We start from the raw sequence: 72,089 nt of genomic DNA, 5'->3' as shown, positions 1-72,089 counted from the left end.
ATAGATAGAGAGAGAGAGAGAGAGAGATAGATAGATGTTAGATAGATAAAGAATGTGAGAGACAGAGAAGATTAACATATAGATAGATACTGTAGTTACATAGATAGATAGATAGATAGATAGATAGATAGATAGATAGATATAAATATAATTTGAAAGATAGATATATAGACGGATAGAGAGAAAAAGACAGACAGATGGATAGATAGATAGAGAGAGAGAGAATTTGAGAGACAGACAGACAGATGGATAAAGAGAATTCGAGAGATAGATAGAAACAGAGAGAGAAAAAGACAGACAGATGGATAGATAGAAAGAATTTGAGAGAGAGATATATATATATATATATATATATATATATATAAACACGATGAAATAACGAAGTATGTCCCCCGTCACGGAAAGAAAATAATAATCAAACTAAATGAAGAATAGTCAAAGAATGCTCAAATATTCCACTTTAACTAGTTTCGTCTTTAATTCTTCAGAAAGTGAAATATTGATTCACAACAAATTCATACAAAAATTGCGCTCTAACGCCATATACTAAGCATGTATACGCTAATAAAATGCGTTGCGTAGCAATGTAATCATTATGTTATCATCATTACGTAATTAACGTCATAATCTGAAGCGCTATGATCAAAAGATATTTCATTATTATTTACACCCATTAAAAGAATCAATGGTTAGTCCATTTCCATTTTTATTCTTTATGAATAATATAATGTTAAGGCCTATTCAACTCAGGCTGAAATATGTCAATGAAATGTTTCTCTTTTATTTTACGTTCGTTTTCATTGTCTGTTTTTAATTTGTAAAAAAGGTGTAACATGAAATTCTGGAGTTATTCCTTTTGCACATATTGATATGTCTTTACTTACATTAAAGGTCAAGTCCACCCCAGAAATTTGTTGATTTGAATGGATAGAGAAAAATCAAACGAACATAACACTGAAAATTTCATCAAAATCGGATGTAAAATAAGAAAGTTATGACATTTTTAAATTTTGCTTATTTTTCACAAAACAGTTATATGCACAACTCATTGATATGCAAATGAGAGAGTCGATGATGTCACTCACTCACTATTTCTTTTGTTTTTTATTGTTTGAATTATACAATATTTCAATTTTTACAGATTTGACGATTGGGACCAACTTGATTCAACCACAAACTGTTAAAATAATGGTAATTGCACATGTTCAGGGAGGAATAAAAGTGTGTTCCACATGACAATGAGGAGAAAATTCGAATTTTTCATATTTCATATAATAAAATACAAAAGAAATAGTGAGTGGGTGACGTCATCTGTCTGCTCATTTGCATACCAACCAGGATGTGCATATAACTGTTTTGTGAAATTAAGCAAAACTTTAAAATGTCATAACTTTCTTATTTTACAACCGATTTTGATGAAATTTTCAGTGTTGTGTTTGTTGGATTTTTCTCCTTTTATTCAAACCAAATTTTTATTGGGGTGGACTTGTCCTTTAAGAATTTGATACTTTTTCTCTATTATGTGTTGACGGTGGAGGGTCATTCTATTCCTCAAAATACCTCCTGTTTCTCCAATATATTTTTTTCCACATCCGTTACAGGTCATGCAATAAATCAAATTCCGAGATGTGCATGAAAATGAATCTTTCAATTTGAATGTTTTTTTATTATCATTGTTTTTAAATTCTAACTTATCCGTAGTAGGCATATATGGGCACGTCTTACATCGTTTATTATCACATTTTTTCGTCCCTCCTTGTGATTTGTCTAACGATGCTTTTGTCAAAATTTTCTTCAAATTGGGAGCTTGTCTTTTGCTTGCAACATAATTAGTTTTATCAAATACCCTTTTAAGGTTAGCATCATTATTCAAAAGGGACACTGAACGTTTTATAGAATTTGAAAAGTCTCCATTATTCGGATTATATGTAGAAACGAAAACAATATAATTGCTCAATCTTCTTCTTTGTTTGTCTTAGAATTTTTTGTTCTATAGAACGTGCTTTCTGTATGCCAACTTCGATAAGTTCCTTTGGATATTTCCGAAGGATATGCATTGATTCTAATTCTTTTAATCTTTTTTCTCTAATTTCTTCATTAGACACAATAGTACAACTTCTTCTTGCCAGATTATATGGAACATTTCTTTTTGTGTGTCGTGGATGACAAGAGTTGAAGTGCAAATATTGATGCGTGTCTGTAATCTTATAATATATATCTGTTTCCAATTTACCACTTTTCTTTTTAACATTTATATCCAAGAAAGAAATGGTTTCTCCTGAAATATCTATTTTGAACTTGATATCTTCATGAATATTTTGAAGTATATTATAGAAAGTTTGAACATCAACAAACTCTTTTTTCCATATAATAAAACAGTCATCCAAATACCTAAACCAATTTTCTTCCACATATAATCTGGCGTTGTGCGAAATGATTTCCTCTACTTTCTTATATAGTTGCTTTTCCAGATATCCGAGAAAAAGATTTGCGTATGTAGGGGCCATTTTTGTGCCCATTGCTGTTCCTTTGATTTGTTTATAAAAGTTACCATTGAATTCGAGTATGTTGTTTTTCAAAATTAAGTCAATGGCATCTAAAATAAATTCTTTAGTTATCCTGGGATTTAGACCTTCAGGATATGTTTCCAACCAATATGGAATAGCATCTAATCCAACTTGATGATCAATATTGGTATAAAGGCTGTTGACATCAAAAGTAACCAATAAACTATCATCATCAATATTTTCTGGTAGATGATTAAAAAAATCAACACTATCTCTAATATAACATTTTACATGTTTCAAGTAAGGTTTTAGCACAACATCGATCAAATTACTAAGACGATGAGTTGGACATACTGGTCCAGCAACTATTGGTCTCATTTTTAAGTCTACATCAGTACCACATTGAACGTAAGAGCTTTTCTGCTCCAAAATATTTTCTTTAATACGTTTACTTTGGTGTATTTTTGGTAAACCATAAAAATAACTTGTTTTGTACTCAAAGTTTATGATGTACGCCTTTTCTTTTTTTGTGAAAATATTTTCATGTTTTTTAACCAAGTCTTGTATTTTTTTCATGGTTCCAGTATCCTCATTTTGGGATAGTTTCTGGTATGTTTCTTTTTTATCCAAATGGTCATTCATTTTCGAAATATAAAAATCCCTTTTCATCAAGACAAAAGCGCCTCCCTTATCTGCTTGTTTGATGATGATATCATCATCTTCTACCAATTTTTGGAGGGCATCAGATTCTTTTGTAGACAAGTTATTTTTACGTTGATAGCCGTTATTTTCAGATTTATAATTGTCACTAAATGTTTTTAGAAAATCAATATATTTCATTCATATGTATATATATATTGGATTTTATTGCAATAAAAACTATCAAAATACAATCACAAGCAGTCAAAGACTGAAATAAGTGAATGTTTACATACAAATAGAATCATAACAAAATATAAAGTAAACATTATAAATAAATATCAAATACAATACAAATTCATACAGATGAAAAAGAAATGTATCATAAATAAATACAAAAGGGCAAAATTACTACAAAGTGTCACCAAAGAAGAAAAAAGCGGAATGAAAGATTAAGAAGAAAGAGGAGAGAGAAGAGGAAAGAGGTGAGAGAAGGGAAAGAAATTGGGATAAGACAAAGAGAAGGGAAAGCAAGAGGTGGAATTTGAAAGAGAATAGGAGGCAACCTTCAGAAAAAAAACTCATTATGCAATACAAGACATTTAACAATGGTAACAAGTAAATAAAGTAGTAATTGAATCGAATCGAGCACAAAAAGGGAGAGTAGAGCTGAGGAAATAGACTCCCGAAGGAAGTCGAAGCAGTGTTGATATTGCACGAGTAGATTAATAGATGGATAGAGAGAAATAAAGAGAGACAGATGGATAGATAGAGAATTTGAGAGATAGATGTTAGATGGATAGATAGATAAACAGATATATAGGTAGATAGAGAATGAGAGAGACAGAGTAGATAGACAAATTAACAGATAGATAGATCATGTAGTTCCATAGATTGATTTATAACATAGATAGTGGATAGACAGATATGATACATATAAGGATAGATATAATATGAAAAAAAGTAATTATGTGTTTTATTTTTCAATATTTTAGCTATTATTCGTTTCCATTCATATAAACGATCATGTGCGATAAAGTAAAAAAAATAAATCATGAAGCCAACGTATATAGTTCAGCGGAACAACCAAAATACAGAGACTGAAGATTTTGGTCTATAAGCTCAGCTGCATTTGCACGTATGTTCTGCGGATATCTTCGGTGCGGACTTTTGGATCGCGCGCCCAGCTGATTATGTAAACAAACGTAGACGTAGACTTTTCACTAGTCGCTTTGTGGCTATTTTTCCGGAAAATGCCTTCGCCAGGGTGTAAAACGGAAACGCGCCGCCGGCCAAATGGTCAAATTGCTGGGGGCCGGCAATATTTGAAATCAGTGCCTCAAAATACCCCTATATGCCAAATTTCAGTGTCACATGCCATGTTAAACTCAAGAAAATGACATTTAATGATATTTCATGGCGGCCATCTTGGATTTCAAAATGGCGGCCGACCCGATTGTCAAATCGCTTGGGGCCGGCAATTTTTTAAATCAGCGCCCAAAAATACCCCTGTATGCCAATTTTTACACTTTCTGCCAGATCCGAGCATCTTGGCCATTTTTTGTCACATAACCGCTCCACTACAATGCAAATTGTGTGACATGAGATTTTTTTTTCGTTTTGCATCTGCAACGGAAACATTCAACTTGCGTTTCGTGTGCAAAATTCTGGTTTCTACTAAGGTAACAGCGACATATCCGATTTAGGACGACTTTCCAGAGCAACATTTGGTCCCTCCCAGAGCTCGAGAGGCCACCCGGGGGGCCCACTTCCATTGACGAGTGGATACCAGGCGCGACCACGCGTAAAAGGGGACAGAGTGGGCAAGTACGTTACGTATAGGCCTATGTAACGTTATAAGGGTGTCAAAAACTATGTTTAAAATACTGAAAAAGGGATATATTTCCAATATTTGTAGGGTTTCACAAGCCAAATACTTGTTAAGAGATGCATTTTCATAATCTGGAAAAGACTTGCTTCCCGTGTTTAGGGTACTTTTCGAAACCCCATGGTCGTGCCTGGTATCCACTCATCAATGGAAGTGGTCCCCCCGGGAATTTGAATCTAATCCCCCATTTCTGGGGAAAGTAAAACATAATGCCCATAACATTGTGTGCTAGAGGCATATTGTTTGTGTAGGAGGAGTAAACAAAAGAAAAAACCCCGCAAACTCGACTGAACTTCAGACGTATTTAGGCCTATTGTGCTGTGTACATATCAACGCATGCGAAATGGTTTCGGCTGGAGAGGTGATCTGACCCATGGAATCAATTGCCAGTGATCCACCAATAATCCACATTAAATGCCATATCGATTCGATGGACTGTAATGATCTATATCTAAGCCTTAATTCAGTAAGTTTTTCCTCACTCAATATGTACTCGATTGAAAAACCACTTTCTTATCCATGTCATAATCTATTGTGGGCCCTGCATTTCGAATATCTCCAGCCAGCTGTCATAGTAGAGGCTCGCCGCCGGCTCAGGGGGCATATACGATGATGACCAGGGGCGGTATTCTGAAAACGTTCTTATCTTAATTTTGTTCTTATCTACGTCACGTTCTCAAATTGGTATTCTGAAAACGTTCTTATCTTTTTCTTATCTTTGTTCTTATCTTTTTCTTATCTTGCTTTCCATCCTATGCTGAGCGCGTAAATTTATTACACGCGCATAATACAAAAGCGCGCTAAAAAGATAAGAACAAAATAAAGATAAGTGGTATTCTGAAAACGTTCTTATCTTTTATCTTTCTTATCTTTTACGATATTTATGATAATATTTAAGATAGCTAGAGGGTTATCACATCTCACGATGTTCGCGTTCTTTCTTGCTCAAAAAAGATGGCCATTGGTAATAACATGTATTCTTTCCATCCTTTCTTTCATCCACCCTTTATTTTGTTTTTCACCTTTTTTTTCTATCCTTTTGTCTTTCTTTATCTATTTTCACTTTTTCTTCCTTTCTATCTGTCTATCTTCCTTTCTTTCATTCTTCATTTATATCTTTTGCTTTATTCTTTTGAATTTTTTAATCTCTTCCTTATTCTTATTTTACTTTGTTTCATTTATTCTTCATCTTTCTTCCTTTTTTATATTCCCTTTTCGTTCTTTTTCTTTCTTTCTTTGAATTAACCTTTCTTTCGATTTCTTTCTTTAGTCTTTATTTTTGCTTTAATTTCTCTTTCATTGTTTCATTGTTTCATTTTCCTTTTTTCTCTTCATTCACCTTTCACATTTTTTTATTCCTTCTTTTTCTCTTTCTTTTTTTTTTCTTCCACTCGTTTTTTTTTTGTTCAGTTCTTTATTCCTTCATTTTATCCTTTTAATCTTTTTTTGTCCTTTTTCGTTTTTTTCCTTTAAGTTTCTTTCTTTCCTTTTCTTCATTTAAGATCTTTTGCTTGCTTTCTTTCGTTTACTCTTTCATTACTTTCTGCTTTGTTCCTGTCATTTTTTTCCTGCTTTATTCTGACCCTTTTCTGTCTCCTTTCTTACCTACTTACTTTCTTTCTTCCTGTTTTATTCTTTATTCGTACCTGCTTTATTTACTTTTTTTCTTTACTTACTTTCTTTCTTCCTTCATTCCTTCCTTCCTTCCTCCCTCTCCTTTCTTTCTTTCTTTCCTTATTGTGCACGTGTCTCGAAATAATAATCAGTCATTGCGTATAAAATCCCTATTTCGCGCAATGCGCCAGAAACAGTGTACGCACAGCGCCCATGATATTATCTTGACATAAGGAACGCTTCTATTGGTTAAACTGACAATATAAAGCGCATTTTGATTGGTAATATCCTAAAAATGGGCGTGTTGAAGATAAGAAGGAGGCAGTCCTTACAGAGATAAGAACGCGTTAAGAAGATTTTCAGAATACCGATTTGCAATGATTTTAGCATCTTCTTATCTCAATGAGATAAGATAAAAGATAAGAACAAAGATAAGAACGTTTTCAGAATACCACCCCAGACGTACATTCATGAAAACGGGATTTAATCTCGCAGGATGGTGCGGGTGCCGCGTGAAAGAATTTTGCACACGAAAAGCAGATCTATAGGGCCTGTATCACAAAGCTTAGCAATGAATTTAGAACAGTTTTCTATGATTGATTCCATTGATTATAATGTACAATTAATCATAAAAATCGAATGTACGATTAATCGCTAATTTTTGTGTTAGGGGACCCTGATGTTACCGTCCCTGAAGTTTGAAATTGGTGTCCAGACCAATATTTAAAGGTTAAAGAGCAATATTTATTAATTTGCAGCCAAACTATGATCATATGAATTGATTAGCATAGTTAATCAAAAATTAATTTCAAATATTTTGGCATTATTAACACTCTTTTGTGAGAGATTACGACACGAATTACGTGCCTGCGAATTTTCGGCGCGATGGCGCGATCTCCGACCGAGATCTTAGGGGAGTGGTGGCCAAAAGTGCCCCTCCCTGCTATGAAATTACAAAATAGGACGGGCTATGAATAGTCAAATAAACATTTTAAAACCTAAAACTGTTGTAACTATTTTGTTACCAAACAGTTGATGCTCCTTGTCACATGGATCAAATCGTGGAGCCATTAGGAGCTCCTGTCAATGATCATACTATAATCAGATCATAATACATTCTTTTTCGTTACCGTATAAATCCACGTTCTTGCTCACTCCAGCGTTAGCTCAGCTTATGAACAGCTCATTTCTTCCATTGCGTTCGAGGCATGGAGACAACATTGGACTGCCTTAAGATGCTGTTTGTCATTATGGCTGTGATTTTGTATTTGTTCATTTGAGAAATCGGAGTTTGCTGTATTCGAGATTCCTGTAGGTCCAAGACCATCAGATGATTTACTTTTTGGGTGCGTTATACATGGTGAGACATTTCAATTCTTTCTTTCCTCATTTCCTTTTTTGGGGGGAGGGGCGTTGTATTTGTCCACACATAACGGGAAAATGCTTATTTTTGTGAAATATGGACGACTTCCGCTTGGATGGTGCAAGTAATTGTTTGCTTGGAAAAGCATAGTTAATAATTTAAGTGAAAGGGTGATCTTGATGTTCCGTCTATTCGCTGTATATAAAAATGGAACACAAAAACGACTAGTACTTGCAGATCTTCGGGCCCGTGTGGTAGATTTCAATAAAAGCAGACAACAAGGAAGATTCGCTGCCATGGAAAAATCCTCTTCTCAATGTTCATATAAAAAAAAAATCCCTTTTTACAAAAGTGATTTTTTTTTTTTAGCATTTCCCAAGTTGCTCGCTTTGAAAAGTATGTCACATACTATACGTGCTTACGAGCTTCGTTTACATTGGTCCATTTTCTTCTATTTCTTTCAATTTACAGAAATATTTCGTTCCTGTGTCATCACAAATGGCAGTCCGCAGTGCGATCTGTTAAGCAATAACACGTGACATCATAACCAGACAGCTCTCTTTTTAAATGAGTACGAGAAGGGTAAGAACCCTTATATAATCTGTTTATTTGACCTCGTTTCATTAAGACCAACGTTATTTCTTTCATATCAAGTTTATCTGAATGGAATAAAACAATTATAACAGTAAAGATATTATTGAAATAAGATGAAGGAGTCGTCGATATAAACTGTTGTTGCACGATCTATTGAATCAAAATTTATCATTTTTTACATCTGTTTACATTATATGAATAAAATGTTATTTTTCCTCCTTTAAAAAATGGACTACGACATGGATGATGTAGAAGCATCCTTTATATTGCCAAGTATTTTTTTCATAGGAATTCATTTAAATATTTTGCTAACAATTTAACTCGAAGGATAAGCTTGTAATGTCAGTCAACTCACCTTGGAACTCGACTATAAAAGTCCGTATTTGCGAATCTTGTAGGGCTCCTGTAAACAAAAGAAAAAAAAATATCCAAGACAGACGAAAGGTGGGAAATAGAAGCCCTTGGAAAATGGATTAAGGAGAAAAGAACACGACATATTGTTTTAACTTATTAATAAATAAAACAAAATAGAGAGATTTTTTTTCTGATGAAAAGGCAATCATCCAATTACACAACATATTGTTTAATGTACCACACACAAAGTTGTATGAATAAGAAGAAATAGAAATAACTGAAATGTACCACTTGATACAAAATGTTAATTAGTTAAAAAAGGGAAAAATCGGGTGTGAAGGCTTTTTGACCTAAGAAGAGTGCAAACGGTCCCTGTTTTCCATAATAAAAAACAATAAAACCTTGCTCCGATGGAATTTCGATATAATTTTACCAGATGTTTCACCTAAAAGATATTCTAATAATAGGTAAAATGTCCAATGCAAATAGAATATCTTTTATTAACACTTCTGTGCTTGCGTCCACCAAAACCTAAATAACCGGAGTCATGTCATATCATTGAATTGCAATGATAAAATAATTGCAGCTATTTTGGCGAAACGCCCCAATTTTTTTTTTTTTTGGGGGGGGGTCATATCATTCATGAAATTCATATTGGATTTGCAAAAGGTCGACTGGCGACAAATTACGTAAGGATTATAAAAGATGTTATGCACCACCTTGTAAACTCGAAAATGAGCCATTCTGTAAGTCGACGTCACCCAAACCTTTGATCGTAATGGCGCAGTCACATTCCCCCCCCCCCCCGGGGGGGGGGGGGCACTCAGTATATAATGCATAGTGGGTATGTGCCGCGGAGGGGACCCCCATTTTTACACTCAAATTTCCGTTCCAGGGCATAGCATTTTCATCTTATTAAGAAAAAGAACTAAGAAAGCCGCTCCGAAGCATTGCATTTTCTTCTTATCGAGAGAAAAGAAGAAAGTAATCCACTCCAAACCTTCGCATATTTTTCGTTACGCCGTTCCGGTCGCATTGATCCGCCACAATGAGCTGCAATTTTGGTGAAAAGCGGCCGCTGAGGGCTGTCCGACCATCGCCTCTGCGCGAGCGCACCCGGCGCCCGTGCCACTGGGCTTGCTGCATACACGTATGCCCGTTCTATAGAGATGCACGCGCAAGCGACCCGTTCCAAGGACCTCCGTTTTCACAAACATTTGTCGTTCCGAAGCCCGTTCCGAGGACCCTCCTTTTTACAATAAGCCCGCTCCAAGGCCCCCGTTTTTTGTCTCGCCCGCGGCACATACCCACTACTTTTTTGGTCGAGTGCCCCCCCCCCCCGGGATTCCCCCTACGGCGGGTCGAAAACAGACGATTTAACATTTTTGTACTAGCTACATGTACTGTAGATGGTTTGAATAATACAAAAATACAACTGATGTTTATCGCCTCGCCGTAGGGGAAATGTGACTTCGCCATTAGGTATTTTGTTTTTTATGCTTTGATATAATTAATTTTGGTCTGTCTTTTCGACGTTATGTAAAACTTTTACACAAACATATGCAAAGCACTGTTATATATAATTGGGTTAAACTCATTTCATTTCAAACAGGGTATTAGACAGAGATTCTCTGTCCTCTTTGCCCTTCTTTACATAACAGTCGAACTAATGACTAATAAAATGACTGAAAACCCCCATTGAATTTAAGTCATTAGAAAGAAAAAGAACTCGATATAGAAATAAAATTACCGCAATATTAAGAAAACAGTATTTTTTGTTGTCCATGATCCTTTCCTTAGATACATTGTTAGAGAAATAATTATTTTTGGAAAAGTTGCTGGCCTTAAATGAGGAAAAAATTATATGATATGATTTGGTGAATCATTCTCTGATCTAAAAGTAGAGATCAGTGTTAACAAACAGATATGTATATGGAGGAATCAATATGACAGAAATACAAAAAATGAAATAGATTGCGTTTAGTTTATATTAAAGTGGTTATTTGTGTTTTTATCCCGTCAATGACATTACGTTCCCTTGGATAAGAATTGGACACTTCTGGTTAATCATGGTGGTAAAAAAGGAAGGAGTATCATATCACTCGTTTTATTTAGAGCCACGATTGATTCCGCAGGGATAAGATATGCCAGGTGTGTGTTTCAGTTGCTTTTTCTGGCAGATAATAGACAAAAGATTCCTTCCTACCTACAGACTTACTAGCCAGAAGCAATAGAAAATATGCTTTTGTAATGTTACTTTTCGCTTAGACACATTGATAACTTTTACGGAGGCATGCAAAAATAAATGTTGCCATTTTTATTGAAATATGATTTGAAATTACTCGACTGGGCGCATGAGGGGGCGACTCTGACACATAACATCACAAGTGGATGAATTCCTTGAAAATCATCTTAACCTTCTTTTAATGAGGAAGTGTGTAGAAGTTTGTAAAATGTCAATTAAAAAATTATTAGATTCTGATTTTTTTTCACATTCAGTATAAAACTCGTATCATACGATATTTTATCAATTTTAAGGACATAATAAGTATTTGAGATTTATTTCGCCATTTGCTCAGTATCCACATTTTGTGATCAAATAACATTGGAAATATTCGCAATTATTTATTATCTATTAACGCAAATCATTATTCAGTTTCCCCATGAAACTGGCGGCATCACAGGTCGCCACCGTGAGGTCACAGTGCACCTGGGTATTCTTTTCTACATCTTAAGAAATTGGAATCTACATGAGATTTGCATTTCGTTGTCACTCCATCCTTTTTACCTCCATATTTAAATGAATTTTTGATGCACGGTTTGCTGAGGCAGTGACTATTGGGGCTGCCTTAGTGAAATTTATGTAATTCGGGGACCTCATTTGCCCCTGTAAGGAATTATTTTTACACAGCACGGTGTTGATGTTACTCTGAGAAATAATAGCATCAGTGGTTTTTGGGCTGGCATCTGACTGATGTTCAGCTTGCGCCTTGCCTCCTGCGGTCAACTCACGGCAACGGCTGATGTTTCCAGCTATTCGCATCTCCGTTTTTCCCATTTTTGAGTGAATGTTGTGTTTATTTGTAGTGAACTACAAAAATCAGTACCAAATACCGAATGTTTAAAAGTAATTTGATAGCAAAAAATTATAGGTGACTACTCACAGGTGTCCACCCCCCAAAAAATGTATTATGTTATCAGTTATACAATAGATTATCCTATGTAAATGTACAATGGCAATTAGGTGTTGATATTATTTGGGTTCGTTTTGTAGATAATTTTTGTCAAGTTTATAACCTTCGTGAATTCAGTTTCAAATGACGTTATCCCACTCTTAAAAACTTCATAAATTGATTTCAGTTTGAGAAGACATTAGTCCTGCTAAAAGAATCGTTATTCATTTTTGTTAAATATTTGATATTAAGTTCGCCTATACTGAAATAAAAATCAATATGGGTTATTCATTAGCATTCAAAAACACCAATCTAACTGAGATATAAATCAATTTTGAAGAAATATTCACTTGGTTTCGATCAAAGTATTACAGTCTCGGTTTCCTATTTCAAGGAGAGATAAATCGCAAGACATGAAGAAGACAGCAATTACCAAATCGATTGTTGAATTACATTTAATCGTATACTGTCCTTTGTCGCTAAAACAATGGTTGCAATTATATCCATCTTTGTTTGTGTTGCACTTTGTTTTTTTCTCAATAAAATCCAAGATCAGGAGGGTCAAATCGCTTTGCTCATTTGATATACAAAATGGCAAAAGTATATTTCTTGTTTTGAAAAGAATGTGATTTAAAATAGATCGATTTTGTTTAATATCGGTCCATATTTCTTTATCTGTTTCAATTTACAGGATCATATCGCTCCTATGCCATCACCAATGGCAGTGCGATCTGTCAAGCAATTAAACACGTAACATCACAACCAGACAGCTTTCTTTTTGAATGAGTACGAGAGGGGTAAAAAACCGTATTTAGTCTAATATATTTATTTGACCTCGTTTTTTTAGAGACCAAAGTATTTTCTTTGATATCAAGTTTATCTTAATGAAATGAAACAATTATAACAGTAGAGACTATTATTGGAATAAGATGAAGAGGTCGTAGAGGATAATATACAAACATTTTTGTACGATCCAGTGAATCATTTTATACAAGTTTTCACATTATTGGGAAAAAAATTAGTTTCTTTCTTGAAAAATGGACTACGACATGGATGGGGTAAGAGCATCCTCTATATTGCCAAGTATTTCTATCACAGGAATTCATTTAAATAATTGCTAATAATTTTACTTAAAGGATAAGCATATAATGTTACCTTGGAACTCGACGATAAAGGTCGGTATTTGCGGATCTTGTAGGGCCCCAAATGACAATGTCGCATTTGAATAGTTTCCTAGTAGGAAATCCATTTATGTTGGTGTTATCTGTGCTTCATATCCAGATACAGATAAGCAAGAGTTGGACCGAGAAGCTCTTATTGAAACGGCTAGAGACAATACCAGACAACTGGCACAAGAGATCGCTTTACATTCAAGTATCGAATCATTTCTTCAGGATGATTTGTTCGACTCAATATTCGACCAACAAATGCCACCAAACTTTAGCAAAGAACACTCCTGGAGTATAAGCATGATATTGATGGTGTAGTAATCGAATTAAATAACTTATCAGCCTTGTCTTCACCATATAACTATATTCGTTTCAATCCTTGTAAGGGAAGTATGCAACCCGCTTATCACTTATTAAAAAAACATGTCAAACTGCAAAATTACAGTGATAATCGGTCGAAACGCTTAATGAATGTTCATGCCTTGCATTTGTGTTATCTTCGGGAATGGATGATATCTGTTTGCGTATTGCCAAACCCAGGTTCCAATGCCTCTGATTTCTCAAGCAAGGCACAAGCTTTGATAACTACCTTATCATTCTTTCAACGAGTGAAGACCCACTTTGTTAATATCATAACTTCCTTACCAAAAGATGACAATAATCGGCCTACTATCCAGAAAATAGTATGCATGACATTTCCAATTATGTGCTACAACAAGATCAACCGTTCAATCTATCCTGTTTTGATAGGGCTCTTCAAATGTCTTGTATTGACCACAGTACAATGATTAAAATAATTGCCACCCAGTTTGGTCAAGCCCCTGCTCCAGGCTTAATGAATACCAGACAAACAGCTGCTGTAACATGCCAAGTGATTAAAGACCTATTACAAAATGTAGAGTTCCTTAAGATTCTTGACTCGGCTGTCAGTAGAGCTGTGGATAAAAAAATGTCAGAGTTAATTGAGCGCTTGGACAAAATGCAGAGCTCCATCTACGACATGCAAATGGAAATGGATTCCAAGAATAGAGAGATTCAGAATCTAACAAAAATCACCACAACACAAATATCCCAAATCGAAATGCTTGATCGAAGTGTTAACAGTCTAGAGCAATACTCTCGTAGGTCATGTATCAGAATCCTAGGTAAAAATGAAACACAAGGAGAAAACACAGACAACATTGTTTCAGATATCTGTCAGTCAAAGCTAGGAATTCAGATTGATGTAACAAGAGATATTGACAGATCGCACCGCACAGGAAGAGCAAGGCCCCAGTCCTCAGACCATTCTCTATCGCCGCGTCCAATAATCGTGAAACTTACTTCATATAGGAAAAGGAAAGAAATACTTCAAAAGAGAAGGCTTCTGAAGGGGTCCGGCATCATCATCGTGGAGGATCTTACTGTGAGAAATCAGAAATTGTTGAAGAAAACACGTGAACACAGTAAAGTTGTACAGTGTTGGTCATCCGATGGTCGCATCATCGCCCTGCTTCCAGCCCGAGGAGGGAAGACCATGACTAAGCTGATTACCTGCGAAGAAGATTTAAACAAACTATAAACTTAAAACGAACAGAACGCGATCGGAACAATACAAAAAAAAGAAATGCATGTAATAAACATTTGTTCTCACTTCTTAAATGAATTGTAATGTGGGTAATACCACACCTAACATATGTTTTACCCCGGTGAACTCCATGCATGTTTTTATATTGCCTTTTTTTCACATCCTTATGTACTTTTATGAATATTGATGTTTTTTATTCGTTTGTCATTGTTAAATGTCTACCTGTAATTTTTTTAGAGAATGCCTAAACAATTGCAACCATGACTTAAACATCTTGCATGAATTTCTGTCGCTTGATAATTTAGAATTTTCTCCTTGTAAGAAATATTTTACACCTGATGAGTTTAACACATACATTGAGAGTAAAGCAAAATCAGCATATCCATTTTCATGTATCCACTTGAATTCGAGAAGTCTACTCAATAATTTTGATAATATCATTTTATTTTTAAACAGTGTGAAACTTAAACCTACAGTACTTTGTATCACTGAAACTTGGTTCCGGGAGCACACTATACACCCTTTGTGTAATATAGATGGATATAGTTTTGAAGGCGTTAGCCGTTTATCAAGAAGAGGGGGAGGAGTTGGATTTTTTGTAAATAATAGTGTGCAATATGTAAGACGCTCCGACTTAGAACATAATGATAGTTGTATCGAAAGTGTGTTTGTGGAAATCTTCAATGATAATTCTGGTATTATTGTTGGTTCAGTCTATAGGCCCCCAGATCAGTCAATTGATGATTTTTTTGAGAGATGCTCAAATGTTTTAAGTATTGTAAATAATGAAAAAAAAATAGTTTATTTATTAGGTGATTACAATATCAATTTATTAAATGTGGGTAAAGTGCAATATGTTGATAATTTCATTAATCTATTGTTATCACATCATATGTATCCATTGATTGACCATCCTACCAGAATCACGGATGAAACAATCTCTTTAATTGATAATATAATCACCAATGATATACACGCAGACAAAGTTGAATCGGGAATACTAATAACTGACATCAGTGATCATTTACCTGTATACTCTATTAGCTGGAATGATGTTAAATCACAGCAAAATTTAGATAAACCGCTTCGAATAATCAATGACAATAGTATAAAGTGTTTCTTAAGATCCATTCCAATGGTCAATTGGTCTTGCCACAATAACAATCCAAATGCAAATTACGTGCAATTTCTAGAGAAGTTTTTAAATGTATATAACTTATGCTTCCCCTTGGAATATTTGAAGAAAAAACCTAAAAAGAATAAACCATGGATTAATTTTGATATTCGAAAGTTGTCAAAGAAAAAATGTCGTTTATATCGACTTTATCTGAAAAATCCATCACCATATCGTAAAGAAGTGTACAGAAAATGTAGAAATAAAGTCAGTAATATGATTAAACAAGCTAAAAAACATTATTTCTTGGAAAGTTTTGCAAATTCCAAAGGAAATATGAAAAAAACTTGGAATACTGTTAATTGTGCAATGGGTCGTGCAAATAAAAAGTGCAATATTGATTTTCTGAAATGTAATAATCAAGTATTATATGATACCTCTGCTATTTGTAATGTATTCAATGAATATTTTATCAATATTGTAACTGAAATGAATTTTCCTGTTGATCAGGGCAATAATTTAAATTTGAATTTTTGTAGATATTTGGATAGAAATCCAAGGACTTGTTTTTTCAAACCAATCACTTGTACCGAGATTATTGATATTGTGTCAAACATAAAAAGTGATTGCAGTCCTGGGTATGATGATATAAGTATCAAGGTTATAAAGAAATCAATACATATTTTATGTCAACCCCTTTGTGCAATATTCAATCAATGTTTAGATCTCGGTATATTTCCTGATGAATTAAAGATTGCTCGTGTTGTTCCTGTATATAAAAATGGTCCGAGTGAAAATGTTTCAAATTACAGACCCATATCAGTCTTGCCAATTTTATCAAAGATTTTAGAAAAGTGTATATATAATAGATTATTTGATTTTATAAACAAGTGCAATATATTATCTCTACATCAATACGGTTTTCGTGCTGGTCATTCAACTTCTTCGGCTCTTATTGATTTTGTCCATACTGTTACCAACGCTCTTGATGATAAGAAATATTTGATAGCAATGTTTTTAGATTTGAAGAAGGCTTTCGATACAGTTGATCACGCTATTTTATTGAACAAACTAGAATTGTATGGCATAAGAGGTAATGTACTTAAATTATTTAAAAGTTATTTATCCAACAGAAAACAATATGTTGAAATATCCAAATGCAAATCACAGCTTAAGATTATCTCATGTGGGGTTCCTCAGGGTTCTATTTTAGGACCGCTCTTGTTTCTCCTCTTTATTAATGATCTTAGTAAAGTATCCAACTTATTACATTGTATTATGTTTGCTAACGACACTAGTCTGTTTTTATCTCATACAAACTATCATGTTTTACACAATTTATTCAATTCTGAACTTGAATTAATATCTGAGTGGTTTTATGCAAACAAAATGATAGTTAATCTTGCCAAAACCAATTATATGATTTTTAGTAATTTATTTTTACCAGATAGTCTTTCAATTAGAATGTGCAATACAGATATTAAGTGTGTAACGTCAGTAAAATTTTTAGGAGTAACAATAGATAATAAGTTTACATGGAAAAATCATATTGATAATCTGTGCAATAAGCTTGCCAAAAATATAGGAATAATGTATAGATTAAGATCATTTCCCAAGGAGATTTTAAAACTAATGTATTATGCCATTGTATATCCATACCTCAATTATGGTATTCTAGCCTGGGGAAGTGCAAGTAGCATTCACATTGATAGATTATATATTTTACAAAAACGTGCAATAAGAATTATGTCTCATGCTCCTTACCTTGCCCATACGAATCCTCTATTTGTTGAATTGAATGTATTAACATTTTATGATATTCATGCATTTCAAATTCTTATATTTATGTATTTATGTAACAATAACCTCTTGCCAGATTACATCAAAACATTCTTTAAGTTCAATAGTGATTTCCATGGATACAACACAAGAAATGCAAAGGATTTCCATCTACCTAAGCCAAGACTCTCATCTTTTAAAAACTCAATTTTATTTCAAGGACCACAACTCTGGAATTCTATTTCTGTAGACATCAAGCAATCAGTTTCATTAAATGTTTTTAAGTCAAAATCAAGGCAATTTATTTTAAATATTAATTCATAAAGTTTCTTTGTATAAATTTCATTCAGGCATTATAGGCACCCCCCCCCCCTTCGTTGTAGTTTAGTGATTTTTTTCTATCTTTGTTATTGAAGTCTTTGTATAATTATTATGTTATAGGGTCAGCTAATCACGAGGCTTGTTCCTTTCTTGCTGTCCCTCTCATAGTCAATCCAATGTTTATTTCTATTTGTTGTTGTTGTTTTTTCTATTTTGTGAATATGATACTTTGTATATGTATGTTTTTGTATGGATTTTTATGAGCAAATAAATTGAAATTGAAAATTGAAAATTGAAAAGAGCAACGTTCCTTTGAGGCTCTCTGACGATTTTGATAGAACATCCATCGGTGAAACTAGTGTTCACCATGCTGTTACCATTTCAGCTTCGGACTACAATACCCACCTTTTGTGGTCGAGGCAAGGTATTCAAGAGCTCATTAATGACCGGGGCACAGTATTCAGTGCTCTTTCCCTTTATGAGGCAGTTAATTTCCAAACAAATATAGACAATAGACGAATAGATATATCGGGTGAGTTACAGAACGTATCAAAATATCCTACACAAATTACTTTATTGCAGATGTATGCTGACACGCCCCACTGCAGGACTGATCATGTGCACCCTCACCCAGTTTCGGGGGTAATTGCCTGTTGCAAGTTACTGCATCCCAGTACAACCAGGGCAATGCTGAGGAATGCTGTGAATTACATGCAGAGCATGAGGGAGAATGAAATTAAGCTTTTAAGGGATATCCCATGTCGTCTGGAAATTGTAACGAAACTATTTCCACACCAAGTACCACAGTCATTTGAGGCGTTAGACCTCTACGATGAGGATGTTCTAATGTCGATCTGTGAAAAGCAACCCTTGTTTGTTTCATTCCATGATTGTGATAGTGAAGATGATAACCATTCTTTTTTGCCTTGTGACGGATCCCGCCACCCTTTCAATAATAATGAAATTTGCATACTGACATTAAGCGACATTTCTTTCATTTTCGGAGTAGTACTACCACTTCTGACTCTCGCACGTGTACGGAAAAGCGGCTGACATTTTTATTAGGGAAGCCCCAATAAATCAAGGTTGGATAGTTTTGGTTGAGGAGAGAGTGACAGAAAAAAGAGAGAAAGAGGAGAGTGAGTGAGAGAGAGAGTCAGGAAAAGTTGGATAAAAATTTCACTGTTATTCATCCGGAACTATACGGATATTCTTTTCAAGAATTATACCCACTCTCGTATGGGGCGCCAAGTGTCCGCCAGTGTATTCCGTCCAAATCACGGCATTCCGTACACAAAATGTGTTTTTATTCAGACGAAAATCATTTCGTCATGACGCTTTTTTATTTCGTACACAAAATTTATTTTTTGTCACACAAAATCAATTTCGTCTCGACGAAATGCACGAAATCAATTTCGTCTAGACGAAATGTAATTGCGTCCACAAAGTTTATTTGGCGTGCCATACGAAATGAATTTTTATCAAACGAAATGGCGCACCAAATGACCGATGGTAAATTCCGTCCAATTCACGCAATTCCGTACACAAAATGTGTTTTTGTTCATATGAAAATCATTTCGTCATGACGCAGTTTTATTTCGTATATGAAATTATTTTTTGTCACACAAAATCTATTCCGTCGACGAAATCATTTTGTGTCAAAACCACAAAAAAATTTCGTTGACGAAATGATTGTGTGTCAAAACACAAAAAAATTTCGTCGACGAAATGATTTTGTGTAAAAACACAAAAAAATTTCGTCGACGAAATGATTTTGTGTCAAAAGACAAAAAAATTTCGTCGACGAAATGATTTTGTGTTTTGAGTCTTTTTGACATAAAATCATTTCGTCTCCTCTGTCTCGAAGGGGACATAAGAAGGTCGCTGATTGGCTGCACCTTACTCAAGCTGTTTTCGCTCCGGGACGATCACACTTTTTCACACTTTCACAGCTCAGATTGGCATGTTGGTGAACTTATTAGCTTAGATTTCACGTTATTCACGGACATTGCATTCGTAAGTTCAGCTATGTTTTCGACTTCAAAATTACGTTGAAAAAAAAATGGGAATTCGTTAGTCGTTACCAAACTTGCATTTGCAAAAAGCTGTGTAACAATACTAGTCCCGTGTATTTAAGTTTATGTACTGTAGTCAGCAGACCATGGGGGGGGGGGGGGGTTGGTCTTTTCTGCAAACCTAAAAAGTAAAATGGTTATGAATTATACAGGTTGAAGATATTTAGGCTTTGATCTTAATAATTAATGTAAAATTCATTTCGAGCAAAATGCTGAAAATTTCATTGAAATTGGATGACAACAAAAGTTATTGATGCCTGGCCGTACATGCCGTATGAAACTCTAAGTCTAACGTTAGGCTACTCCACTCAGTGACTCACGCGTATTGCGAGGTTAGTACTATTAGTATACTAACCTCGCACCATTAACCACGTTTGGCAATGGATTTCTAACTAGTGGGTCACGCGTGCTGTGATCCCACTTCTGGTGTCCACAACACACAACTTCTATTGCTTGATTTTTCTGTGCGCGGCGGCATGTAATGAACCCTTGAGTGACTAGGCCTAAAAAACTCAGGCGATGGTTCGTATATATAGCCAGGTGAAGCGGAGGTTAGCAGTAGTGAAGTGTAGTGGAGCTTACACGAACCATCGCCTGCTGTACTATAGTTGTGGTACTGGCCCTGGCCCCACTCATTACTAGTTCGAGGTTAGTTGCTACATATTGCTACAGATTGCTACAGTACATGTATAGATCTATAGTCTAGTACTAACCTCGTACACCGAACTGCATTTGGCCCTGGATTTCTGTGAAGTTGGCAAACATCGCTTCATTACAATACATAATCAATATTTGCCGAAACTCCTCGCTACTCACCGGGGCGCTTTGCGGTGAGTAGCCATAATACAAAAAGTCAATAGTATATTTTTAATTAAATCAAAATCATATTTAAAAAAAAGCAAATTTGATTACTTTGGAGTTTGGACTAGAAGTAGAAAGTGACTTCGCGTGTCTCTTCTTTTTACGCAAATAAAAGGAAGCCAGATGGTGGCGCTAATAAATTTCACAGCCTTGATTCAGGCTCGCTTCAAATGCAGCTCCTCGGTAATTGTGCCCCCGCAGACAAAGTCCGGAGGGGGCATTAAGCGTTGCCCCTGTCCGTTGATTCGCCCGCCCCCCCCCCCCCACTTGGTTTCCGCGCAATAAATCGAAATATATTTCGATTTATATATATTGATTAAAAAAAAATTTGGTGTGTAGGTACATGACACCATACCATAGTACAGGCTAACTTTGAATTCGGAGTCTGCAGGTCCAAGGTCACAGCTCATGAAATATCCGAGTTGGTTTCCACATGATGACTTATGAAATATTCTACATATTTAAACGAATTTGAGTGTGTAGGTAGATGACACCAAAATACAGGTTAAGTTCGAATTCGTAGTCGGCAGGTCAAAGGTCACGGCTCATTAAATATGCAATTTAGTTTCCGCATGATTACTTATGAAATATTCTACATATTTAAACAAATTTGAGTGTGTAGGTCGATGATACCAATACAGGCTAAGTTCGAATTCGGAGTATGCAGGTCAAAGATCACAGCTCCTTAAAGATATCTTATGAAATATTCAACAGATTTTTAAAAAATTTGGGTGTGTAGGTAGATGATGATGATGCACAGTATTTTTACAGCGGCGTAACAGGGTTCGGTGGCCAGGGGGGGGGGGGGCAAGAGCCAAAAATTTCCCGGTCATATCATGGTATGAATAGGCGTAATGGTGTAATAAGGCGACTATTTTGAGAAATGCAGCTCCTTGGTAATTATGCCCCCGCAGACAAAGTCTGGAGGGGGCATTAAGCGTTGCCCCTGTCCGTTGATTCACCCGCCCCCCCCCCCCCACTTGGTTTCCGCGCAATAAATCGAAATATATTTCGATTTATATATATTGATTTAAAAAAAATTTGGTGTGTAGGTACATGACACCATAGCACAGGCTAACTTTGAATTCGGAGTCTGCAGGTCCAAGGTCACAGCTCATGAAATATCCCAGTTGGTTTTCGCATGATGACTTATGAAATATTCAACAGATTTATAAAAATTATGGTGTGTAGGTAGATGACACCAAATACAGGCTAAGTTCGGAGTCGGCAGGTCAAAGGTCACGGCTCATTAAATATGCAATTTAGTTTCCGCATGATTACTTATGAAATATTCTAAATATTTAAACGAATTTGAGTGTGTAGGTAGATGACACCAAAATACAGGTTAAGTTCGAATTCGTAGTCGGCAGGTCAAAGGTCACGGCTCATTAAATATGTAATTTAGTTTCCGCATGATTACTTATAAAATATTCTACATATTTAAACAAATTTGAGTGTGTAGGTAGATGATACCAATACAGGCTAAGTTCGAATTCGGAGTATGCAGGTCAAAGATCACAGCTCCTTAAAGATATCTTATGAAATATTCAACAGATTAAAAAAAAATTTGGGTGTGTAGGTAGATGATGATGATGATGCACAGCATTTTTACAGCGGCATAACAGGGTTCGGTGGCCGGGGGGGGGGGGGGGGGCAAGAGCCAAAAATTTCCCGGTCATATCATGGTATGAATAGGCGTAATGGTGTAATAAGGCGACTATTTTGAGAAATGCAGCTCCTCGGTAATTATGCCCCCGCAGACAAAGTCCGGAGGGGGCATTAAGCGTTGATTCGCCCGCCCCCCCACTTGGTTTCCGCGCAATAAATCGAAATATATTTCGATTTATATATATTGATTAAAAAAATTTTGGTGTGTAGGTACATGACACCATAGTACAGGCTAACTTTGAATTCGGAGTCTGCAGGTCCAAGGTCACAGCTCATGAAATATCTGAGTTGGTTTTCGCATGATGACTTATGAAATATTCTAAATATTTAAACGAATTTGAGTGTGTAGTTAGATGACACCAAAATACAGGTTAAGTTCGAATTCGTAGTCGGTAGGTCAAAGGTCACGGCTCATTAAATATGCAATTTAGTTTCCGCATGATTACTTATAAAATATTCTACATATTTAAACAAATTTGAGTGTGTAGGTAGATGATACCAATACAGGCTAAGTTCGAATTCGGAGTATGCAGGTCAAAGATCACAGCTCCTTAAAGATATCTTATGAAATATTCAACAGATTAAAAAAAAATTTGGGTGTGTAGGTAGATGATGATGATGATGCACAGCATTTTTACAGCGGCGTAACAGGGTTCGGTGGCCAGGGGGGGGGGGGGGCAAGAGCCAAAAATTTCCCGGTCATATCATGGTATGAATAGGCGTAATGGTGTAATAAGGCGACTATTTTGAGAAATGCAGCTCCTCGGTAATTATGCCCCCGCAGACAAAGTCCGGAGGGGGCATTAAGCGTTGCCCCTGTCCGTTGATTCCCCCGCCCCCCCCCACTTGGTTTCCGCGCAATAAATCGAAATATATTTCGATTTATATATATTGATTAAAAAAAATGTTGGTGTGTAGGTACATGACACCATAGTACAGGCTAACTTTGAATTCGGAGTCTGCAGGTCCAAGGTCACAGCTCATGAAATATCCCAGTTGGTTTTCGCATGATGACTTATGAAATATTCAACAGATTTATAAAAATTATGGTGTGTAGGTAGATGACACCAAATACAGGCTAAGTTCGGAGTCGGCAGGTCAAAGGTCACGGCTCATTAAATATGCAATTTAGTTTCCGCATGATTACTTATGAAATATTCTACATATTTAAACAAATTTGAGTGTGTAGGTAGATGATACCAATACAGGCTAAGTTCGAATTCGGAGTATGCAGGTCAAAGATCACAGCTCCTTAAAGATATCTTATGAAATATTCAACAGATTTTTAAAAAATTTGGGTGTGTAGGTAGATGATGATGATGATGATGCACAGCATTTTTACAGCGGCGTAACAGGGTTCGGTGGCCAGGGGGGGGGGGGGGGGCAAGAGCCAAAAATTTCCCGGTCATATCATGGTATGAATAGGCGTAATGGTGTAGTAAGGCGACTATTTTGAGAAGGCCAGAACTTATCTTTAAAAAAAGTTGCGAGCGAGCGAGCAATTTTTTTTTACCTTTTTAATACAAAAATCCAATTTTGTGATAGATTTTGACATGATATCCAGATAATAAATTTATTTAATTCTTCTCTCTTTAGATTCCTTTTTTGTCACGGTGGTCTGTACGCCACTGTGAAGAGGATTCTTTGCGGCAGTAGCGTGAAGAGTAAAAAACAAAACAAAAAAACAACGAGGGGCGCAGTATAGAACATTTGCCAAAAGGCTGCTTTATATATATATATAAGTCCTGAGCGAGCGAAGCGAGCGAGAAAAAAAAATCAACTTTTCATGAGAATATAACTTTGAGCTATTTTTTAACATATTCAGTAATTAAAATCATATCCTACAATACTTTTCCAACAAAAAAGGAGGCAATTCCTCCTTTTTTTGTTCTTGGCTGTAGAACTTTTTGGGGCCATGGCCCAACCCTTCCATACGCAGTGCTGTGCGCTTGGGGTCCATGGCAGAGCCCCAGGAACTTCTTGATATTAAAGCCATTTAAACCTTGCAGATTTCCCCAATTTTAATCAAATCGCGGGCATAATATAGCTTTTACACAACACATTTATTCAACCCAGTTGCGTAATGAACCAAATATTTTGACGGGGCAAAACATAGAAATGTGGGAAAATTTGTAAAAAGTCGCCAGCGTGCAAAGCGAGCTGGAAAAAATTGCCTATTGAAATTAAAATCTAATTATGTGATAGATTTTTCCATTATATTCAGCAAATAACACAATTCATTGTTTCCATTCATTTCATTATACGTCATGTACGTTGTCTCCTATAAAATTTATTTTATATCCTATTGGGTGTGGAACCACGACCCCCCCCCCCGCCTGTATGGCAGTGATTGAACGGGGGCGTTATAGAGCCATTTGAAGATTATAAATGAAGAGCCCCTACTGTGTGGGGTCTGGGGCAAAGCCCCGGTAGCTTATTTGCATAAAATTTAGAAAGCTTATAGCACAATGTTGTATGCAGTCCATCTTTCTTCCCGCTCTTTAATTTCAATCATCAGCAGCCCGGTCGTGTTATTTTTTTTCTTGTTCCTTTTCTTTGTTTTCTAATTTAGCTCTTGACTAATTACATTCTACATTCGTTTCCCGCTATTGTTTGCCATTTTGTCATCTTTTAATTTATTTAATTTATTTAATTTATTTCCCACCGTGCTCTTGCATTACATAGGCCCTTTTCTCAATGATTTGTTCTTTCTCAAATGTTAATTCTATCGTACATTTTCCCGCTTTCCTCCCTTTTCTACTAAAAACAGTTTTTTCTTCGTTTTCTTTTCCCATCTCTTTCCATTTCCCTTTCCTCCTTTCCTTTTCCCCTTTCCTTCCCCTTTCCCTTTCTTTCTCCCTCCTTTTTTTCTTTTTCCCGTTTTTTTTTTTATTTTCCCGGTGAAATCCGCCAGGGGGGGCAACTTGCCCCCTCGCCTGTTACGCCACTGCATTTTTATAGCACCATATATCTGTCAAAGACATTCAAAGGCATATTGGAGGAGCCAGCCAATCTGGGTCGCCTACAAGGGCGCGCACACAGAACTGTGACCAGCAGGTCTCTCCTCCCGATAACTGGTTGGGGGAATGCAGGTGGACCACTACACAGGGTCATTAAATATGCGAGTTGGTATCCTCATAATAACTTATAAAATTTCAACAGATTTTTTAAAAATTGGGTGCTTAGATAGATGACACCATAATACAGGCTAAGATCGAATTAGGATCGAGTCGGTCAAAACTAATGGCTATATGCGAGATCCGCTCATAAAGAGAGTTGCATGCGTTGTGCCTTGATTTTCTGGTTCACGGTGGCATGTAATGAACCCTTGAGTGGCCTAGCCCTAGGTCTATGTCACAATTGTCATCATGAATATTCATAAGGTGGGCTGATGATTTCACATCCCCACTTTCCTTTTCCTTGACAGTTATTATTGTACACGAAATCATAATTGCTTCATTTTGTCATATGTGTAAATGATATGTCTCCATTATAATTAAATAAGTTGGTGTAAATGTTGTCAATCCAATTGTGACTTGTAGGAAATTTTTTAATAAACCTAATTTCATACAAAATACAAAATAACAAGTGGGGGTATGACTATGACATCATCATTTTGCCCACTGAATATTCATGTATGCCTAGAAATCTACAGGAATAATGCAAATATTTTAAATTCAACAACTTTGTTATTATCCGATTTTGATCAAATTTCCAGCATTTTTCTTTGTGAATTTTACTCTATTTCTTGAGATATGATCAATTATGAATATCTTCAGCCTGGAGCATCCCTTAATCATGTTGGTATTGGAATAACGTTAGGCCTATTAACACTAACGGTCTCCAGCATTTTTTTTTTGTCTAGTCAACAAAGTACAAAGTACAACTTATAATATTGCAAACTAATACTATCTATATACATTTTTGCAAATGAATGATTATTTGTATTTATTTTTGTAAAAAGAAATGTATCACTATTTTTTTCTTTATGTTGTACATTATGTTTGTTAATTATTTCTGTTGAAAAAATGCTGAAATAAAATCAATCAAATCAAACACCTATAGTGTCCTACTAGGCCCTGCCAGAGGCAAATTTCCAGATTGCTCTTTCTAGAACTGATTTACATCCTGGATAGAAATAAGCTTGTCTTGTATAAGTGGTTTGGGGATAAAGGAATCAGTCCAGTGGCGTAGCTAGGATTATTTCTCTGGGGAGGGGGGCACCGGGGGGTCCTTGCTTTTTCAGGGGGGGGGGGGCACTATTTTTTTCTCTGTGTGTGTATGTGTCACAAGGGTGTATCAGACTTTCGCCAATAGGGGATGGGGCCCAAAATTATCTTCACCTATATTTTCCCCGATCAGTCATTTCTTAGCTTTATTCTTATAAAGCAACATCAATATGAAATAATCTCATAGGCCTTATATAAAAAGTGCGAGCGCGAAGCGCAGGCGAATATTTTTTTCTTTCTTTTTTTGAACTTTCATGTATTTATTTTGTCCTGAAATTTAACATTCTGGGCACTGTTTGTGATCCTGAACAAGATGCGTATGTAACTAGATAATTACTGAGAATGCCAAGCATGAACAGAATATTTAACAAGTGTTCTAGCATGATCGAAAAGGGACCTATTAAGGACTGTTTACCCATGAAGACGGTACATATTTCAAGAATGGGAACACGAAGCGCGAGCTAAAAATTCTGACCTAAAAAATTGTCATTTTAAGCACTTTTTGTAATCATAAATGGGAAAGGTATGTAACTAAACAATTGATGCAAGCGCAAATTGGGAATTTGAGTGTGGCAAACTGATTCTGTTTGGTTCTGCTTGTGTAGACTGGGGCCCGTTTCTCAACACCGTCATAAGTCTTCTAACTTCTTAACTAAATTGGAGATAGTGAGCTACTTGTCTACTAACTGTTTCACGAATCCCTCTTTGCCAAGATCGGGGACAACTTGACGAAATAGTTATGACAGATCTCCGAACCTGTCATAACTTCTTTCTTAATGACGTAGTGATATCATGTGGGTAGACTATGACATTCAAATGAGCCTCGAAATTCGAAAATTATAATATTACGTAATAATTCATAGAAAATGAATTTTATTGCAAACAAGTGGGATAAATCATTCAATAGTAATTGTAATGCACAGAAATTATATTAAGTGTTGGTAAAAAATCACAAAACCATTCATTTTAAAGTAGTAAAATAATTGAATTGACAAAGATTCTACCACTTCAGGCCATCCATAATTGGACTTGTACTCGTTGCTTTCAGACCCTTATCAAGATTTTGATAAATTCTCTCTCTAATATATGCATAGAATTTATAAAATTGTGTGTTTTGGTATCTAAAGAGTTGAACAATTCATGATGATAATATTTTGATGGTGTTTGGAATCCTAAAAACCTGTATAATTATCATCATTTTAGGAAGAAAGCCTGCATGGTTTACTTACGTAAACTATTCAAATTTTATATCTGGGGGTACCCATCTCAACGTCCACATGTGATTTTTTTTTTGGTCATGAAATGAATTAGTGATAATTTCATTTCCTCGGCAATTTAATGCCCATGTCTGCATGTTTGAGTATTTTTTATGCATATTTTGCCTCTGCTATTATTTTGATAGGATCTATTTCCAAATTCATCACAATAATTGTAAGTTTGGAGGAGCTGTGATGTAGTGGTTCTCACTCTTGTAATCAGAGGGACGTGTGTTCGAATCCCACCGCGGTCTGGCGTCCTTTGGCAAGGCGTAAATCCACACTTTGCCACTCTCGACCCAGGTGCTAAATGGGTACCCGGTAGGATGTGAAAGTCATTGTAGCTTGTCCAGTACAGTGTGCGCCTCACCGGCGACTGACTGAAATACTCCCGAAGGAGTGGAGGATGTGCACACGTTGTGTGCGGGAATGACTGATTGAGTCCGATCACCGGGCTAATAATATATCTGTAAAGCGCTTAGACACGTCATTCCGATGTATTAAGCGCTATATAAAAGCAGATTATTATTATTATTATTATGTTTTATCATAATTTTACTTTTTGAAAATTATGCTATTTTGTGACTAAGGCTACGTCTCATGTACTTTCCACCAATAGTATACGATATCAATGGATTCTAGTTAATCCTTTTGGGTAAGATTGGAACTAACTCTGTGTTTGGTAGATAAAGTTATATGACTAACTTGTCCAAGTGTTGAGAAACGGGCCCCTGCTGAGTACATGTAGGCCTAGAGTTTTTATGCCCCCACAGACGAAGCCCAGAGGGGGCATTAAGCGTTGCCCCTGTCCGTCCCCCCCCCCCCCACTTGGTTTCCGCGCAATAACTCGAAAAATATTTAATGGATTAAAAAAAAATTTCGTGTGTAGGTAGATGACCACAAAATACAGGATAAGTTCGAATTCGGAGTCCGCAGGTCAAAGGTCACATCTCATTATATATGTAAGTCGGTTCAAAGGTCTAAATTTGTTAATTATATATATATGCATATTGGTTTCTGCATGATATTAAGTTCAATCATATTGAATGGATTTCTGATCGCGTTAAGCGGGGGCATCTGTGTCCTTTGGACACGTCAAATTTTCTTAATTATGTGTAATTGATTTTATGACATGTGTTTACATTTGCTGCAGATTCCCATTCAGCTGTTGGACTGAACAGATACTGTAACACAGTATGGATGGTCAATATGAAGCGAGCTTCATTGAATTCCTCCAAGAGCTCTGTACTCCGTTTTGCTCATTTTGAAGATGGTTGCTTTGACAGGACTGGGCAAGTGACTCGTCTTAGACAGGATGCTGTCCCAACCATATTTGATTTCCTGCCTCATCTTCAGAAGGTAGAGTAGATCTATATCATACATGTGTTCTAAAGAAATATTTTCTCTGTATTATCTACCTTTGGTTTGATAGAACATTGCTTTAAATATTCCATTTTCAGTAGCCAAATAGAGATGAAAATTATCCTATTTGGGAGGCTAACCATGGACCTGGGCCTTTACAGTGTATTTACAGTAAACTCTTACTAAATGAACAAATATATATTAAAAATTTGGTTTACCCTACATAATAATCCTGGGCTACTTTTAAATTGCATAGCCCGTGGGGGGGGGGGGGGCTTTTTGGTCCCCCTCTTCAGATCTCCGTCGATCGCAACGAAAACCAATGCACACGTCACCATCAATGTAATCTGCAAGCATGGAGCTAAGGGTGTATCGCTGATTTTACAGAATTTAAATTTATTTTTAATAAATTAATAATGCTAATTTATGCCTAAATATAGAATTCTCTGCTTTAAAGGTAAATCTCTAAATAATTCCCCAAATTCTATGATTTCTAAACAAATGTGCTCCTGAAAAAAATGGTAAATCAAATTTCTAATCTTATGTATTTTATTGGTTTTATAATTCCATACGTATTTCTTAGTTTTGGGGCCTTATGTATTTTATTGGTATTTGTCTCGCCTGCATAGCAGAGCGAGACTATAGGCGCCGCTTTTCCGACGGCGGCGGCGGCGTCAACATCAAATCTTAACCTAAGGTTAAGTTTTTGAAATGACATCATAACTTAGAAAGTATATGGACCTAGTTCATGAAACTTGGGAATAAGGTTAATCAAGTATTAGTGAACATCCTGCTTTAGTTTCAGGTCACGTGACCAAGGTCAAAGGTCATTTAGGGTCAATGAACTTTGGTCAAGTTGGGGGTATTTGTTGAATTACTATCATAACTTTGAAAATTTATGGATTTAGTTCATGAAACTTGGACATTAGGTTAATCAAGTACCACTGAATATCCTGTGCGAGTTTCAGGTCACATGACCATGGTGAATGGTCATTTAAGGTCAATGAACTTTGGCCGTGTTGGGGGTATATGTTAAATTACCATCCTAGCTCTGAAAGTTTATGGATCTAGTTCATAAAACTTGGGATATAAGAGTAATCAAGCATCACTGAACATCCCCTGTGAGTTTCAGGTCACAAAACCAAGTCAAAGGTCAGTTAAGGTCAATAAACTTAGGCCATGTTGGGGTAATTGTTGAAGTGCCATCATAACTTTGAAAGTTTATGGATAGAGTGAATGAAATGTGGACATGGGTGTAGTTGACAGTCTTTTAAGTCTCCGTTCAAATGTCATTTATGGTCAATGAACGTGGTATTATGTCATTATATGAATGATGTTCTTGTGAATGATTATTTTATAGTAGTTTTCAAAGTTAGCACTGCTGCTATATTAAATTGCGTAATGCAGGCGAGACTGCCAGAGGCGTTCCACTTGTTTTTCAATGAGATCACTTCGTGGTACTATTCCCATTATAAAAAGCAAAGATTTGATTATTTTTAACCAATCAGTGCAAGAATAATGATGCCTTTGTCAATTATGACTGAAAATGGAATTTCCATTGGATTACTTATGTATACAAAATAATATTTTTTAGCAATTTTTGGTCCAACATAAACTCATAAAATGTTGCGTAACTGCGTATCTAGGCGTCTCGAATTTGGTCTCTCAAAAGCTCTGCGAGAATTGAACGGAAAAAAAATAATGGTACCTCGTTTCTCATTGTGGACTTATCGTGAAATATGTGGATGGGAGGGGGGCTTAGTAAGCCCCCCCCCCCCCGAGGGGCTAGATAGGGTTAATATATCATCATGAATATTAATAAAAAAAAAACATTTATTTTGTTGCAAGTCACTGGAAAAGGTTTGATTCCTAAATAAATATTATTCTTCATGTATTATCGAATATTTAATTGAAAAATTTAAAGCTATCTTTTCATTCTTCTATCTGTTTTTGTTCAATATTTCTTATATGTTTCTTTTTTTTAATTCATTCATCTCGTACAGAATTCACCCAAGCCAAGGAATTCCCTGAAAGAAAGACGTTTTGATTCAGCAAACAACCTCCCAGATACTGCAAAGTCTTCAGCACCTTCATTTCTCGAGGACCACTCCTACTCAATATCAGAAAGTCCAAGAGGGGTAAAGTGGAAGATAACAGCAATAATGGACTATTAAAAACTTGGAGAAGAGGCTGAAACCACACAGCAGAAGTCCCGCCGTGTACATTACTTGCTCTTAAGTTTGGACAAACATGACTCGCAAAACTTTACAACAAATAATTACCCCAATGTGCATTCTGATTATTTAAAATAGCTCAATGAAAAAGTTTACCACTGGGCATGTAACAAAAGTGCATTCATTAAATTTGAACGTGATGCAAAAATGATGTCTTACAGTATATTCATTCTGACTTAGAATGTCAGAAGAGAAAAAAGTTTGTGAAAAGTAGGAATGACAGCAAGCTGACAGAAGAATAGAACAGGATAGAACAAGGCGATAGTTATGAATGAGCTGTTGGATAGAGACAAAAAGATGAATTAAGAATGGGGGTGATAGAGAAAGAGAGACGGGTGTTGGGGGAGCCTGTGATCAATGCCTGAGAAAGCGAAGATTACCATAATTTTTTTAAGGATTTGAACAGTCAGGAAGAATCTGGGTTTTTTTTTTCTGTTGGTATTTCTCAAAATACTTGTATGTTTTATGTAACGAAACGGTATAATCCTTCGGAAGTTTCACTCACACAGAAAATATTAACTAAACAAAAGAAAAAAAAGCCAAATAATTCACTGATTTTCAATTGTTCAGTAACTCTCATATCCAAAGTGCCCCCCCCCATCATTTCAATGTATTGGAGAGAGAGTATGAACGGGACATGGCTGTCTGCAGAAAAAAAAATACGGGGGGGGGGGGCAAAACATTTTTGGGATATGTGCAAGGGAGCGAAGCGACAGCAGAAAATTATTTTGTAATATATGCGAGAGAGCAAAATGACAGAGAAGAAAAATGCAAGGGACAAGAGATTTGGGGAATATGTGAGAGGGAGCGAAGTGACGAAGCAGAAGAAATGTAGAGGACATAAAATTGTTGGGGTATGTGAGGGAACAAAGCAACCGATAAAAAAAAGCAGGTTAAAATATTTTCGAATATGTGTGAGGAAGCGACTTGTTCACTCTTGAGCAGTAGGGACTTGTTTAAAAATAGCTTAAGAAATATGCGTTTTCTAAGCATGGTAAACACATATTGTAGGCCTACGGTAGAATTTAGGTGCTCTAAGAGTTAGATTCTGAATGAGCTGCATTTGCTGGTAAGACATGCGCAGAGGATCTTTGTCTTTCATCCATTTTCCACACTTTTCTTTTGATTTCAGTTTCCAGGCAGAAAGGCCCACCCTCCTGTGGATGCCAATGGGGCAGGGGATTATATGCTTAAAATGCAAATTTTTCTGGTTGGAATATCAAACATTATCCTGAGCTTCGCGCTCATTTAAAAAATTATGTATGAACTATTAATGCTGATAAATACATTTAGATGTGCAGTGCTCTCTTGTAAAGCAGTTTTGTACTGAAGAGGCTACCCTGGGTAAATAAAACAGAATAAATGAATAAAGAAATAAATAAAAATGATGTTTCTAATCTCAGACTTTCTTATGCCCCTCGAAAGCTCACCCGCTCTCTCTTTATCTTTGTTTTCATTTTTACAATTCTTTGTTTCTCTTTTGATATCTAAAGTTTCGGTTTTTCCCTTTCTATCGTGCACTATTCTAAGCCCCAGCCCCACTGGCTTCCACAGGAGGGGGGGGGGGGGTGGGCTTCCCCTGAAAACTGAAATCAAACAAAAGAAATGTGAAAATAAAAATGGATAAGAGACACAGATCCTTGCCGCATGTCTTACCAGCCAATACAGTTCATTCAGAATTTGACTCGTAAAACACCTAAATTCTACCGTAGGCCTATAATAGGTTTATTGCCATTTCGTCTACTGCCATTTTGTCCACTCACCAAATGGTATGTCATTTCATCTACCATAAGTTGTTCCTTTTCCACATCTTCCAATTACCATTTTGTCCAATAGCTAGTTCGTCTAATAACCAATTTGTCTACTTTCATTTGGTCTAATTGCATTTTTGGCCAATTTGTCCAATAGCCACTTTGTCCATTTTCATTATGTCTATTACCATTTAGTCCAATAGCCAATTGGTCTAAGGGCAAATGGCCACTGACCACTTAGTCTACTTACATTTTGTCTATGTTCTATTTTGTCCAACTGCAGTTGATCCACTGTCACTTAGTCTAAACCCATTTCATCTAACAATCATTTGGTCTAATCATCAATGGGTCCAATTGCCATCCCGGTCAATATTTGTTTCGTCTACAATCAAATAGGAATAGTCTACTACTAGCAGTCCTTCTAGTTTGGTGCCTGTGTATTGCTACCTCGACTCCTGTTGCTCTGTGATTTGTTATTAATTTACACCTGTCGTTTGATTAATCTTTTATTAGTGTTTTTTTAAGCTCCATTGTAATACATTTTATGTTTTTATGTAATGTTCTCCCCATCCTTTCCCACTTTTCTCTCTTTTTTATTTTTTTGTACCGTCCAAGGCTGTTATCGTTATTATTATAGTACATTTCTTGTTTATTAGTACTATCATTAATTACTATTATTACAATTATTATCATTGTTATATGATGAGTGATGATTATCATTTTTAGGTGTGCATTTGTTAAAAAAAAGAAATGAGGGTAAATTCCAAATCAAAGGACCCTATTTCAATTTTATAATTTTTAACCACTCCAATTCCCCCTTTTGTGTGCGTGATGTGGTAGAGAGAGCAGGGGGGATGGGTAGGAGGCTGCATGCTGTACCGCATCATTCCATTCCTGATAGCAGGCCTAGTTATATATTTTTTTATCTTCAGGAATTTCAAGGTATATTTAAGAAGTAATTTCGTCCCCCCCCCGGATGATGCATTATATTTATATTAGACAACATGGCTATTGGACCAATTGGCTGTTAGAATAAATGACTATTGGACGATTTGAGAATTGGACGAACTGGGCGATTTGGTTGTTAGACAAACTGATTATTGGACCTAATGGGTGGTGGACGAAATGATAGACGAAATGACAATTATCCGGTAGATAATTTGGATATTGGACCAACTGATATTAGCCAACATGGCTTGGACTAAATGAACATTGGACGAACTGATTAATGGAGATGGCATTAGCCTTAATAGAATTAGACTAAATGGGTGGTAAACGAAATTGCTATTGGACGAAATGGCATTTATAGACAAAATGAAGGTAGACCATGTGGTGAGTGGACTGTATGGCAGTAGACGAATTGGCAATTTACCTTAAAATATGCGTTTACCATTCTTAGAAAACGCATGTTTCCTAAAACAAGTCCCTACCGCTCGGGAGTGAATGTGTCGCTCCCTCGCACATATTCCAAAATATTTTGACTGACCCTGGGTAAATAAAATAAACAATTACAAAAACAAAAATGTTGTTTTTAATCTGAGACTTTTTAATGCCCCTCGAAAGTTCACCTGCTTTCTCACTCTCCCCCTCTCTATCTTTGTTTTTATTCATTTTCATTTTACAATTCTTTCTTTCTCTTTTGATATCTATAAAGTTCAGATTCACCCTCTCTAACTTGCACTATTCCAAGCCCCCGCCCCATTGGTATCCACAGGAACGGGGGGAGGGGGGGAGGGGGCTTACCCCCTGGAAAATAAAATCAAACAAAAGAAAAATGTGAAAATAAAAATGGATAAAGACAAATAATCCTCTGCGCATGTCTAACCAGCCAATACAGTTCATTCAGAATTTAACTCTTACAACACCTAAATTCTACCATATTATCAGTATACCATGATTATAGAAAACAGATATTTCCTATGCCATTTTTAAACAAGTCCCTATCGCTCGGGAGTGAACGTGTCGCGCACCAGCACAAATTCGAAAAATATTTTGATTGACCTGCTTTCTGGTTTTTTTTATCGGATGCTTTGCTCCCTCACACATACCACAATTTTTGTCCCTCTTTCCTTTTACCTCTGCTTGGTCACTTTGCTCCCTCTCACATATTCTCGAAATATTTTGGCCCCTGCATTTGTTCTTCTCGTCACTTTGCTCTCTCACATATATCCCCAGAATAATTTTTCTGCTCGGTCGCTTCGCTCCCTTGAACATATCCTAAAAATGTTTTGCTCCCCCTGCATTTTTTCTGCAGACAGCCAATCCATTTCTCATCCAACCTCTCTCTCTCTCCAATACCTTGAAATGAGGGGGGGGGGGTACTTTTGATATGAGAGTGTCTGAACAGTTGAAAATAAGTAAAATATAATTTGGCTTTTTTTTTTGTTTAGTTAATATTTTCTGAATGAGTGTATCTTACAAAAGGATTATACCCATTTCATTACATACAACATACACATATTTTGAGAAATACCAACAGAAAAAACATGTACTATTCATTACTGTCCAAATCCTCAAAAAAAAATTATGGTAATGTTCGCCTTCTCAGGCATTCATCAAAGGCTCCCCCACACCTGTCTCTCTTTCTCTATCACCCTCAATCTCAATTCATATTTTTGTCTCTATCCAACAGCTCATTAGTAAAGGTCAAGTCTACCCAAGAAAATTGTTGGTTCAGTTAAATTGAGAAAAATCGAACTAGCATAACGCTGCAAATTTCATCAAAATCGGATGTAAACTAAGAAAGTTATGGCATTTTAAATTTTCACTTATTTTTCACAAAACAAAAATATTCACAACTCAGTGACATGCAAATGAGACAGTCGATAATGTCCCTCACTCACTGTTTATTTTGTTTTTTATTGTTTGAATTATACAATATTTCATTTTTTACAGATTTTACCATAAGGACAAACTTTACTGAACCAAAAAAGTATTGAATAATGCTAATTCCACATGATCAGGGAGGAATAAAATTTTGTTTAACATGACAAGGAGAAAATTAGAATATACCTTATTCTATATATCAAATGAAATAGTGAGTGGATGACGTCATCAGTCTCCTCATTTGCATACCGACTGTGTACAGAATGTGCATATAACTCTTTTGTAAAATTTAGCAAAATTTTTAAATGTCATAACTTTCTTATTTTACATCCGATTTTTTATCAAATTTTCAGTGTTATATGCTTGTTGGATTTTTCTCTTTTTATTCATATCAACAATTTTTGGGGTGGACTTGTCCTTTATCTGTCCCCCTTGCTCTATCCTGTTCTATTCTTCTGTCATCTTGCCGTCATTCCTACTTTTCACAAACTTTTTTTCTTCTGACATTCTAAGTCAGAATGAATATACTGTAAGACATCATTTTTGCAACACGTTCAAATTTAATGAATTCACTTTTGTTACATGCCCACTGATAAACATTTTCATTGAGCTATTTTAAATAATCAGAATGCACATTGGGGTAATTATTTGTTGTAAAGTTTTGCAAGTTATGTTTGTCCAAACTTAAGAGCAAGTAATGTACACGGCGGGACTTCTCGTGTGTGGTTTTCAGCCTCTTCTCCAAGTTCTTAATACAGTCCATTATTGCTGTTAACTTCCACTTTACCCCTCTTGGACTTTCTGATATTGAGTAGGAGTGGTCCTTGAGAAATAAAGGTGCTGAAGACTTTGGTACAGGTGTCTTTGCAGTATCTGGGAGGTTGTTTGCTGAATCAAAACATCTTTCTTTCGGGGAATTCCTTGGTTTGGTGAATTCTGTACGAGACGAATGAATTAAAAAAAAAAATATTGAACAAAAACAGATACAAGAATGAAAAGATAACTTTAAATTTTTCAATTAAATATTCGATAATGCATGAAGAATAATATTTATTTAGAAATCAAACCTTTTCCAGTGACTTGCAACAAAATAAATGTTTTTTTAAATATTCATGATGATATATTAACCCTATCTAGCCCCGGGGGGGGGGGCTTAATAAGCCCCCCCATCCACATTTTTCACGATAAGTCCACAATGAGAAACGAGGTACCACCATTTTTTTTTTCGTTCAATTCTCGCAGAGCTTTTAGACAAAATTCGAGACGCCCAGATACGCAGTTACGCAACATTTTATGAGTTCATGTTGGACCGAAAATTGCTCAAAAATATTATTTTGTATACATATTTAATCCAATGGAAATTCTATTTTCAGTCATAATTGACAAATGCATCATTATTCTTGCACTAATTGGTTGAAAATAATCAAATCTTGCTTTTTATAATTGGAATAGTGCCACGAAGTGATCCCATTGAAAAAAAACTATAAAATACATAAGGCCCCAAAACAAAGAAATACGTATGGAATTATAGAACCATGCAATAAAATACATAAAAGTAGAAATTAGATTTACCATTTCTTCAGGAGCACATTTGTTTAGAAATCATAGAATTTGGGGAATTATTTAGGGATTTATCTTTAACCCTAAATAGACTGGGCTATTTCGACGCCTAAGAAGACGGGGGGGGGGGGGGGGCTGATTCAGCCCCCCTTATGATCTCGGCCGTTGATCTCGCAATCGCGACGAAAATTGGCACGCGCGTTACCCATGGCATTATCTACAATACCATAATATCAAAATCTGCGAAAAATCTCATTGCTCATTGCTATGTTAATTAATGCGTAAAATCATAAGTTTGCTCTAATTAACAAAATAATGCCCCTAAAATGCTCATTTTTGTTTCACTTACTCTTTATAGGCATCTGATTAAATTAATCTTTAAAAAAGTTGTCAACATCACATTCATTTTTTATGTATTTTATTGTTTTCTAAATTTCTTATGTATTTCTGTGTTTTTCGACTTTTTGTTTTTTATGGTTTTTTCAATGGAAATTGTCGGAGACGTTTTTTTTTATCATAAACAAGATAAAATTAATTGATTTTGAGCAGTTAAAGGAAAAATATTATACATTTTATAAATTTTGGCTAAAAACACTACTTGCATTGGATTTGTACACAAATACACGTTTTTGAGCAATTTTGGTTCTGCATGCAGTTACGAAATTTTGCGTAATTTCGGAACCCTGTACCTGGGGGTCACAATTTTGGTCTCAAAAGTTGCGCAAGACTTGAAAGTAAAAAGTCAACGAGTGACGCGGTCAAAAAAATTCGCGCGACGGATTTATCGTGAAAAATGTCGAGCTCCATGCTTGCAGATTACATTGATGGTGACGTGTGCATCGGTTTTCGTTGCGATCGACAGTGCATGGAGATCTGAAGAGGGGGACCAAAAAGGCCCCCCCCCCCGGGCTATGCAATCTCAAAGTAGCCCAGGATTATTATGTAGGGTAAACCAAATTTTTAATATATTTGTTCATTTAGTAAGAGTTTACTGTAAATACACAGTATAGGCCCAGGTCCATGGTTACCCTCCCAAATAGGATAATTTTCATCTCTATTTGGCTACTGAAAATGGAATATTTAAAGCAATGTTCTATCAAACCAAAGGTAGATAATACAGAGAAAATATTTCTTTAGAACACATGTATGATATAGATCTACTGTACCTTCTGAAGACGAGGCAGGAAATCAAACATGGTTGGGACAGCATCCTGTCTAAGACGAGTCACTTGCCCAGTCCTGTCAAAGCAACCATCTTCAAAATGATCAGAACGGAGTACAGAGCTCTTGGAGGAATTCAATGAAGCTCGCTTCATATTGACCATCCATACTGTGTTACAGACAGTACAGGTTCAGTCCAACGGCTGAATGGGAATCTGCAGCAAATGTAAACACATGTCATAAAATCAATTACACATGATTAAGAAAATTTGACGTGTCCAAAGGACACGGATGCCCCCGCTTAAAGGGGAATCCAACCCAAATAAAAAATTGTTTTTATAAGGAAAAGAAAAATCAGACAAGTTGATAGGTGAAAGTTTGAACAATATTGGACAAACAACAAGAAAGTTATGAATTTTTAAAAGTTGTAAATATTGGTAATCACTGTACCCATGGAGACTTCAAATTGGCTGCATATGGGATGTAAGGCAAGGACTACTCTTCCATGTACTCCAATTCATATTATGTCGAAAATGTGATTTTTTTTTCCCAAAAGTTTTATTTCAAATTAATATTTTTCTTTCATGAGGACATAAAACAATATACTACCTGGGTTATATTTAGATTAATGCCCCAGGGGAATGGGTACTTAGGAGAAAACCACTAATCCCTGATAATAAAGTACATGGCCTATGGGAAAGTTGTCCTTGCCCTTGTCATAATTTACTTATCCAGTTGCCAATTTGAAATCTACATAGTATTAGTGATCTCAATTTTAAAGCAGCTATAACTTTCTTATTGCTTGTCCGATTTCTTTCAAACTTTCACCATTCTGTTTAATTTATTTTTCTCCTTCCCAACACAACATTTAATGGCCAAGGCTGGATTCCCCTTTAACGCGATCAGAAATCCATTCAATATGTTTGAACTTAATATCATGCAGAAACCAATATGCATATATATAATTAATTAACAAATTTAGACCTTTGAACCGACTTGCATATATAATGAGATGTGACCTTTGACCTGCGTACACCGAATTCGAACTTAGCCTGTATTTTGTGGTCATCTACCTACACACCAAATTTTTTTTAAATCCATTAAATATTTTTCGAGTTATTGCGCAGAAACCAAGTGGGGGGACGGACAGGGGCAACGCTTAACCCTAACTAGGCCGGGCTTTTTTGGCTGTTCTGTGGCCGGGGGGGGGGGGGGGGGGGTTGATTCAACCCCCCCCCCTGAGTTCTCAGCCGCCGATCGCGCGAGCGCCGCAAAAATTTGCACGCTGGTAGTGTGCGATGTAATCTACAAGGCTGTATGGTAAAATTTTCCAAAATAATGAGATTTCATTTTATATGAATTAATTATGCTAATTTATGCATAAATCATACTTTTTGCTCTAATTCACTAAATAAAGCTCCTAGAATGCTAATTTTTGGTAAAAAATATTCTTTGTAGCATTCTTAACAATGGCAATTGAAAAAAACTTCGGTTTGGAAATCAATTTCCTATGTATTTTATTGTTTTATGAATTTCTTATGTATTTCTTTGTTTTTCAACCTTTTGTTTTTCTTTGTTTTTTTCACCAGATTTATTGCACAACTTTTTTGAAGCATAATTATGCTAAAATCAATTGCTTTCAGCTGTATAAAGTAAAAATAATCATATCTTTATGAATAAGATGAGAAAACTCAATTTGCATTGACTTTGTACACTAAATCACGTTTTGGAACAATTTTTGGTCTGACATGCACTTACAAAATGTTGCGTAATTTCGGAACCGCGTACCCGGGGGTCTTAAATTTGGTCTCAAAAGATGCGCGAGACTTAAAAGTATAAACTATGTGAGTGGCGCGGTCAAAAAATTTCGCGCGGCGGAATGATCGCAGAAAATGTTGAGGGGGGGGGGGTTGATTCAACCCCCCCCCCCGGCCATTTTAGGGTTAATGCCCCTTCCGGGCTTCGTCTGCGGGGGCATAAAAACTCTAGGCCTACTCAGCAGGGGCCCATTTCTCATTACCTGGACAAGTTAGTCATATATCTTTATCTATTAAACACAGAGTTAGTTCCAATCTTACCCAAAAGGATTAACTAGAATCCATTGATATCGTCATATTGATACTATTGGTGGAACAAAAATAGCATAATTTTCAAAAAGTAAAATTATGATAAAACTTACAATTATTGTGATGAATTTGGAAATACATCCTATCAAAATAATAGCAGTGGCGAAATATGCATAAAACATACTCAAACATGCAGACATGGGCATTAAATTGCTGAGGAAATGAAATTATCAGTAATTCATTTCATGACAAAAAATAATCACATGTATGTGGACATTGAGATGGGTATCCCCAGATATCAAATTTGAATAGTTTAAGTAAACCATACAGGCTTTCTTCCTAAAATGATGATAATTATACAGGTTTTTAGGATTCCAAACACCATCAAAATATTATCATCATGAATAAACTCTTTAGATACCGAAACACACGATTTTATAAACTCTATGCATATATTAGAGAGAGAATTTATCAAAATCTTGATAAGGGTCTGAAAGCAACGAGTATGAGTCAAATTATGGATGGCCTGAAGTGGTAGAATCTTTGTCAATTCAATTATTTTACTACTTTAAAATGAATGGTTTTGTGATGTTTTACCAACACTTGTTATAATTCTGTGCATTACAATTACTATTGAATGATTTATCCCACTTGTGTGCAATATAATTCATTTTCCATGAATTATTATGTATTATTAACCGTATCAGACATCTGAGCAGGGCAACTTTGAAACATTGTTGCCTGCTTAAGACTGGGATCAAATGGCCGGTCAATAAAATTCCAATTGTTTATCCACGGGCCCAATTTATTGCCCGCTCAGAAAAGTCAATGAGAAAATGCGTGGAAATGTAGCGGGCAATAAAAGGCAGCGCTAACATCCGGGTATTCTACGCGTTGTTAAGTTGTACGCGTCCTTGAACCGCGCAGTGCTATACGTCATAATGGTAATCAAGTTGAGACAACGCTGGATACTGCGGCCTGGCCATGCAGGGACGCGTCATTTCACCTACGTCACAATGGTAAAGTTCAGAGGCCCAGTCTGCTCAACATGAGAAAGTAGATTCTCATTCTAAAAATTTAAAACATCTAAATTTTAACGATTTTTGCTCTAGATTTCTGATTTGGTTAATAATAGCAATATTGACTGGCCTGGGGGCGAAAGGACATATATCGCCATCACTAAATTGATATCACCCTCGTCTACGACTCGGGCGATATAAATCTAGTTTGGGCGATATATGTCGTATCGCCCCGAGGCCAGTCAATATTGCTTTAATATTATAATTTTCGAATTTCGAGGCTCATTTGCATGTATTATGGTGTCATCTATCTAAACACCAAATTTTTAAAAAATCTGTTGAAATTTTATAAGTTATTATGAGGATACCAACTCGCATATTAAATGACCCTGTGTAGTGGTCCACCTGCATTCCCCCAACCAGTTATCGGGAGGAGAGACCTGCGGGTCACAGTTCTGTGTGCGCGCCCTTGTAGGCGACCCAGATTGGCTGGCTCCTCCAATATGCCTTTGAATGTCTTTGACAGATATATGGTGCTATAGAAATGCAGTGGCGTAACAGGCGGGGGGGGGGGGGGGGGCAGGGGGGGGCAAGTTGCCCCCCCCCCCCTGGCGGATTTCACCGGGAAAATAAAAAAAAACGGGAAAAAGAAAAAAAGGAGGGAGAAAGAAAGGGAAAGGGGAAGGAAAGGGGAAAAGGAAAGGAGGAAAGGGAAATGGAAAGAGAAAAGGAAAAAGACAATGAAGAAAAAACTGTTTTTAGTAGAAAAGGGAGGAAAGCGGGAAAATGTACGATAGAATTTACATTTGAAAAAGAACAAATCATTGAGAAAAGGGCCTATGCAATGCAATAGCACGGTGGGAAATAAATTAAAAGATGACAAAATGGCAAACAATAGCGGGAAACGAAGGTAGAATGTAATTAGTCAAGAGCTAAATTAGAAAACAAAGAAAAGGAACAAGAAAAAATATAACACGACCGGGCTGCTGATGATTGAAATTAAAGAGCGGGAAGAAAGATGGACTGCATACAACATTGTGTTATAAGTTTTCTAAATTTTATGCAAATAAGCTACCGGGGCTTTGCCCCAGACCCCACAAAGTAGGGGCTCTTCATTTATAATCTTCAAATGGCTCTATAACGCCCCCGTTCAATCACGTTCAATCACTACCATACAGGCGGGGGGGGGGGGTCGTGGTTCCACACCCAAGAGGATATAAAAGAAATTTTATAGGAGACAACGTGCATGACGTATAATGAAATGAATGGAAACAATGAAATGTGTTATTTGCTGAATATAATGGAAAAATCTATCACATAATTAGATTGTAATTTCAATAGGCAATTTTTTCCAGCTCGCTTTGCACACTGGCGACTTTTTACAAATTTTTCCCACATTTCTATGTTTTGCCCCCTCAAAATATTTGGTTCATTACGCAACTGGGTTGAATAAATGTGTTGTGTAAAAGCTATATTATGCCTGCGATTTGATTAAAATTGGGGATTTCTGCAAGGTTTAAATGGCTTTGATATCAAGAAGTTCCTGGGGCTCTGCCCTGGACCCCAAACGCACAGCACTGCGTATGGAAGGGTTGGGCCATGGCCCCAAAAAGTTCTACAGCCAAGAACAAAAAAAGGAGGAATTACCTCCTTTTTTGTTGGAAAAGTATTGTAGGATATGATTTTAATTACTGAATATGTTAAAAAAATAGCTCAAAGTTAGATTCTCATGAAAAGTTGATTTTTTTTCTCGCTCGCTTCGCTCGCTCAGGACTTATATATATATAAAGCAGCCTTTTGGCACATGTTCTATACTGCGCTCCTCGTTGTTTTTTTGTTTTGTTTTTTACTCTTCACGCTACTGCCGCAAAGAATCCTCTTCACAGTGGCGTACAGACCACCGTGACAAAAAAGGAATCTAAAGAGAGAAGAATTGAATAAATTTATTATCTGGATATCATGTCAAAATATATCACAAAATTGGATTTTTGTATTAAAAAGGTTAAAAAAAAATTGCTCGCTCGCTTCGCTCGCTCGCAACTTTTTTTAAAGATAAATTCTGGCCTTCTCAAAATAGTCGCCTTATTACACCATTACGCCTATTCATACCATGATATGACCGGGAAATTTTTGGCTCTTGCCCCCCCCCCCCCTGGCCACCGAACCCTGTTACGCCGCTGTAAAAATGCTATGCATCATCATCATCATCATCTACCTACACACCCAAATTTTTAAAAAATCTGTTGAATATTTCATAAGATATCTTTAAGGAGCTGTGATCTTTGACCTGCATACTCCGAATTCGAACTTAGCCTGTATTGGTATCATCTACCTACACACTCAAATTTGTTTAAATATGTAGAATATTTTATAAGTAATCATGCGGAAACTAAATTGCATATTTAATGAGCCGTGACCTTTGACCTGCCGACTACGAATTCGAACTTGACCTGTATTTTGGTGTCGTCTACCTACACACTCAAATTCGGTTAAATATGTAGAATATTTCATAAGTAATCATGCGGAAACTAAATTGCATATTTAATGAGCCGTGACCTTTGACCTGCCGACTCCGAACTTAGCCTGTATATGGTGTCATCTACCTACACACCCTAATTTTATAAATCTGTTGAATATTTCATAAGTCATCATGCGGAAACCAACTCGGATATTTCATGAGCTGTGACCTTGGACCTGCAGACTCCGAATTCAAAGTTAGCCTGTACTATGGTGTCATGTACCTACACAACAAATTTTTTTTTAACCAATATATATAAATCGAAATATATTTCGATTTATTGTGCGGAAACCGAGTGGGGGGCGGGCGAATCAACGGACAGGGGCAACGCTTTATGCCCCCTCCGGACTTTGTCTGCGGGGGCATAATTACCGAGGAGCTGCATTTGAAGCGAGCCTGAATCAAGGCTGTGAAATTTATTAGCGCCACCATCAGGCTTCCTTTTCTTTGCGTAAAAAGAAGAGACACGCGAAGTCACTTTCTAGTCCAAACTCCAAAGTAATCAAATTTGCTTTTTTTTAAATATGATTTTGATTTAATTAAAAATATACTATTGACTTTTTGTATTATGGCTACTCACCGCAAAGCGCCCCGATGAGTAGCGAGGAGTTTCGGCAAATATTAATTCTGTATTGTAATGAAGCGATATTTGCCAACTTCACAGAAATCCAGGGCCAAATGCAGTTCGGTGTACGAGGTTAGTACTATAGTCTATAATAATACATGTACTGTAGTGTAGCAACTGTCTATATGTAGCAACTAACCTCGAACTAGTAATGAGTGGGGCCAGGGCCAAGGCTACCACAACTATACTAGTACAGCATGCAGGCGATGGTTCGTGTAAGCTCCACTACACTTCACTACTGCTTACCTCCGCTTCACCTATAGGCTATAGTGGAGTGTTTAATGGCTGGCTATACGAACCATTGCCTGAGTTTTTTAGGCCTAGTCACTCAAGGGTTCATTACATGCCGCCGCGCACAGAAAAATCAAGCAATAGAAGTTGTGTGTTGTGGACACCAGAAGTGGGATCACAGCACGCGTGACCCACTAGTTAGAAATCCATTGCCAAACGTGGTTAATGGTGCGAGGTTAGTATACTAATACTAACCCTCGCAATACGCGTGAGTCACTGAGTGGAGTAGCCTAACGTTAGAGTTTCATACGGCATGTACGGCCAGGCATCAATAACTTTTGTTGTCATCCAATTTCAATGAAATTTTCAGCATTTTGCTCGGAATGAATTTTACATTATTTATTAAGATCAAAGCCTAAATATCTTCAACCTGTATAATTCATAACCATTTTACTTTTTAGGTGTGCAGAAAAGACCCCCCCCCCCCCCCCCAATGGTCTGCTGACTACAGTACATAAACTTAAATACACGGGACTAGTATTGTTACACAGCTTTTTGCAAATGCAAGTTTGGTAACGACTAACGAATTCCCATTTTTTTTTCAACGTAATTTTGAAGTCGAAAACATAGCTGAACTTACGAATGCAATGTCCGTCCACATCCTACCGATTAGAGCAGTTGTATGCAGCTCATGTAGGAATGAATAACGTGAAATCTAAGCTAATAAGTTCACCAACATGCCAATCTGAGCTGTGAAAAAGTGTGATCGTCCCGGAGCGAAAACAGCTTGAGCAAGGTGCAGCCAATCAGCGACCTTCTTATGTCCCCTTCGAGACAGAGGAGACGAAATGATTTTATGTCAAAAAGACTCAAAACACAAAATCATTTCGTCGACGAAATTTTTTTGTCTTTTGACACAAAATCATTTCGTCGACGAAATTTTTTTGTGTTTTGACACAAAATCATTTCGTCAACGAAATTTTTTTGTGGTTTTGACACAAAATGATTTCGTCGACGGAATAGATTTTCGCATCGCAACGAAATTAATTTTGTGGACGCAATTACATTTAGTCTCGACGAAAATTGATTTTGTGTGACAAAAAATAATTTCGTATACGAAATAAAACTGCGTCATGACGAAATGATTTTCATATGAACAAAAACACATTTTGTGTACGGAATTGCGTGAATTGGACGGAATTTACCATCGGACATTTGGTGCGCCATTTCGTTTGATAAAAATTCATTTCGTATGGCACGCCAAATAAACTTTGTGGACGCAATTACATTTCGTCTAGACGAAATTGATTTCGTGCATTTCGTCGAGACGAAATTGATTTTGTGTGACAAAAAATAAATTTTGTGTACGAAATAAAAAAGCGTCATGACGAAATGATTTTCGTCTGAATAAAAACACATTTTGTGTACGGAATGCCGTGATTTGGACGGAATACACTGGCGGACACTTGGCGCCCCATACTCTCGTGTATCCTTTACCTTTAGTTTGTTATGTCTCTCTTCCTTTCTCCCTCTGTCACTCACTCACTCTCCTCTTCCTCTCTTTTTTCTGTCACTCTATCCTCAACCAAACTTATCTAACCTCTTTGTTGGTTAGGATTAGGTTTAAGTATTGAGAAACTTTTTGTCAGTGACGGATCCCGCCATCCTTTCAATAATAATGAAATTTGCTTTCTGACATTTAGCGATTTTTTTTTCATTTTCGGAGTAGTACTACCACTTCTGACTCTCGGACGTGTACGGAAAAGCGGAACAAATTCGTATTGGGGGAGCCCCAATAAATCAAAGTTTAATCGGGGAAGCCCTGAAGTCGGATAAAAATTTCACTGTTATTCATCCGGAACTATACGGATATTCTTTTCAAGAATTATTCCAACTCTCGTGTATCCTTTACCTTTAGTTTGTTATGTCTCTCTTCCTTTCTCCCTCTGTCACTCACTCTCTTTCTCTCTTTTTTCTGTCACTCTATTCTCAACCAAAATTATCTAACATCTTTGTTGGTTAGGATTAGGTTCAAGTATTGAGAAACTTTTTGCCAGTGACGGATCTTACATCCCTTTCAATAATAATGAAATTTGCATTCTGACATTTAGCGAAATTTATTTCATTTTCGGAGTAGTACTATTACTTCTGACTCTCGAATTTTTACGGAAAAGCGGCTGACATTTTTATTGGGGTAGCCCCAATAAATCAGGGTTTAATCGGGGAAGCCCTGAAGTTGGATAAATATTTCACTGTTATTCATTCAGAAGTATACGGATATTCTTTTCAAGTATTCTCGTGTATCCTTTACCTTTAGTTTGTTATGTCTCTCTTCCTGACTCCCTCTCTCGCTCTCTCTCTCTCATTGGGTACGTGTGGTTCCGAAATTCTACAGGGTACTGGATGTGGAAACTTAAATTTCGCATATTTTTCTTAATTTTTGAGGAATGCAAACTTCATATAGCAGAGATAAAATAACTTTTTCATTCCTCCCAGACCATTTGGGCCATTTATCAACTTTTATTTCCAGGATCTCTGAAAAAATGAAGTAGAAATATAAGTCTACAACACTATAATATATTAAAATGTGCTTTTATATGACAGATTGGTAAAAATTTTAATTTCAATGAAAATATTTTTTTCTTTTAGTTGATCAGGTAGAGAATATATTATAGATGCTTATAAAAACACTTTTTTCCTCTCCTCAGGCGATTTTATATTTTCAAAAGTGAATTTCTGGACCAAGAGTCAAGTATCCTCATTCTTGGGGGAAATGTGAAAATGGGCATATGAGGTACAAAACTGATTTTTAAAACACTTCCACAGGAAAATTGTAGAGATCAGACAAAGGTTTAGGGTTATAATTATGATGTTTTTATCATATTTTTTTTAATTCTGATCCCAATTTATATACTTTTCATGGATATATTGAGAAAATCAACTTTTTATTTTTCTGGGACTTGCAATTGATTTTTTGGCTTGCGTTTAAACGCAACTCTTTCTGCAACGGACCCCAGATCAGATAAGACCCTGGGATGGAAAGGAAGTATTACAGAATGGGAGAGAAGGTACAATTAGAACAGACAAAAATACCAGAAAAAAATTGATGGAAACACGGAATTGTGTAATATAAAAGTCTTCTATATCACGAGGTCGGTAAATAGTTTTTATAGACCTTGAATTCTGAAAATTATTTAATATTTCTCTAATGACATACTCTTTTCACAGAAATATGATTAAAAATCTAGCCCTAACTTTCTATTTAATTTCAAGTGACTGCATCGGACGACTTTATTCAGAAGTTCAGGCAATATCTTCTTCGGAAACTCGACGAGTCCACAGCTGAGCAGCATGTGAAATACCTAGCAACCATTATCAGCTTGGTTGGAGGACTAACAAACACATTCACAGAGGACGAGTCCTTTAACAAGTAATTATAATTTGTGCATTTCAAAGTACATGCATTTAAAGCCCAGCGCACATTATGCGATCTGATACGACATGATTCTCATCACATTTTGCATTAAATCCGAAAGTTCCAACAAGTAAAATTATTTTAATTGAAGGTTAGAATAATGTTAGAAATTACAAAATCACTATTTTGCTTTCCGGCGAGCCGTGTGGTTGAGTAAAGTCTAAACTTACTCCATGTCCAGCTGAGGGCATCATTACAATTTTAGAATTGAATTTGCTTTTATTCCTAAAGGGAGGCTCAAACTAGATTAAATTTATCACAATTCTGAACTATGATACCTAAAAATTCACTTCTTGGAATGTTCATATCAAATGTCATTACAATTAGTGAAATATGAAAAATGAAATAATAATATTGTTATTTAAAACCCAAACAGGGTAGCAGCAACTCCCATCTTTTAATGTCTTTTGGTCTGACCCAGCTGGGGTTTGAATTCCTGACCTCCCGGTTGTGAGTGATGGGCTATATAGGGTGAAAATTTCAATGTCAATGTTTTAAATCAAAGAGAGGACAAGCTCTATACGTGCAGTTTGTGCTCCTTAGCACTTTGACACTTTTTTCCTGAAAAAATGGTCAAACATTGAGGGGGTGTGTGGAGCCGTGATATGTGCAAACGCCGGGATATGTGCAAACAACGGTATATGTGCAAAATTTCGCCGGGATTTGTGCAAACAACGGAATTTGTGCAAACGCCACGCCGGGAAATGTGCAAATCTGTCAAAATTTATCAACGGCATGTGTTCAAACGTGACGACGGGATATGTGCAAATGAACAATTTTCACGGGAAAATTGCAAACCTCCGGGATATGTGCAAATTACTGTTTTTATCCATATTAAGGATATTTCTCATGAAATGTTTCATAACATTACTGTTAAAATGAGAAACATGCCTGCATAAGGGAGAAGCTACAGCTAGTGTCATCGGCAATGAAACGCTTTTCAGAGAGGCAGTGGGGGGGGGGGGGCACCAGGCCTAGTGGACATTTGCTCTGGCGACAATTGCTCCGATGGAAATTCTAAACATTAAGCGAAACATAAAAGCTAACCTCCAAAACTAAATACACCCTAATAGTAATCATGACAATATTCTGAACCAAAAACTCTATCACAATCCTAACACTAATCCTATGCCTTCTGAAATATTAATTTTCGCAGGAGTATATGTCGTGTCACCTTAAAGGGACATTTAGTACTGTTTCGAACACTGCATGGGGCAATTATTAAAGGGGGTGGGAGAGGCAAGCATGATTTCCACTGATACACACATTGAACTTGATCTATTGATTTCATTTCCAGATTTCATCAGAAGTTGTCGAATTTCTTTAAAATTTAATTATAAACCCAAAATGTCTTGATTACTATGCCATTTGATATTATTTTTTTATGAATCTATGAACATTCACACAAGACATTGTTTCCTATCTCTTTTAACACACCCAAAGTGACGCCAGCTTGTGTAATATCAGCCACATGTGTAAAAACACTGTACCAACTAACGTATATAAAAATATTTCCCACACAATCATGTCATACTAGCGCACTTTACTAACAAGAGGCATTAATTTTGAACTATATACCCACAAATGCGATGCACTTTACTCTCTAAATGAAATATTTTTAGGTTGAAATTCATACACCTCGATTTTACAACGAATGTTCCATATGATATAAATGCAGGGGCTGCGATCCGGGGGGGGGGGGGGGCAGGGGGTTCACAGTGCCCCCACTTTTTGAAGCACTAAACAATTTTCCCTTTTTACCCAAGAAATTTGCCCCTTTCATCTTAGAAGGACCTGTTTTATGTGTTAAAGTGTGCCCCTTTACCTTTTTATGAATATAAGTGCCCATTCTCGTATCAGATAAGTTTCCATTCCTTAAAACCGCTCTTTTCATGCCCTGTCATTGCCCGTTTTCCTTATTTCGCGTTCTTATCCCTTCTAAAAGTGCATATTTAAATAATAAAAATCCTTTTAAAATTTCCCTCTCGCCCCTTTAACCCTATCTAGGCCGGGGGGCCTCGGAGGCCCCCCTCCCCCCTCAACGAGTCGCGCGATATTTTCGTCGCGCAAAATTTTTTGACCGCGCTGCTCGCTGACCAGTCAGGACCATATTCGATTTTCCACTAAGGAAAAATTAGTGTGAAAACGTTCATGGCTCACTTATGCCCATAGAGGGATTTTGATCGGCGTCAGCGTCTCTATCGATACGCTCTGTGTGATCGAAAAAAATAGCATTTTCACAGCCGTTTTCTTAAATGCGAAACATTCTACGATCTCGCATCGGCGTAACTCCCGTGTGTATGAGTATGAGAGTACATTGTGTACCCGTCTGCCCGTAGGCCTACCGTCTTGTATACACAAAAGATTATCCGCATCTCCATCCCTCTCACGCTCTCTCTCCCTCTCTTCTGTATCCTCTCTTCCAGCCCATGGAGAAATCACATGGGTAGCCAAGCTTAGCTAAGCATTTGTAAAATAAGCGCTATACTATGATTATTAAAGCACAGGAGTTCATGTATCCTACCTTAAAATGACATCCATTGCTAACCTGCCATTAGAACAGCGATACTTCACAGAAAATGATTTTATTCCAATTAGAGTATTCCACGCTCGTCCATCATGAGTCAATCACTGAGAAATGCATTTCATTATGTTGTTCCATCAAATAACAAATGGCACATTTATCTTCGATCGTCCCAGTTAGGGACCAATGGCTTCCACAGTCATTGGTGATAAACCAAACAAATAATGCATGTATGGTTAATAAAAGTTGATCTCTCCATATAGCCCCTGTTCGTGAAAGCACACACAGCAAATATGGCACAGGTTCATCAACCGAAGAGAAGCAGATGGAAGTCTTGGCGGGAGTTTTATACTCAGGCATATCTGGGGTCTGTTGCATAAAACTCCAACCTGCCAACCGATTTTTCAGGTTGGAATCCCCAAATTCTGATTGGGGCCCAGCCTCCGTATTACCAGTTGCTCTCAGAGCACTGCCAAACAAAACAGCTGATTCGACCCGAAAAAAAACAACTAAATTTCAGTTTATGTAACAGACTCTTCTCTTATCCGTAGAATGGTAGTCTTACCACTGAAACATCTTATCGTATTTTTGCCAATTATTTGAGTCGTCACAAAATAAATATTTTTCACCAATTCTCCTCTCACACTCCAATTATACAGCATTTGTGTTTTGTATCATTTTCATTACGAATGCCTTAATGATATATATTTAAAGAACGGGAAAGGGGTCGGGAAGATAGTAAGGCACAGTGCAAGGTATTACTAAATAATTCGAATGAAAGACTATTCCGAAAAGACAAAGCAGCAGTGTTCATCATGTTCATGGTGTTATGCAATGCCAGCATGCCAGGGAGAGGACTTTATCTCGCCTCTCTGAGCATGTGATGTCGAGGCAGAGATCGTCGAATCTAGTTTTCTCACTACATAATACGCCTGTACACATATAGCTTGCATGTACGTGAATAGCGCGTGCTCACAGTCAATGCATATTGCTACGCATACGTCGATCGTGTGCTAGCTGTATGTGCTAATGGGGCTAAGGTTGACAATCCGAACTTACGACTGTCCTTCCGAGACTAGTGTACGAACAACCGATGAGGATTTCTTAGCCAAAAAACAAAGTTGTTGTTTCGACGCGAATTTCGCCCAATGTACAAGTTGGTTTATTCTGAAAAATTCTGAACCGCTAGTTCATTTATTCATCTTCCAACATAGGGAACAAGAAAATAAACCAACTTGTACATAGCGCGAAATAATTTTTTGTTTCATCGAATGTCAAAACCGGAGGTCGGTTTCCCATAGCTATAGCACAGCGGCCAAAGTATTGCGCAATGTTGCATAACAGGTTGAACCTCGAGACTAACGTTTTCGCATTAACATTCTCGTTAGTGGTATATCGAATATGGTCCTGACTGCTGACTTTTTACTTGCAAGTGTTCCGCACCTTTTGAGACCAATTTGCGTCACCCGGGTACGCGGTTCCGAAGTTACGCAATGTTACGTAAGTGCATGTCAGACCAAAAATTGCTCAAAAAACGTGATTTCGTGTACAAAGTCAATGTAAATTGTGTTTTCAACCAAAAATCATAAATGTATGATTATTTTTAATTTTGCACGCCTAAATGTATGTATTTTATGCTGTTTATGATCTTAGAAGAGTCCCCAACGAATTTCATTGAAAAAACAATGAAAAACAAAAGGTCCAAAAAACAAAGAAATACATATAAGAAATTGCAAAAAACAATATCATACATAAAAAATTGATCTGATATCACAATTTTTTTCATGTACACTTGCTAAGAACATCACCCAGGGTTTCTATGCCAAAAATTAGAACATTTGGAGCTTTATTTACGGAGTTAGAGGAAAAAGTATGATTTTGCATACTAATTACGCATAAATTAGCATAATTACGTAATAACGATTTGCATGAAATAAATTACTATACAATTTTGTAGATTATATCCCAAACAACATGCGTGCCAATTTTCGGTACGATCGCGCGGTCGACGGCCGAGATCTCAAGGGGGGGGGGGGAGCCTGGGAGGCCCCCCTCCCCCGGCCATATGAATTCCAAAAATACCCCGACCTAGATAGGGTTAAGTTGCCCCTTTTCAGAGTGAAATTCTTCTTCTGTAGTGTGTACATTTTCACCTTCGATCAAGTGCCCCATATGAATATTCTGATAAATGCCCCTTCTCTTCTGGTTTGTTCAAATGTCCAATTTGCTAATATAAGGTATATGTATTTGCAATTAGCGTCCTTTCTTTTATGCAGGGGCATCTGAGCAGAGGGAGAGGGGGGGGGGGCACTTGCCCCCTTAAGAAATGGACCTCGTTCCATGGACCCCAAAAGTTTTCAATACCAAGACAAATAAAAGAAGAAAAGTGGTGAAATATGATCAGTCAGTCCGCAGCCCGTCCGAAAGTGCTCTATTTTATTCAGCGGTATGCATAGCCGTCCGTGGTTATGCATACGTAATGAGCTGTGAAGACGAACTTTCCGATCGGTGTTTTTTGCTATTAGAATCGTTTATTCCTCACATAATTGGTCTTATTTTATAGATAAAACTTTGAAATTTCTGATCAGCTAAATAAAATGCACATTTAATGTATTTTGAAGACCGATATTTAGCTTAGAAAAAATGATTTTTTTCAAGAAATATATGTGAATAAACAGAGCGCATTTTTGCATCGAAATCACACTTGCGTCAAATTGATATTATAATCAATATAAAGCGTAGACATTCTTCTTTACGACTGAAAAAAGAATTATGAAATTTCATGATGTAGCAAAGTCAGGAACCACAAAAAACCACGGCAATGTCCATCGCGAAATGATTGGAATTGTAGTAGAATTGCCGACGCGTTCTGATTGGTCAACAGCGGCACACAGACTTACAACATTATATATAGCTTAAAAAACCCAGAAGAAGTACGAAAGAGATCGATGGCGAATTACGTGAGCGCTATGTTTTGACGTGTGCAAGGACCCTGGTTCGAACCCGCCGGACTGTTTTTTTTTTTTTTTTTTTTTTTTTTGGGGGGGGGGGGGTTGATGGGGATATGTTTATGCTTTTTCTTTAAATCATATTCCTTCATCGTTCCTACCCAGCTTTATTCTCTTTTTACTTTCATATGAAGTTCTATTTAGGCCTGTATTTATTAAATCATGGAGCTATTAATAGCTCTATGAGTAATTCTTACTTCTTCTTAATCACTGCTTTTCATTTTCAAGTTCTTGATTACACTTATTTGGGCAGGGGTGGGAAGGGAAGTGAGTTAAAGGTCAAGTGCACATCAACAAAAAAGTATTTGAATAAATACAGAAATTTCCCTGTTTTAACACAAAACAGTTATATACACAAAACAATGGTATGCAAATAGAGTTGATTATGTCACTCACATCAAATTACTTTTTAAATTTTTGTTGCATTTTTATTATATAAATTTTAGCAAATTTGATGTTAAAAATCTTTCTCGAATCACAATAGGTTACATTCATGGAAACTACGAATGTTAATGGAGGAATTAAAATCCCTCTCAAAATTTGTTAATGAAAATTAAAATAAAATATACATGTCACGTACATGTATCAAACAAAAAAATACACAAGAAATTAGAGTGCGTGTGACATAATCGGTTCTGTAATTTGCACATTGACCAAGATGAGCATATAATTGTTTTATAAAATTAGGCAAATTTCTCAATGTCAAAATAGTAATTTTTTGAATTTTGAATCATAGTTTTTATGAAATTCTCTGCAATACTTTATTTTTCTTTAAATTCAAATTAATTTTTTGGTGGGGTGGACTTCTCCTTTACTCTTTGCTTGGAATAGGGAATGCACATTAATATTTATCCACGAACAAAATTGTCTAAACATATGCAAATCAGTAATTGGACACATGCTCACTTTCCTTTCATCCAGGCCACTCCCTCACATCCACCAGGTTTACAGTCTTATAACAAAAATTATGAATTAATTATAATACCATCACACCATAGCTCCATGATCACACAACATTCATACAGTGCTTCACAACAAATATTTCACTTCTGTTCATATATGCAATAATTACTGTGGAAAACAAAAACAAGGCGTAACCACATTCAAATACCGTTTAAAAGGACAAATATATTATACCTTTCGAAAAAAAAAATTGTGAACATACATGGCACTTAACCTTCAGCACATTATATAACATATAACAGAGTTGCTTGAGAACAAAATATAATTATGGGGCATTGCAAGAAACTTATGTTCAATTGCAAATCAACTACATGTTTGTGTTTAATCAAAGGACTTACCCTTAATTTTGGAATGTGTGATTGAGTAGAAAGTTTCTTGCAATGCATTAAAAATGTTCTTTGGTTTTGAATTGTGAATTTTTATTTTTATCAAGCTGTATTCCTGTCCAAGTCGGTATTCTTAGTCCTCCCCAAAACTGTGCTCTAATTTTTTTGTTTCCAATATCGATAAAGATTAATTTTCTGTTGTATCATTATCAGTCCAAAATATGCAAACGAAAAAAGGGCTTTGTCCAAATCATGGTCTGACCATTATAGTACATGATGGAATCTCCCAGAATGAAGTAGCAAGCAGAGACCAGAGTCAGCAAGTATGCAGATCTGTGTGTAGAAGAGACAAAAAAGAGAGAAATAGTCTAAATTATTCAAAGTATGAATTATGTTACATGTAAGTCAATTAAGAGACTAACTAAGTACTGTCTGTGACAGCCACAATTTTTTTATTTGAACAAAATGGTTTATAAATACTACTGAGTACGGTAGTACCAGACTTTTTACTTTGACTTTAAACTGTTTATAGTCTCTAGAGTAGACTGTCTGAGCTAATCATCATTTAATTCTTAACCGCAGCCTGGGGCAAAAATCATCATGGGGCTCAACTTCGACTAATTAAGAAAAAAGGTTAACAATTTTCAACATAAATCAAGAAATATCTCAATATATAAAAACTTGATGGAATTCGGAAACCTGATAATCATTTGAATAAAACTTTGGAAGGGATCTACTTATTAAGCTTCGTTTATATTGTGGCGAAAATGGAGGGAAGGGGGGGAAGAGATGTGCTTCACGGGGGCTCTTCAATCCCACCGCTACCCCCAGTGTGGCGAAAATAGAGGGGGTGTGTGGTTCACAGGGGCTTTCCAATCCTTCTCTCTCTGTTATATCAATTATAGTTCGAGGGGGTATGGGTAGTACTGGGGAAATGGGGTATGGGGCGCTTCTCCTCCGATCAATCCCTCTCTTGGTAGCGAGCGGTCCACAAAGCAACAGTGGGGCTGAGATTCACGTATGGTGTATGACCTAGGTGCTAAACCAATGATGACACGGAGAGCATAATCTTGCACTGCAACTATATCGGGGCTCTATAGCTCCCGTTTTATTCATACTACTTCCAACCAATCATACTGATGAGTGTATATACAGTGAAGGCCAATACCAATGCATTACACATGGCCATATAAAAAGTGAACATGATAAATATAATAATAGAACAAGCCAATGAGAACTTGGGTCGGCGCAGGCATCAATGTTTTGGACTATATATATCCCTTGACCCATAACAGTATATAACGGTCCCTAATCTATCTGCATAATCCCTTCTCATTGCACTGTGGGGCTGGCTTGGCAAACATTGCGAGGAAGGGGGTTGGAACAGGTATATGAGTACATCATTAATGTACCATGCATTAACGTAAGCTGTCCCTTGCTTTCCCAACTGCGCCTGTCAGCCTAACTGCCCACATGCCTGAGTCTTTCCTACCCTAATGATTAAGTCCCTGTGTAAACAGTGGATGGGGGACCCCAACAAGTTTATGTAACAATTTGCCTAACCCTATTAAACTCTTCTCCTATGTAAACCCATGGACAGTGCTTTAGTGTACACTAGTAACCCCATACTAACAATGGATACCCCTTGTTTTGGTATGGCTATGCAAACAGCCATGGCAATGAGATGACCATAATATACGTAGGGGAGGCTAGGACGCTGTTCGTGTAATACACATACTAGGCAGCCCCGTGGTAGTTCCTCGACCCATGATTAAGTCCCTGTGTAAACAGTGGATGGGGGACCCCAACAAGTTTATGTAACAATTTGCCTAACCCTATTAAACTCTTCTCCTATGTAAACCCATGGACAGTGCTTTAGTGTACACTAGTAACCCCATACTAACAATGGATACCCCTTGTTTTGGTATGGCTATGCAAACAGCCATGGCAATGAGATGACCATAATATACGTAGGGGAGGCTAGGACGCTGTTCGTGTAATACACATACTAGGCAGCCCCGTGGTAGTTCCTCGACCCATGTATTATTATGTAACCCCATACCAAGGATGTAACAAGCCCTATGAATCCCTCTTGTTTTGGTATGGCTATGCAAACAACCATGGCGATGAGATGGCCATAACATACGTAGGGGAGGCTAGGACGCTGTTCGTGTAATACACATACTAGGCAGCCCCGTGGTAGTTCCTCGACCCATGTACTATTATGTAACCCCATACCAAGGATGTAGCAAGCCCTATGAATCCCCCACTAACCTAACGTGATGTGGCCTAGTATGTAAACTCCATAGAGCAATTGGGGATGCACAGCCAGTACATGGATGCTGTTCGTGTGAGCAAGCTAGCTCGAGCATTTACTAGGCTACCCATTAGTAACTGTGCACCACCGCCTACCCATAGGCGTTGTATACCAGCCTCTACCCCTACCCAACCCAAGGTGGATGTAGATGGTAACCTACATTGGTGTTGATGCCTGGCCCCCCAGTCTCACGACTGACATTTAGATGCTTGGTGGTACGGAAGTTGCCTGCTGGAGTCTGCTCTGGAACTCTCTGTTTTACCCGAAAAATCCTCCCTATTTATACCCTTCGAGCGAGCCCTTCTATACCACTCAAGCATAGACTCTGGGAGAGTTACATAAGCATTACTTCTGCTCATTAAGCATTGTAAACCCCGGAAGATAGTTTTACCCATAGGGAGCTGTACTTAAAATTCAGCTATTTCTCCCCACTCTAAACACAGGGGCTGGAAATAGCCCGGCCAGGGTAACTATATCTGGCCTCGATCATAGCCTCCCTTGTTCTCTACTCCTAAGAGTTACAATTAATCGCTTAAGTCAATACCTCTCGAACTTTGTCTTAACTACTGGAGTGGAGCTGGAAGTAGGGCTGTGCGGAATTGGATGGGTTAGTGCTAGGTTTTCACAAGCTTCCATTGTCTGGAGATTTTGGTCATTTATAAAAAGGTAGTTTAAGCCTATTCCACTCCTGGGTAATGGTCAATCAGTGCTACTGCGTGTAGGTGTTGGTCGGTCTGGGAGTGAAACAGTTAAACTGGAGAGAATTTCGCCTGTCCCTCTCTTCCCGCGAGAGGGCTCTTTACCTTAAAGCTGCATTGCAGGTTTTTACCTAGCTCAAAGTGACATTTCGTCACACAGCCCCCTCCCCAGCTCGATACTCCTGGATCGAGGAAATTACTTTGGTCTGGCAAAATATTTTCCATTCCATCAACACATTGACTAATACCGTCCTACCAAAGTGCAAAAAAGACCTACATAACTATCTACTTCCATCTAACTTCTTGCTCTACTTACATCTACTTGGGGTTCCTAAACAATGCTATACCCCTCTAATCGGCTAAGTCACAATACAAAACAAAACAACTGAGCATCCACCCCTCTAGTGTTCTACCATATCCCTTATAGTAACACACATATTTGAGTGAATATCCTATCCGTTTTGAGCACACCAAAGTTGCATTAAGCAACGAAATCTTACTGTATCTCTACGAAACCAATATGCCTTACTAAAATATAATAATAACTTATACCTACGCAACCGAATCAAATTCGTACTAGAAGATTACAGACTATTTAGCTCTCTAAATCCCTAAACCTACCATGACACCATAAACACACAATCTATGTAATAACTATGCATAACGAGAGTATACCTACCACCTACCAATTTGCCTTACAACCCGATCCTTGACTATTAAACTATTTAACAAAAATCTACCTACGTTCTAATATCCTCTTCCACCTTCCTACAGAAAACACACTTCATACAAAGAAAGTTATAACCTTACAGTCTGACACTTACTGTATTAACTCTAAACCATCGTTTATTGACGTACCGAACTATATTAACGTACATAACTCAAGCCGTGTCCTGCTAAGGACAAGGAAAATAGACAGTAGAATGCAGTGACAAAGATGAGTGACAAAAAGGTTGTGAGAAAAGAAGGGAGAATAGTCTGCTTCTAGGTAGTCTGCAGAAGTATTACAGGGTAGGAAAGTTTGTTAAAAAGAATAGGGTATGGAAATTCGTTAATACAAGTAGTGGAGAGTAGTAGGATAGTACTACGCTGAGTAGCGTGACAGATTTGAAGTGCCGAGAAGAAATGGCAAGGAAAAGAGAAAAGAGAATAAGGATACAATAGAACCTACGTTTTATCAACAAAAATAATGAACCATACCTATCAATGCCAAAGCATTAGACGTAGTCATCAAGGTATACAGTCCTTCGCTTTTGATATACTCATGACCCACTAAAATCAAATCTACTGCTCTATAGAAATCAGGGTTCAAAGTCTATTCAGTCTCTTAATCCTGCGTCTTTCGTTTAAAGAGAGGCCAATCATCATGTCCAATGTCTTTCCAGTCATTGTTCAAATCATTATCGATGGGGCATTACACAACCCATATTTCTCCTTCCCTTGGTCCATTCTAGTAGAAAGGGCTGCTCTCGATTCCTCGTGTCCTCATTGTCCTCATCCAGTTCCCTGCGTAGCATCTATCCAGGTCCAAACTGCGGAACCATTTGCTTTTCCTAACAGTTGTTTGGTGTTGCCAGTCCGTGTGATTGGATAGGCATCGTTTAATGCGACGTCATCGATTTTCCAAAATTCAACACAGAACCTTGTCGAAACATTCCTTTTCTCCGTAACACAAAAAGGAGATTAACATGGGCTGCAAGATGGTTCATTCCATTGACCAGCATTTTCCAACCAGTTCATCTGCCTCAGTCTGCTTCCACCTTACAAACCGTACTGGTGACTGCCTGATGTGTGTCATTCATCTCGTATGAATATGATGCTTACTCAATCCATAACAATTATCACTGTCCGCCCTGGCAAATAAAGTTGACATTCCGCGAAAAAAACGTTTTACTGCGGCCTCCTGCCCATGATTCCAGTGTTCACTAAATGATTTGATTGAACTTGGACGTCATAGTCCAAATGTCCTTCTCCATTCAAGAATGTAGAGTTTATGTTATAAGCTATGTGTGAACGTCCTGTCAATCGTTGGGATTGATACACAAATCAATTGTGATTCAGCTCCTCCACTGATCCACGTTATCACTGTTTGCTTACGTCTCACCGTGGTTGTAGCGACAGAAGTTCCAACGAATATCATTTGCATATAACAGTCAATTGTATATGAAGTAGAGTCCATATAACTGTTTCCGGTGAATCTCGTACACATAACTTAATCTCTGCTACCAAGTATCACACAAATCATAGGCACACAGAACTGCACTGTATCCCCACTAATAGCAGGTACACACTTTCAAGTGCTCTAGCCCTGTCCATGTGCCCATAACAGCGGTCAACTTGAAAGGCCGATTGTTCAGTTTCTTTTCACTACTCCGTCCCCTTGCATATAATGACAGGTTTTTGTTTTGTTTCTACCGTAATGACACTGCTTTTCCACCACTCTGCTTCTCCAAGTCTCATCACGGGTGTCTCCCGACTTTCGCTCTGCGACCTTAGCATTTCGGTCTAAGCGGCTCTGCCATGCCATCTCTGTCCTGCTGTCTCACTAGTCATATGCTCCGCCTTCACAGCCCTGCTGTCTCCCCGGCTCTGCTCTGCCGTCACAGCCCTGCTGTCTCCCTGGCTCTGCTCTGCCTTCACAGCCCTGCTATCTCCCTGGCTCTGCCGTCACAGCCCTGCTGTCTACCTGGCTCTGCTCTGCCGTCACAGCCCTGCTGTCTCCCTGGCTCTGCTCTGCATGCCGTCACAGCCCTGCTGTCTCCTGGCTATGCTCTGCCGTCACAGCCCTGCTGTCTCCTGGCTCTGCCGTCACAGCCCTGCTGTCTTCCTGGCTCTGCTCTGCCGTCACAGCCCTGCTGTCTACCTGGCTCTGCTCTGCATGCCGTCACAGCCCTGCTGTCTCCCTGGCTCTGCTCTGCATGCCGTCACAGCCCTGCTGTCTACCTGGCTCTGCTCTGCCGTCACAGCCCTGCTATCTCCCTGGCTCTGCATGCCGTCACAGCCCTGCTGTCTCCCTGGCTCTGCTCTGCATGCCGTCACAGCCCTGCTGTCTCCTGGCTCTGCCGTCACAGCCCTGCTGTCTCCCTGGCTCTGCTCTGCCGTCACAGCCCTGCTGTCTCCCTGGCTCTGCTATGCCATCACAGCCCTGCTGTCTCCCTGGCTCTGCTCTGCCGTCACAGCCCTGCTGTCTCCCTGTCTCTGCTATGCCGTCACAGCCCTAGCTGTCCCCATGGCTCTGGTACCCGCTGTATAGTCGATACTGCAAATAATTGCACAGCTCGTGGATTGTAGTTGCCAGTACCTGATGTGTTAGGTACTTGATGTGTTAGGTACTGCTAGGTGTATTGCTGCCTGTCGATGGTCAGTACCTGCTGTGTTAGGTACCGCTGGCTGCACTGCTGCCCGTTGATTGTAGTGGACAGTACCCGTTGTGTTAGGTACTGCTAGATGTACTGCTGCCCGGTGATTGTAGTGGACAGTACCTGTTGTGTTAGGTACTGCTAGATGCACTGCTGCCCGTTGATTGTAGTGGACAGTACCTGTTGTGTTAGGTACTGCTAGATGCACTGCTGCCCGTTGGTTGTAGTGGAAAGTACCTTCTGTGTTAGGTACTGCTAGCTGTACTGCTACCCGTTGATTGTAGTGGTCAGTACCTGCTGTGTTAGGTACTGCTAGATGCACTGCTGCCCGTTGATTGTAGTGGACAGTACCTGTTGTGTTAGTTACTGCTAGCTGTACTGCTACCCGTTGATTGTAGTGGTCCGTACCTGCTGTGTTAGGTACTGCTAGCTGTACTGCTGCCTGTCGATTGTAGTGGACAGTACCTAGCTGTTGTGTTAGGTACTGCTAGGTGTACTGCTGCCTGTCGATTGTAGTGCACAGCACCTAGCTGTTGTGTTAGGTACTGCTAGGTGTACTGCTGCCTGATTTTGAGTGTAGTGATCAGTACCTGTTGTGTTAGGTACTGCTATATAGCTGCACTGATGCACGTGGGTTGTACTACCGCCGACTCAGCTCACATGCCTGCTCCCTTTCAGCATCCATTTCTCCTAGCTGCCTTCCCGTAGCTCAGTCCTACTTGTTGGCGGTCCATTCACTGCCACGCCTGCTGTGCTATCAGCCAATCAAGCATACATTTTGTAATATACCTGCATCCACTCAGCTCGCCTCTTCCATGTATTGTAGCAGATTCCAGCAAACAGTCTGACACTGCAATCAGCTGACTCTCCGTTATGCCAGTTAACAACAGTCAATTGATCTCATCCCACCGCTGCCACCAGTGTGGCGAAAATGGAGGGAAGGGGGGAAGAGATGTGCTTCACGGGGGCTCTTCAATCCCACCGCTGCCCCCAGTGTGGCGAAAATAGAGGGGGTGTGTGGTTCACAGGGGCTTTCCAATCCTTCTCTCTCTGTTATATCAACTATAGTTCGAGGGGGTATGGGTAGTACTGGGGAAATGGGGTATGGGGCGCTTCTCCTCCGATCAATCCCTCTCTTGGTAGCGAGCGGTCCACAAAGCAACAGTGGGGCTGAGATTCACGTATGGTGTATGACCTAGGTGCTAAACCAATGATGACACGGAGAGCATAATCTTGCACTGCAACTATATCGGGGCTCTATAGCTCCCGTTTTATTCATACTACTTCCAACCAATCATACTGATGAGTGTATATACAGTGAAGGCCAATACCAATGCATTACACATGGCCATATAAAAAGTGAACATGATAAATATAATAATAGAACAAGCCAATGAGAACTTGGGTCGGCGCAGGCATCAATGTTTTGGACTATATATATCCCTTGACCCATAACAGTATATAACGGTCCCTAATCTATCTGCATAATCCCTTCTCATTGCATTGTGGGGTTGGCTTGGCAAACATTGCGAGGAAGGGGGTTGGAACAGGTATATGAGTACATCATTAATGTACCATGCATTAACGTAAGCTGTCCCTTGCTTTCCCAACTGCGCCTGTCAGCCTAACTGCCCACATGCCTGAGTCTTTCCTACCCTAATGATTAAGTCCCTGTGTAAACAGTGGATGGGGGACCCCAACAAGTTTATGTAACAATTTGCCTAACCCTATTAAACTCTTCTCCTATGTAAACCCATGGACAGTGCTTTAGTGTACACTAGTAACCCCATACTAACAATGGATACCCCTTGTTTTGGTATGGCTATGCAAACAGCCATGGCAATGAGATGACCATAATATACGTAGGGGAGGCTAGGACGCTGTTCGTGTAATACACATACTAGGCAGCCCCGTGGTAGTTCCTCGACCCATGTATTATTATGTAACCCCATACCAAGGATGTAACAAGCCCTATGAATCCCTCTTGTTTTGGTATGGCTATGCAAACAACCATGGCGATGAGATGGCCATAACATACGTAGGGGAGGCTAGGACGCTGTTCGTGTAATACACATACTAGGCAGCCCCGTGGTAGTTCCTCGACCCATGTACTATTATGTAACCCCATACCAAGGATGTAGCAAGCCCTATGAATCCCCCACTAACCTAACGTGATGTGGCCTAGTATGTAAACTCCATAGAGCAATTGGGGATGCACAGCCAGTACATGGATGCTGTTCGTGTGAGCAAGCTAGCTCGAGCATTTACTAGGCTACCCATTAGTATCTGTGCACCACCACCTACCCATAGGCGTTGTATACCAGCCTCTACCCCTACCCAACCCAAGGTGGATGTAGATGGTAACCTACATTGGTGTTGATGCCTGGCCCCCCAGTCTCACGACTGAAATTTAGATGCTTGGTGGTACGGAAGTTGCCTGCTGGAGTCTGCTCTGGAACTCTCTGTTTTACCCGAAAAATCCTCCCTATTTATACCCTTCGAGCGAGCCCTTCTATACCACTCAAGCATAGACTCTGGGAGAGTTACATAAGCATTACTTCTGCTCATTAAGCATTGTAAACCCCGGAAGATAGTTTTACCCATAGGGAGCTGTACTTAAAATTCAGCTATTTCTCCCCACTCTAAACACAGGGGCTGGAAATAGCCCGGCCAGGGTAACTATATCTGGCCTCGATCATAGCCTCCCTTGTTCTCTACTCCTAAGAGTTACAATTAATCGCTTAAGTCAATACCTCTCGAACTTTGTCTTAACTACTGGAGTGGAGCTGGAAGTAGGGCTGTGCGGTATTGGATGGGTTAGTGCTAGGTTTTCACAAGCTTCCATTGTCTGGAGATTTTGGTCATTTATAAAAAGGTAGTTTAAGCCTATTCCACTCCTGGGTAATGGTCAATCAGTGCTACTGCGTGTAGGTGTTGGTCGGTCTGGGAGTGAAACAGTTAAACTGGAGAGAATTTCGCCTGTCCCTCTCTTCCCGCGAGAGGGCTCTTTACCTTAAAGCTGCATTGCAGGTTTTTACCTAGCTCAAAGTGACATTTCGTCACACAATTAAGTCTTAATAAAAAAAAAACAAGTCCACCGTGCACAGTCACAAATATAATAATGCGAGCCATCTGCCATCATTACAGAAGTTTCAACGTATGGGACCAAAGGTGAAATTCTACCAACCCGCGACGAACGTAATTTTGGCATTATTTCGCGCCATCGTGGAGTGAACGAGAAGGTTACTTCCGGGTAAAACGTAAATTTCTAATTTTTAGGGTATCATTTTCTCTAAAATAAAAATATAAGGTGAGTTTGCGTCAAGTTGGTTCTGACATATTTTGAACAGTGACTTTTCTTCTTTCTAAAAAAACCCCGATCGAAACAATTTGGTTATGTAGCAAAGTCAGGAACCAAAAGTGAAATTCCGACTACAAAATCGCAGTTAAAATATTACCAAAATAAGCATCAATTAAAGAGGTAAAAATGGTAGGTTGAAAATGTCGAAATATGGAAAATTATATACCAAAATGTAGATGAAGGTCTTGAGAATGACTTACCACAATTCGTTTCGATGTAAACTGAAGTTAGCGACCAGTACAGAGCTATAACTTCAGCCCCTCCAATTCAGTGGGAAAATCAAGCCAAATTGATCGCACGTTTTCCTTCGGAGACCGCTAGAGGGCCGCTGAATAAATCTCCGTGAATATGCTCATTATCGCGCGAGCTGCGGTCTGACTGTGATAGTGTTCTCTATGTCAAAATCTATCACAAATGCTTTTTTTTTTTCATTAAAAGTTTCACAATTTTGCTCGCTCGCTCGCAGCTTTAAAGAAATTTTGCCCCACACGCCATGTTTGCCCCACTCAATCATTTTGCTCATTACCCTACTAGGGTACATTATGCTATTTTGTTTTTAAAAAAGTTTTTTGTTTCAAGTGCCCTTTTCAAAAGAGGAAGTGCCCTTTTTCGCTGTGCCCTCCCCTCCCCTATCAATTTTGCTCTGCCGACCCATGCTGGTAGTCTCCTTTTCCAGACCCAATGCGACCTTACCCTACAAGATGAAGGTTATTAGTCTACTTTTTAATACTCAGTCTTGGCCATATATTCTTCCAAACAACAGGATTAACGCTATACCTGGACTAGCTAAGCGTAGTCTTTACTCAAAACCCGGTGATTAAAAAGAGAAATAAACTTTACAATTTAAACCTCACCATCTTCTAAACCATTGTCATGTCATCAAGCATATGGATATAGAGTTATTATTTTCTCCAGACCCAGTCATTTGAAGAAAAAAAATCAAGAATCTTCGAAACTTCAATTCCGTCATCTTCAATACTAAGAACCTGTAATGTAGCACATGGGTATACAGCGTAATTATACAGTGGGTGTACAGTGTAGTTTTTTTAATAAATGGATATGGAGTAAAGGCTATGCTATAGGTACCCGTGCTTTGTTATACTTATAGACTATTTTTTTGGAAGATGATGGGGTCTTACTATTTAAGTTTTATTTAATAACCAGGTTTGGAGTAAAGACTACACTCTATATCCATTTTTTCCCACAGATATGAGACGGTGGGGTCGTCAAATTGAAGATCTCCTAATTTTTTTTAATAACAGCGTCTGGGGTAAAGACTGTGCTCTCATATCCATGCTTTCTTACAGGGTCTTATTTTTTAAGATTATAACATAATTTTTTTTAACGGGTCTGGAGTAAAGACTACGATATGTACCCTTGCTTTATAACGGAGTCTTAGTCTTGGGTCTTAATTCTTAAGGTTTTTTTAATCAAAGGTCTGGAGAAAAGACAACGCTTTATATCCATCTTTTTCACAGGAATGAGACTGTGGGGTCTTGAAAATTTGTTTAAATAAACGGGTCTGGAGAATTGAGAATACGTTATATACACTTTCTTTATAACAGAGTCTTAGTAGTGGAAGATGGCGGGGCTTAAGTAGTTTTGAATTTGTTTAATCACCCGGTCTGGAGCAAAAACTACACTTTAAACCCAGTAACCACCGATAGCTCAGTTGGTAGAGCGGAGGACTGTAGATGATTGATGATTAACCTTATGTCGCTGGTTCGAATCCGGCTCGGTGGATGTGGTTTTTTGGGCGCAAATATTCACTACTGAATGACACGCGCCGTATAAGCTAAAACAACAACAACAACAACAACTTCAGAGGGTAGCTTAGAAAATTACCTACACGCTCATGTAAAAATATATTAAAAACTCGCATTGGTTCGGAAATTATTGATGTTTGTTTAAGGGGGGACTTACTTTTTTTGTTGTGTATAGATCGATTTTGTTTAATATCGGGACATATTTTTTTATCTGTTTCAATTTACAGAATTATTTCGCTCCTATGCCATCACCAACGGCAGTGCGATCTGTCAAGCAATTAAACACGTAACATCACAACCAGAAAGCTTTCTTTTTGAATGAGTACGAGAGGGGTAAGAAACCGTATTTAGTCTAATATATTTATTTGACCTCGGTTTTTTAAAGACCAAAGTATTTTCTTTGATATCAAGTTCATCTTAATGAAATGAAACAATTATAACAGTAGAGACTATTATTGAAATAAGATGAAGAGGTCGTCGAGGATAATATACAAACATTTTTGTACGATCTAGAGAATCATTTTATACAAATCTTCACATTATTGGAAAAAATTGTTTAGTTTCTTTCTTGAAAAATGGACTACGACATGGATGGGGTAAGAGCATCCTCTATATTGCCAAGTATTTCTATCACAGGAATTTATTCAAATAGTTTGCTAATAATTTTACTTGAAGGATAAGCATATAATGTTACCATGAAACTCGACGATAAAGGTCAGTATTTGCGGATCTTGTAGGGCCCCAAATGACAATTGCCACCTTTCGCAATCCTCACGGACGCTAATATTAGGGTCCCCTAACACAAAAGTTGACGCTTAATCATACACGTTATCTTTAAGATTGATTGTACATTATAGTCAATACAATCAAACGTAGAGAACTGCTCTACAATCAATGCTAAGATTTGTGTTACAGGCCCTACAGATCTGCTTATCGTGTGCAAAATTCTTTCCCGCGACACCTGCATGGGTTAGGGTTAGGGGTTAGGGTTAGGGTTAGGGTTAGGGTTGGGGTTAGGGTTGGGGTTGGGGTTGGGGTTGGGGTTGGGGTTGGGGTTGGGGTTGGGGTTGGGGTTGGGGTTGGGGTTGGGGTTGGGGTTGGGGTTGGGGTTGGGGTTGGGGTTGGGGTTGGGGTTGGGGTTGGGGTTGGGGTTCGGGTTAGGGTTAGGGTTCGGGTTAGGGTTCGGGTTAGGGTTAGGGTTAGGGTTAGGGTTAGGGTTAGGGTTAGGGTTAGGGTTAGGGTTAGGGTTAGGGTTAGGGTTAGGGTTAGGGTTAGGGTTAGGGTTAGGGTTAGGTTTAGGGTTTAGGGTTAGGGTTAGGGTTAGGGTTAGGGTTAGGGTTAGGGTTTAGGGTTTAGGGTTTAGGGTTTAGGGTTAGGGTTAGGGTTAGGGTTAGGGTTAGGGTTAGGGTTAGGGTTAGGGTTAGGGTTAGGGTTAGGGTTAGGGTTAGGGTTAGGGTTAGGGTTAGGGTTAGGGTTAGGGTTAGGGTTAGGTATAGGGGCACTTTGCGCTAGTGGCGGATCCCGCCACCCATTTTCCATAGACTTTGTACACACGTGTTATACCTATGGGGAAATTCGAAAAAATGTCAAAGTATTTTTTTAAATTTTTTTTTTATAGCTATAAAATGGTCAAAACATGTAAAAAAACTATAGTTGGGGGAAAAAAAATTACATAGGGTTTGTACATAAAAAAGGGAAAATATATCATAAGTCCGAAACTCCCATAGACTTTGTACACATGCGTGTTATACTAATGGGGAAAGTCCATACAGTCAGGGTTATGGTTATTGTTTGGGTATAGAGGCATTGGCGCTACTATAGGCCTTGTACAGTAATACATATTTTCATTAAAAAAATATTTTTTAAGTCTTTTTCTTTCACTTGTAAATAATTTGTGTCCCCCAATAGTGTTCCAAAAGATTTCCTTCAAATAAAATACAAACCTAATAAACAAAAAAGTATTTAAAAAAATAACATTTAAGTATATAGAACACTAGCTATTTCCTGTTTTTAGTATACATATAGTAAGAATCCTAAAATGAGTGTCCAGACCAATATTTAAAGTTTCAAGAGCAATATTATTGATTTGCAGCCAAAGTATGATCATATGAATTAATTAGCATAGTCAATCAAAAATTAATTTCAAATATTTTGGCATTATTGAGAGATTACGACACGAATAACGTGCGTGCGAATTTTCGGCGCGATTGCGCGATCCTCGACCGAGATCTTAGGGGAGGGGTGGCCAAAAGTGCCCCTCCCTGCTATGAAATTACAAAATAGCTATGAATGGTCAAATAAACACTTTAAAACCTAAAACTGTTGTAATTATTTTGTTACCAAGCAGTTGATGCTCCTTGTCACATGGATCAAATCGTGGAGCCATTAGGAGCTCCTGTCAATGATCATACTATAATCAGGTCATAATACTTTCTTTTTCGCTACCGTATAAGTCCACGTTCTTGCCCACTCCAGCGTTAGCTCAACTTATGAATTGCTCATTTCTTCCATTGCGTTCGAGGCATGGAGACAACATTGGACTGCCTTAAGATGCTGTTTGTCATTATGGCTGTGATTTTGTATTTGTTCATTTGAGAAATCGGAGTTTGCTGTATCCGAGAATCCTGTAAGGACCAAGACCATCAGGTGATTTACTTCTGTAATGTATCTTCATGGTTGATCTAGACTTGTATAAATACAATAAAAATGAGTTGTTAACCATACTTATAACCCTTTTTTTTTTAGTCAAACCTTGTATATAGCTTCCCATCATGTAGTCGTTGTGTACACACCCTCGATTGTTACCTTATATATGCTGTAAAATCATTAAAGTTTCCATACTATAATTTCAATTCATATACTTATGAGCTTTATTTCTTTCAGTATTGATCAGTGACATGTAATCCTGAGTTGTTCCGAAAGTTCAAACAGGCAAACCCTTTAATCTGCAAATGTAAAAGGAATATTCAGGGAGACGGTACCCTGAGTCATACAAAACATTGGAAATTTCTTCAGAAACGGACATGGAATAACAAAGTTATGACATTTTAAAGCTTTTCAAACTTTTTGCTAGTGACGGATCCCGCCACCCTTTGAATATGAATATATTTTTATACTGATATTAAGAGAAATTGCTTTCACATTCGGAGAATACTATCACTGTTGTCTCTCGGTTGTGTACAGAAAGGCGACTGACGTTTTTATTGGGGTAGCCCCAATAAATCAAGGTTTAATCGGGAAATCCCTGAAGCTGGATAGAAATTTCACGGATATTCATTGGGAATTATTTGGATATTCTTGTCTAAAACTGTTGGGTATAAACTACAATACCCTACTCTCGAATGCATACACTGATTGAGTTTATTTATTTTTGTCCTTTTGTATTCTCCCTTCCCCTTCCCCTTTCCCTCCCCTTCTCTCTTTATCTCTATTTTCTTGTCCTCTCTTCTTAATCGAAATTCTGCTAAATATTTGAAGAAATATATTTTTTTTTAATGAAGAAATAATGGTATGTGATGGTTATTGTTGGTCTGTCATAAAGAAATATATTTTGCTACTGACGGTTCCCGCCACCCTTTGAATATGAAAAAGATTTGTATTCTAATATTTCGAGAAATTTCCTTCATTTTCGGAGTAATACTTCCAAGGATTCCACTTTCCTGCTAAAACAATTCTCTCTTGAATGTGTAATACAACCACCATTTGCTCTCGGATGTGTACAGAAAAGCGGCTGACATTTTTATTGGGGTAGCCCCAATAAATCAAGGTTTATTCAGGGACGCCCTAAATTCGGATAAAAATTTCACTGTTATCCATCAAGAACTGTATGGATATTCTTTTTAAAAATGTACCAAATCCCGTGTATACTTTACCTTTAACTTTTAATTCCCCCTCTCTTTCTATCTCTCTATATCTCTTTTCGGTCACTCTCTCTTTAACCAAATTATTCAATGTCATTTGAGGAAATAAACTTATTTGTTTATTAGGAATAGGCTTTAGTATAGAGATTTTTTTTTGCTAGTGAGGGATCCCACCACCCTTTCATTATCAATGAGGTTTTTTATACTAATATTATGAAATTCCTTTCATTTTGGGAGGAACACTACCACCAGGGAAGTGGAAGATTCTACTTCCCTACTAACCACAATCGTCTCTTGGATGTGTAATACCGTAATGCTAACACTATTTGCTCTGGGATGTGTACAGAGAGGCGGCTGATATTTTTATTGGGGTAGCCCCAATGAATATATCGCGGTTTAAACGGGGAAGCTTCAAAGTTGGATAAAAATTTCACTATTATTCATCCAGAACTATACGGATATTCTTTTCAAGAATTCTCGCGTATCCTTTACCTTTAGTTTGTTATTTCTCTCTTCATGTCTTCCTCTCTCACTCACTCTCCTCTTCCTCACTTTTTCTGTCACTCTCTCCTCAACCAAAATTATCCAACCTATTTGTTGGTTAGAATAAGATTTAAGTACAGACAAATTTTTTGCCAGTGACGGATCCCGCCACCCTTTCAATAATAATTAAACTTGCATACATTTTCGGTGTAATACTACCACTTCTGACCATCGTACGTGTACGGAAAAGCAGCTGACATTTTTATTGGGGTACCCCCAATAAATCAAAGTTTAATCGGGGAAGCCCTACCATGCTTACTGTCGGATAAAAATTTCACTGTTATCCATCCAGAACTATATGGATATTCTTTTAAAAAATTATACCGACTGCAGTGTATAATTTACCTTTAACTTTTCATACTCTC

The 72,089-nt window shown here is 37.7% G+C and overlaps 2 long non-coding RNA genes and 1 other non-coding gene across 3 annotated transcripts; 2 read left to right on the top strand and 1 right to left on the bottom strand.

The window, feature by feature from the left end:
• The first annotated feature begins 20,010 nt into the window (after positions 1–20,010).
• Positions 20,011–31,853, top strand: LOC129266845 (uncharacterized). The gene is made up of 3 exons (XR_010296893.1): positions 20,011–20,098; positions 29,325–29,530; positions 31,537–31,853. It is a non-coding gene; the product is annotated as an uncharacterized LOC129266845 (long non-coding RNA).
• Positions 31,854–36,257: 4,404 nt separating this feature from the next.
• Positions 36,258–46,491, bottom strand: LOC135158104 (uncharacterized). Its single transcript, XR_010296891.1, has 3 exons — positions 46,165–46,491; positions 39,071–39,280; positions 36,258–37,280 (listed from the first exon to the last, which is right to left on the bottom strand). It is a non-coding gene; the product is annotated as an uncharacterized LOC135158104 (long non-coding RNA).
• A 20,721-nt stretch (positions 46,492–67,212) lies between these two features.
• TRNAY-GUA (transfer RNA tyrosine (anticodon GUA)) lies at positions 67,213–67,298 on the top strand. Its single transcript is given in 2 exon segments — positions 67,213–67,249; positions 67,263–67,298. It is a non-coding gene; the product is annotated as a tRNA-Tyr (tRNA).
• Positions 67,299–72,089: the final 4,791 nt, after the last annotated feature.

This window comes from Lytechinus pictus, unplaced genomic scaffold (genome assembly GCF_037042905.1).
Source record: "Lytechinus pictus isolate F3 Inbred unplaced genomic scaffold, Lp3.0 scaffold_31, whole genome shotgun sequence".
Lineage (NCBI taxonomy): Eukaryota > Metazoa > Echinodermata > Echinoidea > Temnopleuroida > Toxopneustidae > Lytechinus > Lytechinus pictus.
Note: the sequence above shows the minus strand (reverse complement) of the source record. Positions and strands in the feature narration are given on the sequence as shown.